The sequence below is a fragment of the Arachis hypogaea genome, chromosome 11, assembly GCF_003086295.3.
Source record: "Arachis hypogaea cultivar Tifrunner chromosome 11, arahy.Tifrunner.gnm2.J5K5, whole genome shotgun sequence".
NCBI classification, from domain to species: Eukaryota; Viridiplantae; Streptophyta; class Magnoliopsida; order Fabales; family Fabaceae; genus Arachis; species Arachis hypogaea.
Window position 1 is genome coordinate 136,878,791 of NC_092046.1, and position 70,566 is coordinate 136,949,356.

At 38.8% G+C, this 70,566-nt stretch overlaps 7 protein-coding genes and 1 pseudogene across 9 annotated transcripts; 3 read left to right on the forward strand and 5 right to left on the reverse strand.

Moving 5' to 3' along the window:
* The first annotated feature begins 11,945 nt into the window (after positions 1–11,945).
* On the forward strand, positions 11,946–13,114 carry LOC112722845 (uncharacterized). Its single transcript, XM_025774023.3, has one exon. It carries the CDS (start codon positions 12,209–12,211, stop codon positions 12,866–12,868), a length of 660 nt encoding a protein of 219 aa, XP_025629808.1. The 5' UTR covers positions 11,946–12,208; the 3' UTR covers positions 12,869–13,114.
* Positions 13,115–29,272: 16,158 nt separating this feature from the next.
* LOC112722846 (serine/threonine/tyrosine-protein kinase HT1) lies at positions 29,273–32,658 on the reverse strand. 2 transcript variants are annotated; one of them, XR_011867900.1, is made up of 4 exons: positions 31,485–32,564; positions 30,461–31,191; positions 29,803–30,093; positions 29,273–29,613 (listed from the first exon to the last, which is right to left on the reverse strand). XR_011867900.1 is itself a non-coding variant. In XM_025774024.3 (4 exons), exons 1-3 carry the CDS (start codon positions 31,932–31,934, stop codon positions 29,848–29,850), a joined length of 1,152 nt encoding a protein of 383 aa, XP_025629809.1. In that variant the 5' UTR covers positions 31,935–32,658; the 3' UTR covers positions 29,273–29,613; positions 29,803–29,847. The 2 variants fall into 2 exon arrangements, 1 of the variants encoding a protein (XP_025629809.1); XM_025774024.3 differs by having other exon boundaries at positions 30,736–31,191; positions 31,485–32,658.
* Positions 32,659–33,825: 1,167 nt separating this feature from the next.
* Positions 33,826–35,515, reverse strand: LOC112721919 (tropinone reductase-like 3; annotated as a pseudogene).
* A 43-nt stretch (positions 35,516–35,558) lies between these two features.
* LOC112722848 (tropinone reductase-like 3) lies at positions 35,559–37,242 on the reverse strand. The gene is made up of 6 exons (XM_025774025.2): positions 36,945–37,242; positions 36,756–36,872; positions 36,532–36,666; positions 36,323–36,448; positions 36,117–36,218; positions 35,559–36,031 (listed from the first exon to the last, which is right to left on the reverse strand). Exons 1-6 carry the CDS (start codon positions 37,065–37,067, stop codon positions 35,882–35,884), a joined length of 753 nt encoding a protein of 250 aa, XP_025629810.1. The 5' UTR covers positions 37,068–37,242; the 3' UTR covers positions 35,559–35,881.
* A 7,679-nt stretch (positions 37,243–44,921) lies between these two features.
* On the reverse strand, positions 44,922–50,298 carry LOC112722849 (EH domain-containing protein 1). Of its 2 annotated transcripts, XM_025774026.3 has the most exons (16): positions 49,939–50,298; positions 49,775–49,854; positions 49,546–49,614; positions 49,388–49,445; positions 49,242–49,297; positions 49,112–49,154; positions 48,763–48,815; positions 48,413–48,526; positions 47,074–47,176; positions 46,902–46,951; positions 46,590–46,718; positions 46,246–46,497; positions 46,074–46,153; positions 45,731–45,857; positions 45,477–45,620; positions 44,922–45,404 (listed from the first exon to the last, which is right to left on the reverse strand). In XM_025774026.3, exons 1-16 carry the CDS (start codon positions 50,021–50,023, stop codon positions 45,219–45,221), a joined length of 1,629 nt encoding a protein of 542 aa, XP_025629811.1. In that variant the 5' UTR covers positions 50,024–50,298; the 3' UTR covers positions 44,922–45,218. The 2 variants fall into 2 exon arrangements, with proteins under 2 accessions (XP_025629811.1, XP_025629812.1); XM_025774027.3 differs by lacking the exons at positions 48,763–48,815; positions 49,112–49,154 and having other exon boundaries at positions 49,939–50,278.
* A 1,270-nt stretch (positions 50,299–51,568) lies between these two features.
* LOC112721922 (RPM1-interacting protein 4-like) lies at positions 51,569–52,917 on the reverse strand. The gene is made up of 3 exons (XM_025772941.1): positions 52,912–52,917; positions 52,389–52,805; positions 51,569–51,811 (listed from the first exon to the last, which is right to left on the reverse strand). The coding sequence occupies exons 1-3, from the start codon at positions 52,915–52,917 to the stop codon at positions 51,569–51,571; spliced, it is 666 nt and encodes a 221-aa protein (XP_025628726.1).
* Positions 52,918–53,840: 923 nt separating this feature from the next.
* On the forward strand, positions 53,841–54,835 carry LOC140176229 (protein MAIN-LIKE 1-like). The gene is made up of 2 exons (XM_072206155.1): positions 53,841–53,912; positions 54,437–54,835. Exons 1-2 carry the CDS (start codon positions 53,841–53,843, stop codon positions 54,833–54,835), a joined length of 471 nt encoding a protein of 156 aa, XP_072062256.1.
* Positions 54,836–59,626: 4,791 nt separating this feature from the next.
* On the forward strand, positions 59,627–61,838 carry LOC112721923 (protein FAR1-RELATED SEQUENCE 5-like). Its single transcript, XM_025772942.1, has 4 exons — positions 59,627–59,644; positions 59,704–60,446; positions 60,551–60,951; positions 61,093–61,838. Exons 1-4 carry the CDS (start codon positions 59,627–59,629, stop codon positions 61,836–61,838), a joined length of 1,908 nt encoding a protein of 635 aa, XP_025628727.1.
* Positions 61,839–70,566: the final 8,728 nt, after the last annotated feature.

Genomic DNA, 70,566 nt, shown 5'->3' on the forward strand with positions numbered 1-70,566 from the left:
TGTGGATATGTGGGTCCAACTTGTATTTTGGTTTTCTCGCTTTTACTTGTATTTATTTCTAGCACTCCGTAACCGATTTCTTCACGTTGGTCCGCTTTCCAGTTATTTTTGTAATCCTCTTTCTTGGACCCTTGTCAGGTCTCTTTCAGGGACTACTTTTATAACTTATTTGTGGGAGCCTGACTTCTTTGCGTCGTTCTTTTCCGAGTTATTTTGTAATCCTCTTTCTTGGACCGTTGTCAGGTCTCTTTCAGGGATTACTTTTATAACTTGTTGTTTGTAGGAGGTCGACTTCTTTACGTCGTCCTCTTCTAAGTTATTTTTTGTAATCCTCTTTCTTGGACCTTTGTCAGGTCTCTTTCAGGGATTACTTTTATAACTTGTTGTTTGTAGGAGGTCGACTTCTTTACGTCATCCTCTTCTAAGTTATTTTTTGTAATCCTCTTTCTTGGACCTTTGTCAGGTCTCTTTCAGGGATTACTTTTATAACTTGTTTTTTGTAGGAGACCAACTTCGTCACGTCGATCTCTTCTAAGTTATAGCAATTCCTCTTTTATAGGGTTGGCCAGACCTCTTTCCAGGGATTTACTGATAACTTGGGTTGACTTGGTCCGACTTCTCAATGTCGGCCAGTCTTTAAGTTATTATTTAGCAATCCATAAGACCTCGTCAGGTTCTTTTTTCGGATCACTTTCGATAACTTCTTGCATTATTCTGTGTTCATCTTTGCCGATTTGTAGAAGGTGGTTTCTATCTTTCTTTGGTCGATCTTTAGATGAATCGCGTTTTCATCTTTATTGGTATTTTATCGTGATCGTGCAGTGAATCTGTTTTTCACTTTCTGCCGATCTGTTGCTTTATAATCGGACGATGAATGCTTCAGATTAATGCGTCTTGAGAATTTGTAGAATATCTAAAATATATTTTATTCAAAAGAAAGTTCAAATATATACATGTTGGAGTTTTTCATCCTTTTAAGTCGGATAATATCTGGATCTCAACTTGGTGCCTCATTAAAAAACCTTTTCAGAAAAAAGAGTGCATCCTATGATGAGATCTTTTACCTTCTCTAGCTATAGTACCTTCTTAGGTTGCAGGCGTGCCACGATCTGGGAAGCTCTCGTCCATCGAGTTCGGACAGTCTGTAGTAGCCCTTCCCGAGTACTTCTATGACTCGGTAGGGTCCTTTCCAGTTTGCTGCCAACTTTCCTTCTCCGGGTCGAGTTGTTCGAATATCATTTCGGATTAGGATGAGATCATTCTCCGTGAAACCTCTTGGCACTACCTTTTGATTATATCTTGAAGCCATTCGGCGCTTTAGCGCTAGGATGAGATCATTCTCCGTGAAACCTCTTGGCACTACCTTTTGATTATATCTTGAAGCCATTCGGCGCTTTAGCGCTTCTTTCCTGATCCAAGCTCTTTCTTGGATTTCCGAAAGTAGGTCGAGTTCTTCTCTTTGAAGTTGAGAGTTGGCTTCTTCATTGTAGTGGACTACTCTAGGCGACCCTTCCTCGATCTCTACTGGGATTATTGCCTCCACTCCGTACGCTAATCGAAACGGTGATTCATTTGTGGTGGAATGTGGCGTAGTTCGATATGCCCATAGGACCTGTGGAAGTTCTTCAGCGCAAGCTCCCTTCGCATCTTGCAGTCAATGTTTCAACCCAGCCAATATGACTTTGTTGGCAGCTTTGGCTTACCCATTGGCTTGAGGATGTTCGACGGAGGTGAACTGGTGCGTTATGTTCAAGTCGGCTACTAATTTCCTGAAGCCTACATCTGTGAATTGAGTGCCATTGTCTGTGGTAATGGAGTATGGAATCCCGAACCTCGTGACAATGTTTCTATATAGGAATTTATGGCTTCTTTGAGCAGTGGCGTTGGCTAGGGGCTCTGTCTTAATCAACTTTGTGAAATAGTCTACTCCGACTATGAGGAATTTGACTTGTCCTAATCCCTGGAGAAAGGGTCCGAGAAGATCGAGTCCCAATTTTGCAAATGGCCAAGGCGAAGTTACGCTGATGAGCTCTTCTGGCGGGGCGATGTGAAAGTTGGCATGTTTCTGGCATGGGGGACATATCTTTACAAATTCTGTAGCTTCTTTTTGTAGAGTTGGCCAGTAAAATCCCGCCCGAAGTACCTTTTTTGTGAGAGCTTGTGCCCTAAGATGATTGCCATAAATGCCGCTGTGTACTTCCTCTAAAACTTTCCTTGTGCTAGAGGTCGGCACACATTTTAACAATGGTATTGAAATACCTCTTTTGTATAGGGTGTTGTTTATGATAGTGTAGTACTGAGCCTCCCATTTTAACCTCTTTGCTTCCTTCTCATTTGTGGGGAGTGTTTCTTTTTTGAGGTAATTAATTATGGGGGTCATCCATCCTTGATCCTGACTTGTTATAGTTAAGACTTTTTCCGCTTTCGAGATTGACGGGTTCTGTAGCATTTCCTGGATGAGGCTTCTATTGTTGCCCCTGGTTTGGTGCTGGCTAGCTTTGAGAATGCATCAGCTCGGGCATTTTGTTCGCGGGGTATGTGGCAGATCTTATATTCCCCGAGTTGTCCGAGCTGTTCCTTGGTTTTATCCAAATACTTTTTCATTGTAGGATCTTTGGCTTGGTAGCTCCCTGTTATCTGTGAGGTGACTACTTGTGAGTCGTTGAAGATGTTGAGTTTTTGAGCTCCAACCTCCTTAGCCAGCTTCAAACCAGCTAGTAACGCTTCATATTCTGCCTGGTTGTTTGAGGCCGGGAACCCAAATTTGAGGGAAAGCTCAACTTGGGTTCTTTGGTTGCTTTCTATTATCACACCTGCGCCGCTTCTAGTCTTATTTGAAGACCCGTCCACATAGAGATTCCATTCTGTGGGGGTTTCTAGGGTATCTGTGAATTCTGCAATGAAGTCGGCCAAGTATTGTGATTTGATGGTTGTCCGAGCTTTATATTGGAGGTCGAACTCGGATAACTCGACTGCCCATTGTAAAATTCTGCCTGCTAGATCTGTTTTCTGCAGTATCCCTTTTATGGGCTGGTCGGTCCAGACCTTAATGGTGCGAGCCTGGAAGTACGGGCGTAGTCGTCGAGATGTCAGTATGAGAGCATATGCAAACTTTTCTATTTTTTGGTAGTTCAACTCGGATCCCTGCAGCGCTTTACTAATGAAGTATACATGTTGTTGCCCTTTGTCGTCCTCTCGAACTAGTGCTGAGGCTACTGTCCGACTTCCTACCGCAAGGTATAATATGAGTGGTTCTTCCTTTCGTGGTCGAGTTAGGATAGGTGGTCATCCCAGGAAACTTTTGAAATCCTGGAAGGCTTGCTCGCATTCTATTGTCCATTCGAAGTTCTTTCCTTTCCTTAGAGTGGCATAGAAAGGAAGGGATCTTATCGCTGATCCCGCTAGGAACCTGGACAAGGCTGCCAATCTCCCGTTGAGTTGTTGTACTTCTTTGACACAAGTTGGGCTCTTCATGTTGAGTATGGCCTGGCATTTATCCAGATTTGCCTCAATTCCTCTTTGTGTGAGCATAAAACCCAAGAACTTGCCTGCTTCTACTGTAAAAGTGCATTTTACGGGATTGAGGCGCATGTCATGCTTCCTTATAGTGTTGAACACTTGGGCCAGGTCGGACAATAATGTCTCTTCACTTTGTGTCTTTATTAACATGTCGTCCACGTAGACTTCCATGATTTTTCCGATATGATCTGAAAAGACTTTATTCATTAGCCTTTGATACGTAGCTCCCGCATTTTTGAGACCGAAAGGCATTACAATGTAGCAGTAATTTACTTTTGGCGTCAAAAATGAGGTCTTTTCTTGATCTGGTGGATACATGGGGATTTGGTTGTATCCGGAATATGCATCCATAAACAAGAGGTATCTATATCCGGATGAAGCATCTACCAGAGCGTCGATACTTGGGAGTGGGTAAGAATCTTTTGGGCAGGCTTTGTTGAGGTCGGTGTAGTCGGTGCACATTCGCCGTTTCCCATTTGATTTTTTCACCAAGACGACGTTAGCTAGCCATAGTGGATACTTGACTTCTCTTATGAATCCTGCCTCCAGTAGTGCTTGTACCTGTTCTTCCACAGCTTGGGATCGTTCTGGCCCAAGTTTTCTTCGTCTTTGCTGTACCGACCGAGATCCTGGATAGACCGCCAACTTGTGACTCATTAGCTTGGGGTCTATGCCTGGCATGTCTGCAGTTTTCTATGCGAAGAGATTGACATTATCGCGTAAGAACTGTACTAGTAATTCTTTTGCGTCTCCCTTCAGGATCGTGCCAATATTAGTTGTTTTGTCCGAGGTATCCCTGATCTGAACTTTCTCTATTTCTCCTTCGGGTTGTGGATGGAGTTCTTCACGTCTCTGAACTCCACCGAGCTCAATTGTATGGAACTCTTCTCCTCTGCCTCTGAGGTTTAGACTTTCGTTATAACAGCGGCGTGCTATCTTTTGATCTGCTTATATTGTAGCTATCCCTTCTGTAGTTGAGAATTTCATGCATAGATGCGGAGTTGAGACTATTGCGCCGATTTGATTTAGTGTTGTCCGACCTATTAGGGCATTGTAGGCTGAACTCACGTCGACCACGATGTAGTCTATCTTGAGTGTTCTGGATTGGTTCCCATTTCCGAAGGTTGTATGTAGTGACACGTATCCCAGCGGTTGTACTGGGGTATCTCCCAGTCCGAACAGGCTGTTAGGGTATGCTCTAAGCTCCTTTTCTTCTAAGCCGAGCTTGTCGAAGGCAGTTTTGAATAAGATGTCAGTGGAGCTCCCTTGTTCTATTAATATGTGGTGGAGATTGGCGTTTGCCAGTATGATGGTGATGACCATGGGGTCGTCGTGTCCTGAGATGATACCGGATGCATCTTCTTTGGTGAATGTGATTGCAGGAATGTCGGGAGCTTCCTCCTTTCCTTCAACATGATATACTTCTTTGAGATATCTTTTGCGGGATGATTTGGAGATTCCTCCTCCTGCAAATCCTCCGTGTATCATATGGACATGTCTTTCTGGTGTACGAGGTGATCGTTCGATTCATCCGACGTCTTCATCCCTTCTTCTCTTTCTTTGATCATCATCTCGGATAGCCAGAAACCGATCTAGTTTTCCTTCTCTTACCAATTTTTCTATGATGTTTTTTAAGTAGAAGCATTCGTTGATGGAATGCCCTCGGACTCGGTGATATTCACAGTATTCGTTCCGATTTCCTCCTCCTCTTTTATCTTTGAGTGGTCGAGCTGGGGGTATCTTTTCCGTGTGGCAGACTTCTTTGTAGACATCTACCAGGGATACCCTAAGAGGGGTGTAATTATGATATTTTTTAATTTTCTCCCCTTGTCGATCTTCCTTCTTTTTGGATTCTTTATCTTTGTCTCGGTAGGAGAATCCGGATTTTGAGGTTTCTCCCAACTGAGAGTTTTCTTCCATGTTGATATATTTTTCTGCTCGCTCCTGCACCTCATTCAGAGATGTGGGATATTTCTTCGATATAGATTGGCTGAAAGGTCCCTCTCGTAGGCCATTGATGAGGCCCATGATGGCGGCCTCTGTTGGCAAGCTTTGTATGTTTAGGCATGTTTTGTTGAATCTCTCAATGTAGTTGCGAAGACTTTCCCGATCTCCTTGCTTGATTCCTAGTAGACTGGGGGCGTGCTTGGCCTTGTCTTTTTGGATGGAGAATCTGGCCAGAAATTTTTTGGCTAGGTCGTTAAAGCTTGAGATAGACTTAGGAGGTAAGTTGTCGAACCATCTAATTGCTGTCTTCGTGAGGGTCGTTGGAAAAGCTTTGCAGCGAACAGCGTCCGAGGCGTCGGTGAGGTACATTCTGCTTCTGAAGTTGCTGAGGTGATGGTTGGGATCTGTAGTGCCATCATACAGAGTCATATCCAGGAGTTTGAAATCCTTAGGAATTTTAGTTTTCATGATGTCCCTAGTGAATGGATCTTGATCTTTGCGTGAATTGTCCTCAGGGGTGGTTCGGGTAGCCTTTTCTTTGAGATTGACTTCGAGTTGTAGGATTTTATCTTCTAGCTCTCGACGTCTCCTTACCTCTCTTTGTAGATCCTTGCCAACTTCTCGTTGATGCTGGCTTTCTTTTTCAAGTTGCTTTAGACGATCTTGAAGTGCTTCTATTACTCCCGGATGTGATGAGTTTTTGTCTCCGTTAGATTCCGGAGTATCTTTTGGTGTAGCGTCCGCATTTTTGTGCGGCGTTCTGTCCTCTAGATCTGAATCATGGTTGTTGTCATGGTCGTCTGCCATAATGATGGGATGACTTCCAGGTTCCCCGACAACGGCGCCAATGTTCCGAGGGTTACCTGAAACTGTAGGCCGATCTCGGATGAGATCTTCTGTACTGGTCGGAGATGACGTGTCCGGCTGGCTGGTGGCGGCCGGAGTTGTTGTGTCCGTCTTGTTGGACTGGCTTCACTTCTGATCTTTGATCACCGGAGGGTGGGGGGTACCTTCAAGAGACTCTGATGCTTAAGTTAGCACGGGTATTAAGCAGGTTTGTTGTAGAATCAGAGTATGAGTTATACCTGGGTGCTCCAGTGTATTTATAGTGGTTGTAGAGTGACCTTTTCTAGATAAGATAAGTTAGTTATCTTATCTTATCTTTATCTTTGAGTTGAGGTCAGCTTATCTTCAAGGGAACCGCCCTTATCTCTATAGGCTTGGACGGCCTGTGGATTTGGGTCGTGTTCCTCTATTTGGGACCTTTATTGGGCTTTCCTGTCGATTTGGCCGACCTCTTTGAGAAGAGGTCGGATAGCCTGACCTGAAGAGGTCGGTCGTTTTGTCGCCAATCATCCCAAGTCGGATAGCTCGACCCAGGGTATGAACAATATACCTCTTTAAGGTGTCTTTTGCGAGATGATTTAGAGACCTTTCCTCCTGCGAATCCTCCATTTATCATTTGAACATGTCTCTCGGGAGTGTGGGGTGGTCGTTCAACCTGTCCGACCTCTTCATCCCTTCTTCTTTTTCTTGGTTCATCCACTTTGTTTGCTAAGTACCGATCTAGTTGCCCTTCTCTTGCCAATTTCTCTATGACATTTTTTAGGTCGAAGCACTCGTTAGTAGGATGTCCGTAAATTTGGTGGTATTCGCATTACTCTGCCCGACTTTCCCCTCCTTTTTTGTTTTTGATTGGGCGGGGTGGTGAAATTTTCTCAATGTTGCATATTTCTCAGTAAACATCCACAAGAGACACCCGAAGAGGGGTGTAATTGTGGTATTTTCTAGGCTTCTCACTGAGTTGATCTTCTTTTTTCTTAGACTCTTTATCCTTGTCCCGAGAGGGGTAGGAGAATCCAGGTTTTGAGATTTCTTCTAATCGAGAATTCTCCTAATTGAGAATTCTCCTCCATGTTAATATACTTTTTTGCCCGTTCTTGTACCTCGTTCAGAGATGTTGGGTGCTTTTTTTATATGGAGTGACTAAAAGGTCCTTCTTGCAGGTCATTGATGAGACCCATGATGGCTGCTTCTATTAGCAGACTTTGTATGTCCAGACACGCTTTGTTGAATCTTTCCATGTAGTTATGAAGACTTTCCCGATCTCCTTGCTTGATCCCTAATAGGCTTGGGACGTGTTTGGCTTTGTCCTTCTAGATGGAGAATCTGGCAAGGAATTTGGCTAAGTCGTCAAAACTTGTGATGGATCTAGGAGGTAAACTGTCGAACCACTTTATTGCTGTCTTTGTTAGGGTAGTCGGAAAGGCTTTGCATCGAATAGCGTCCGAGGCATCAGTGAGATACATTCTGCTTCTGAAATTGCTGAGATGATGGCTTGGATCAGAGGTACCGTCGTATGAGGTCATGTCGGGAGCTTTAAAATCCTTTGAACTTTAGCTTTCATGATCTCTTTGGTGAAGGAATCTTGGTCCTTGTCGGAGCTATCATCGTAATTGGACTGAACGGTTTTAGCCTTGAGATCAGCCTCGAGCTTTAAGAGCTTGTTCTCTAGCTCTCGGCGTCGTCTAGTTTCTCTTCGGAGGTCCCTCTCGGCTTCTCGTTAATGCTCAGCCTCTTTTTTGAGCTGTTTGAGACGATCCTGTTGAGCTTGTAGGGCATCCAGGATTTTTGTATTTGGCGAATGCTTATCTCCATTTGGTTGAGATGTATCTTTTGGTGTGATGTTCGCGTTCTTATGCGGCGTTTTGTTTTCCAAATCAGAGTTGTGGTCGTTGTCAAGGTTGTCTGCCATGATGATGGAATGACTTCCAGGTCCCCGGCAACGGCGCCAATGTTCCGAGGGTTACCTGAAACTGAAGGTCGATCTCGGATGAGATCTGCTACGGTGGCCGGAGCTGTCGTGTCCGACTTGTTGAATCTGGTGGTGCTGCTGATCCTTGATCACCGGAGGGTGGTGGTACCTGCAAGAGACTCCGATGCTTAAGTTAGCATGGGCTTTGAGCAGGTATTTTGTGTAGAATCAGAGTATGAGTTATACCTGGATGCTCTAGTCTATTTATAGTAGCGGAGAGTGACCTTTCTTTGAGATAAGTTAGTTATCTTATCTTATCTTTGAGTGAAATCATCTTATCTTTAAGGGGAACCGCCTTTATCTTTCTAGGCTTTGGCTACCTTTAGATTGGGCTGTGTCCCTTTGTTTGGGCCTGCTTGGGCCTCTTATAGCGATTTGGCCGAACTCTTTAAAGGAGAGGTCGGGGCGACCCAACCTGAAGAAGTCAGTCGCTTTTGTCTTCAATCAGCCCGGGTCGCATAGCTCGACCCAAGGTATGAACAAATAGGTTTGATTCAAATTATATAGAGACATGCTTTTAGTTGATCCATTTCTCATTTTTTCGTTTGGCTTAATCACGTAAATTATGATGCAAGCTGGCTTAATAATGCCATTTACCCTTAAATTAAATTTAATCTCTTGCGTAAGATATAGAAAAATAAACTATCAAGTTAATATTAAAAAAATATATTTGATATGTTTAAGCAAATAATTAATATTGAGATAAGAGAATATGTGTGTTTATGGAATAAATCTATACCATAAATACTTTACAAAATCAATAAATAAAATTTGGTATAATTACTTACACTATTAGTGTTAATAGATATTAATTTTAGCTAAAAGAGGATTTATTTTAAAATATTTTTTATTAAGTAAGAAATATTATATTTTTATAAATTAAATAAATTTTAGTTTTTATTTTATCATGTTTTGTATGCATAATTAAGGCTAAAAACAATAATATACTAATTAAGTTAACTATAATTTTTTTTATGTTCAAATGAACTATATATGTTTTTTTTTTTTAAATTAAAACACATAACTTACAATTTTATTTGTTAACTCTAACATGTCATTTTTAAATAGTACACACGTTATTTTATTGGAATATTTTCAAGTGTATCGTCATACCGGTGTATCAGTGATTTTTAACCGTTGATCTTAATTATATATATTTTATATATTTTTTATAATTAAGATCAACGGTTAAAAATCACTGAAACACCGATATGACGACATACTTGAAAATTTTCCTATTTTATTTAGATTACATCAGATGCTATTAATTAAAAAAGAAACTTTTTATAAAACAATATATAAAAGATAAGTTTAACGTACACATGTCATTAGCTAAAATTTTTTTTAAAAAAGAAAAACTATCAAAAATATTAGTGAAATTTACAAACGTTCAGAAAAATACCCATAAACTAATAAAAAAATTAATACTATACTCGTTGAATATGGGTTTCGTATGATAAAAATATTCAAACCCTAATTTTTTGTTATTTTTTTAATAAAATTTTTAAACTACTCTACCCTTAATCTCAAGTCACTTTTTTAACCTTTCATAATTCAACCTGCAGCTTTAAAATTCTTGTCATGAAGTCCAAAACTATTCCTACAATAGACCAGGCTAAAATCAATAGTAGTGATGATGATGGAGGACCTCAATTAGTTTCTAACAGAAAAACCTAGTATGGTGAGCTCTTTCTCATTTTTTTACCACATCCCTTCACACAAAGAAAGCCTTTCAAATTAAGAAAAAAAACAAAGAAAAATAATTGAAACGATAAAAAACTATTCCTTTATAGTTTTTTCTCTAATTCTTCATTAATATTGGTTGATTTTGTTATTAATCTTAATGCTACAATCCTCTGTTGTGTTACTATCTAGAGCTCCCATTATAAAGGATCATTTTGTCTGTCCCGAAAGCGCAGCATCAGCATTCAATTTGGTGTCGGTATTGTAGCCGTCGCTGGAAAAAAGCTCCGCTGTCTGCCTCACATCTCCAGCTACGTCTTGGAGCTCTTGTTCGATCCGACGCTGATGTTGCCATCGAGGAGGCTTCCTATTACTTTCGCTTTGTCATCAAGACCAAAGAGGAGGATGAAGAGATTGGAGGCGGTGGAGCTAGCGGCAACACCGGCAACGTAGAGGCGGAGGAGGGAGCCATCGAGGGAGGCTTGCTTGAGAGGGTGGGTGATGCTCTGCGGTGAGCTAGAGGTCTCCGAGATAGTTGAGGAGGAGCATGGAGACGATAAAGCGGGAGTAGAAAATGAAGGCTGTGAGCGCGATGAGGAAGGCCGTGGGAATGAGAGATTTGAGTGCAATGGAAAATGCCAGAGAAAAGCCGATGGAGTTGAGTAGAAAATGAGAGATTTATGGCGGTGGAGTTGAAGTTGAGGGTGGAGTAGTTTAGAAATTTTATTAAAAAATAAACAAAAAATTAAGATTTAAATAATTTTATTATAGGGTTAAGTACGATTTTGGTCCCTAATGTAGAGGTCGAAAATTTATTTCGTCATCGGCCTTTTTTTCGCTTCAAAATGGTCCCAAAGGTTTAACTTAATTTTAAAATCGTCCTTCGGACGAAAATACCCCCCCTCTCCTCTTCTTCCTCAATCTTCTTCCTCAACATTAACCAGAAGCAGAAGCAGAAGTGCAAACGCAGAAATAGAAGCAGGCAAAAATAGAAACCAGAAGCAAAATAACAACAATCAAACAACAACAATCAGAAAACAACAAAAACAATAATAATAGATAATGAAATCAGAGCAATAACAAAAATAGAACTAAAAGCAGAAGCAAAAACAGAAGCAGACAGAAGCAGAAGTAACCAAAGCATGAACAACAACAATGGAATAAAAGGAATAAACAGAAGCAACCAGAAGTATCAACAACAACAACAACAATGGAATCCTTTAAATTTGAAAAATTAAAGAAAAAAGGAATAAAAAATTGAAACAGAGGGGAAGGGTTGCGGCGGTGGTGAGGGAGGAGGGGCTACGGCGGTGAACAGGGATGCGGTGTTGGCGGGCTACAAATCGCCACGAGGAGGGCGCTGTAGAGGGCTTCGTTCATCTCTTCTCTTTCTCTCTCCCTCTGCTCTCTCCTCTCTTGCCGTTAGTGTATGTGCTGAGGAAGAAAGAAGCAACGGCGGTGGCGAGGAGCAACGGCGGCAGCGTGGAGCAGCAACCTTTCTCCTCCTCTCTCTTCACTGGAAACAACCACCCCTTGATTCTCTTTCTCCCTCCCTCGTCTCTTTCTTTTTTTTCTTTTTTTTTTAAATTTTTTTAGTTAGGAGTAATTTGGTAATAAAAATAAAAAATTAGTAAAAAAGATGATTTTAAAACAAACTGAAATCTTTGAGACTATTTTGTAGCGAAAAAAAGGCCAAAAACAAAATAAATTTTCGATCTCTACATTAAAAACAAAAATCATACTTAACCCTTCATTATACGAAACTCATTTTTTATAAATACAATGTTAATTTTCTTAATTTATAAATATTTTTATTAGTATTTGTAAATTTCACTAATAGTTTGATAATTTTTTCTTTTAAAAAATAAGTATCGAGTGGCAGGTATAGCAGAGGAGCAGGAAGTGATGAAGAACCGCATCACACGTGAGCACTACCCCTTCCCAATGTATACTCCATTAACAATTTCATTATATTACATTAATTACCACAACACATTAATTAATATTACTATTACTATAATACTCTCAGATACCGATTGCAATAGCATCTCTTCATTTCCCTCTCTCTCTCTCTCTTCCCACCCATTTATTTCTCTCTTTCTCCCTCTTCTCTACACAGAATCAGAATAAAACCTCATCTACCCTTCAAACTCCAAAGTCTTTTCTTTTCCTTTTTTTTTTAATCTTCAGCTCTTGGAACTGTCGAGGCTGAACAACTTCAAGTTGACCGAAAACCAAGAAAACATGAAGAAGCTCTATCGTAAAGGAACGGTGCATCCCTCGCCGCCGGTAATATCAGACCACCACCTCGCCTTCTTGCCACCCGCCATCCTCACTCTCACCGTCGCTCTTTCTCCTCAAGATTTAGAAGTCCTTGCTTATCTCCTAACATGCCCCTTTTCCTCTAGCCCCTCTTCCTCCAACCCCAAACCTCGCCGCACCACCACCACCACCACCACCACCACCAATAACGGCAACAGCCAGAAGGTGGTTGTGGAGGGTAACCATCCGCCTCTGTATAACTGCGGCTGCTTCATTTGCTACAAGATTTACTGGGAAAGGTGGGACAACTCTCCTAATCAACGACGCATACATGAAATTATCGACGCCTATGAGGCCTGGTTAGAGAGCAATAACAAGTCCCCGAAGAACAAGAAGAAAGACAAGAGGAACAAGAAGGGTCCTTGTAAGAGCAAGCCCGAGCAGTTGGCGCTGGTATCTGATGAACCCATGGAATCTGCGGCGGAGAGTAGTAAAAGTGGCGGGGCTGGTCGTGTTGACGATGAAGCTGATGACGGCGGCGGTGATGTTGGGGTTGAAGGTGGTGAGGAGAAAGGTCCAGTTAGGAGGTTAGTGAGTTTCATTGGAGACAAGATTTGGGGTGGTTGGGGTCAGGGGCAGTAGTGAGTAGTAGACAATCAAATAAAAGGAACATGAATAGAGCAAATTAAAGGTGGGTTTAATTAGTCCTTGCCCTTTCTTTTTTTTCCTTTATTTATCTATTTTTGTACATTATTATTGTTAATCACTACCCCCTTCGATGTACAAAAAGACATAGTAGTCTGGTTTTTGTTTGCTCTAGGTGATTACTTTTGTTACAATCACAATTAGTTCATACTTAATCATCAACCTACTATTCTGTGGTTTCAATTTGTTCTCATCATACACATTTCTTCCCTTTTTGGGTTTTGTTGTTTCTGAGATGATCGGATCATTGATTGTTATGTCTGCTGATTGATTGATTGATTGATGCTTTGTAGGCCACTTCAATCGAGAATGTCTTTTATAGTTCTCTGTTTGTTATTGTTGAACGAATTTCTTTTATTTTCTTTCACCCTTTAATTCAACGGAGCTTTCATTTCATTTTCCTATCTACGACTGTAGTTAGTAAATTTGATACCATTTCTAACTGAATATGTTTTATTTTCTTTTTTATAAATTAACCTCTTAGTAATACTGCTAAGTATTAATATTTTAGTGGCTACTGGCTAGTAGTGTAGCAGGCATTAGGAAAGTGTGAGCAAAACATGTTCGAATGTTGTAAGGTTGTCCACTAAACGACGTCGTTTCGTTGTTGGAATGAAATGGAAAGGTGCTGTGAGAGCACCGTTGGGCATGTTTGTATGGCATCAAAGTAATTGGGCGGTGTGTCGATTATGTCAATGCTGCAGTTGCCGGTGATGACGAAACACCTTTCAGGAAAAAAAAATATATAGTGGTCCAATTTAATTCTTTCAAACTGCATGCCCTGCACATCAATTTTATTTCAATTATTATATTATACAGTGGTTATCCGAAAAAATGCCTCCAGATTAAACTATAATACTAACGCGATAATAGTATGTACTTGGTGACCGTAAACGTGATTATGGAGTATCATTATAATAGTTAAATAATCTGATAAGTAAATGGAATAGAAAATAGAAAATGAAAGTATAGATGGGGATGGGTGGGTGTCGCCAAGAACGAGGTCGGCGAAAGCAGTGGCTTCGATTAAAGCAAAAGGCGCAGAAAAAATGCTCTCTCTCCCCACTTCACTCCAAATTCCTTTTTACGGTGTTCTCTAGGTTCTCTTTATTTTGTGTTTTCTCCATGGCGGTGTTTAATTAGGGTAATGAAGAAACTAGATGTTTTCTTCAAATGAATGGTGGGTATATTGTGTGTGTGTGTTTTTTTTAATATAATTTAATCCCATGTTGATTAAGCATGCCTTGGCTATTTTGGCACCATGTGTATATTTGTATGGTTGGAAGCAAATGGATTAGTTATAGTTGTAGATAAATATTGTTTTAAACAAAATTATTTCGCCACCAATTGTTGTAAACTACGTTATGCCACATTTGGCAATAAGGGAGCATTCCTCATGCTTGTTTGTCACTACTACAACTTTTGTTGTAATATTAATTAGTGACGAAATTCCTCTTAATGGTTATGCTTGATGGCGGCGCAAGGACAATAAAAAAAAATTATATAATTCTCTTTAGAAATATCTTCTTCAGAAGCCTCGCATTAAATATTTAAATATTTCACTCATCATAGTTCGTTCGTTAGAGATAGTTATTAGCCACTTTTTGGATATATATCGTTTTTAAGGATTAGGATCAGAACCTTAGAAAATTAGCATAATTTATTATTTTTAATTATTAAATTAAAAAAAATTAAATTAATAACTAAAAATGATAAAATTTGTTAGTTTTTAACTATTTTTTTAATAGTATATTTGTGGAGATTCTATGTATATGAATGTTCTATTATAAATAAAAATATTATTTATACATTAAAATTAATCACTAAAATTAGTCACTATATTATATATAAATATATATTATTTAGTAGTTAATTTTAGCAGTTAATTTTAATGTATATGTAATATAGTCGCATTATAAATTGTTGTTATTATAACGTATTCATTCATTAACTAGGGTTATTTTGCATTTCCTAATATATTCTGCATATTGCTTGAGAAAAGATTGAAAAAGTTTTGATTGAACATGAAAGTTGGAAGTTGAATACGTGGGATGTGTGGCCTGTCAATTTCCACATATATGAATCAGAGAGAACTAAATAGTGTAATAGGCTCCGCTGAAATTGGAGTGTGGTTCTTATTTTTTCTTAATTGATTTGGTGTTACTGTGTGGACGAAAAAACCTTATGAGCTCGCTCCAATGAACTAACACATTTGTGGCAGGACCATGCTAGACGTCAAAATTTTCCAGCGTTTGCATCGTTGGAAGTCGGTCATATAATACGAGCTAATCCTACTTGGAGATGACTCCCAATAATGAAGACAAAAATAAAAAATTGCATTAATTAAGTAACAATCTGAGCTTTTGTTGTCATTGATTTTTTTTAGCTAGTACCTTTTTAGGAGGACTAAATTTTCAATCTATATGGTCTCACGTTATGCGTGTGAATGTGTGATATTATGACTTTAACATGAGCTTTTCTAAGCATAAGCCTAACCATGCGTCCATATCTTTGACTGGCTTGCCTTCCATCTTAAAGACTAACCACATTCATTGTTTCTCTTAAGTCAATTTTGTCAATTCCACCTCCTTCAACTTAATACCTTTTTTTCATTTTTTTAAGTAATTTACCACTAGGGGACCTAAGCATATGAAATGAAGCCTACAGTTATATATGAATCATAAAAAATAAAAATTTAAACAAGCAATCAACCAATAAAATAATAAAAATTTAAAGATTAACGAATTAAAAAAAAAAAGAACAATGCTACATTCTCAGTAAATATTATTATTTTTGGCCAACACTCAACTAACAGTAATTTATACTCATATTTATACACGTTTTACACATAAAAATATATACTTTGTATTTATATTTATCAAAATTCTATACACAATTACACATAAATAAATACATTTTATATTTATATTTTTTAAAATTTACATACATAAATTAATAAAATTTATTTATTAAAGACAATTTAATATATGTACTAACTAAATGATGACAAAAATTACTAAAAGTTGTTAATCACTACAAATTTCTCTTAAAAAAAATTCCTAATTTTTTCTCTCAGGACTAATAGACGCGGTCCCATTTATATAAAATTGTACCTCTAAAATATTGCCACATATGATAGATAACTTGCTCTCAAATTTGACAAGGGTTTGGAAGGATTTCAACCAAAAATCCTTTACACGTTATCATAGATTTGTTTCTCGTTATATAACATTTGCTTGCATAGGGTCAGCGCTGGATTTTTAAACTTTCTTTAGGCTTTTTTTTGTAAATTTCTATCTTATCCGAAAAAGATATCACTGTGTCAACTGTCAAAGGACAATGTTGTTCCGAAATTCAAAGGGCATAAATTACTTGACACTAGACTCTCTAAACAATTTACTTGTGAGGTAAAATAGGAACACCAAAATTATACTATTTTGGTTTATTAAAAAGTTGATGTATTTAGATAAATTTTTTTCTTTCAAAATCTTAGTTTTTTCAATGAACAAAAAACTGAAAGAGACTATTAATTTAAGAACGAGAAAATAGTAATTATACTAATTAGTATTTTGTAAAAGACAAGGTTCCAAAATTGTGTAGTGGTAATAAAATGGCAGAGGATACGAAGTGTAAGTGAGTGATGACAAATGTTATTTTGGTTGGTTGCACTCAATGATGATAAAAAAGGACCGTACCTGGCATGGGGTTGTCTACTTTCTCAGTTATTAATAAAGCCATGAATCATTGCATTGCATGTAGGAACAAATCTCCTAAGGATATGAATAATCAATCCTTACACTAAAGTAATTAAATTTTCTGTATTAAGCTCTAATACAATGCTTAATGAATAATGATATTTTTTGCAGTAACATATGGCATGAGTTGCATATCTTGATGGACCTTCAATTAATATTCTGCTTCTAGAGCTTGGATCACATTCATTTATTTTGAGCCATGATGGATGTAGTAGGCCAAGGTCTTAAATATTTGTGTGCTTGTTTTATGGCGTGAGAATGGAGTAAATCAAGATGATTGTTTTGTATTGTATCTAAACATAAAGTACATCAAAGAATTAAATGAAAATTGATAAGAAGCGATTAATTTTATAAAATTACAAGAATACTCAACAACATAAATAAGACTTAATTTTTTTTTATTATCTAAACTTTTTAATCTTCAATTCTTTTTTTTTTAATGTGTGTATTTTTTTTCATGCTGAGTATATCTTTTTTTTAGAATATGAAAGCTTGTATTAAATAGAACAAGATACATTTAAATAATTAAAATTTTTAAGATATGATCACTTTATCTTCTATTTTTGTAAAATAAGATTTTGAATGTTCGTGACACCCACATTTTATAATCTATTTTATTTTCTAAACATGTATAAATGTTTATATCTCAGATACTATTAGAAAGTAAACATTTTAGACTTTAATTTAGTCTCATGAATCATCAGTTTTATGCTTGTTTTATGGCATGAGAATGGAGTAAATCAATATGATTGTTTGGTATTGTATCTTAACATAAAGTACATCAAAAAATTAAATGAAAATTGATAAGAAGTGATGAATTTTATAAAATTACAAAAATACCCAACAACATAAAGAATACTTAAAATTTTTTTTATTAGCTAAACTTTTTAATCTTCAATTCTTCATTTTTTTTATGTGTGTACTCTTGTTTATGTTGAGAATATCTTTTTATAAGATTTGGAAGCTTGTATTAAATAGAACAAGATGTATTTAAATAATTAAAATTTTTAAAATATAATCACTTCATCTTCTATTTTCGTAAAGTAAGATACTAAATGTTTGTGATACCCATCTTTTATAATCTATTTTATTTTCTAAACGTGCATAAATGCTTACATCTCAGATACTATCATAAAATAAACATTTTAGACTTTAATTTAGTCTCGTAAACTATCAATTTTGTGCTTGTTTTATGGCAATGGGGCCATGTCTCCAAAATTTTTTATAAAAAAATTAGTAATAATTTTAAAAAAAATAAAGAATAATTTAGTTGGCTTAAATATTTTACTATAATTTAGGATACCCAAATTTAAATCATATCTCATGCTTTTATTGTATAATAATTTTTAGAGTGGGCCTTTATTGGCTTCACAACACATTTAACAAAAAAAAGGTTATGCTTTTATTGCATAATAATTTTTAGAATGAGTCTTTATTGACTTGACAACGCATCTAACAAAAAAAAAGTTATCTAACAAAAATCACCATGCTTGCTGTTTTGTTTTTCATTATAAAAATATGTTTTGTTTCTCATTCTAAAATTAGGTATTATTTATTTATTTAATTTAATATTATTTTATATATTACTGTTTATTTAATTTAATTTTTTATATGATAAAAAATATTAATAAATATTATAAATTTTAATATTTATCTTTCTATTTTTTTTTACATATTTTATAGGATATATATTTAAATTTTTATACAAAATAATAATGAAAAATCAAAGAATTGATGCATTTTGTAAGAGGAAGACTAATATTCAAAAAGAAAAACATATAACTTCTATAATATCAACACCTATAAATAGTTCTTCTACTTTAATGAATCACGAAAAAAGTGAGACCTTAAAAAATTCAAAGAGTTGCATCAGATGAGTTTGATCTTAAATTTTTATATTGAATTTTTGGCCCCAAAATTTTGTTTCAAACTTCGAGACTTGACATGAAAATGGAGTAAATCAAGATGATTGTTTTGAATTGTATCTTAACATAGAGTACATCAAAGAATTAAAAGAAAATTGATTAGAAGTGATGAATTTTATAAAATTACAAAAATACTCAACAACATAAAGAATACTTAAATTTTTTTTATTAGCTAAACTTTTTAATCTTCAATTCTTAAATTTTTTTTAGGAAAAGTCTAGGTGACCAGCAACTTTTTTAAATTCTGGCCAGCATGTAACCAACAAGAAAAAGTGAATTATTTGATGAAATTTCACACCAATCTCACACCATTAAAATCATCATTGATGACTATTTGATGGCTACAAATCACAAAAGTTGCTGGCCCCTGGCACTCTTTTTTTTAATGTGTGTACTCCTTTTCATGCTGAGTATATCTTCTTATAGAATTTGAAAGCTTGTATTAAATAGAATAAGATACATTTAAATAATTAAAGTTTTTAAGATATGATCACTTTATCTTCTATTTTTGTAAAGTAAAATGTTGAATGTTCGTGACACTCCACTTTTTATAATCTATTTTATTTTCTAAACGTATATAAATACTTACATCTCAGATACCATTAGAAAGTAAATATTTTAAACTTTAATTTAGTTTCATAGATCATCAATTTTGTACTTGTTTTATGGAATGAGAATGGAGTAAATCAATATGATTGTTTTGTATTGTATCTTAACATAAAGTACATCAAAGAATTAAATGAAAATTCATAAGAAGTGATGAATTTTATAAAATTACAAAAATACTCAAGAACATAGAGAATACTTAAAATTTTTTTTATTAGTTAAACTTTTTAATCTTCAATTCTATTCGGTAGGTCAGGTACCGGACGGTTCGGGTTATGACCCTGGGTTTACGCTTGGGATGGTGGAGAGGCTCGTCTGGTCGTTGTTTCCTGGTCCCGGGTATGCGAGGTTCCGAGCACTTCGTATGTAGAGGGGGGTGCCACCTGCAAAGACACTCCGACGCTCTTGTCAGAATATGTGCAGGCGGAGAGGAAATGGTGTGTGAATGTCACGTACCTTGGGGGGAGAGCCAGTCTCCCCTTATATACATGTCAGTAGTGGGCCCTTCCAGTGGGCAGGCCCACACTCTCAAAGGTGTTGTCCCACGGCTGTGTGCAAGCCGTACGGGACGCGTGTCCGGGTCGGGTGGAGGGCGCACCATTGGGCCGGCGAGAACTCGGGTCGGGTTGACCCATGTGAGTTTTGGGCCAGGCCGTAACAGTGCCCCCGACGCGTCAGCGATGGTCGTGGGGGCCATGGGTGGCGCGTGACGTTTACCTTCGTGCGTTGTCGTTGGGTCGGCGGATTGTGGGAGGGACGCGTCTCTTGTGCGCGTGTCTCTTGATCTGCTGTGGCATCTGTTTGCCGTTTCGTTCTCCGCGCTGGGCATTTAATGCTCATAATGATTTGAAAAAACCCGTGCGCAAAGACTATCTTACCCCTGCTTCCTTTCGCGCTTCTTTGGGGGTGGTTTTTAAACAGTTTTCTCCCTATCCACCTCCCACTCTTATCATTTCTAACTTCTTCTCTCCCTAACATCCAAAGCTTCCTGCGCGAACTCCTTCCTGCTTCAACTTCCAGCCCAGATTTCCTTCATCGCTCCAGGTAATCTTCTGGTTTCTTTCTTCTGGTATCTGCGTTATGCTCTGTTGTTGTGTGATTTGTTGTTTGCATCTACTGCATGGCTAGTTTTATTTTTGTTAAGAGGTTTTTCCAGTGTTGGGATAGGTGGGTTAGGAAAGGGGTACCATTCCAGGATAGGCTTTTTTGGGTGGTTTGTGAGGTAGGCGTAGTTTTTAGCCGTATCTGGTCATGATTGAGTTGGAAAGGCGTAGTTTCTGAGTTTTTTCGGGCTCCCGACCTCATAGACTAACGGAGTGGTACCCCGCTGTAGGTATGCCTCGCGTTGTCTCCCGGTCTTCCGGATCCGCTGCGGCTTACGACCCATATGCTTGGGTGACTGACGATATAAGGAGTTCACCCAACCAGATGGACTTGGAGGAATTGACGGAGTTCCGGCAAGCCGGTTACCTGTGTGGGGGTACTGACGAGGAGGCCAACTACGAGGCCATTGTCCCGCTTCCTCGTGAGCGTATTTATGAGCTCAATTTTCATTCTCCTCGCGTCCCCGATTGGATTTGGTTTTACAAGTCCATGTTCACACAAGTCGGTGTTCGGATACCGTTCTCCGATTTTCAAATGGCGCTGCTGAACCGGATATCCGTCTGTCCGTCTCAACTTCATCCGAACAGCTGGGCTTCGATCCGCTGCTTCGAGATGGTCTGCGAGTACTTGGAGCTACCGGCGTCGGTGGACGTTTTTCTCTTTTATTTCAACCTTACCAACCCCTCCAAACAGGGGAAAGCAAGAAAAGGGTTTCTTTCTTTCCGTGCTGCCCAGGGTAGGAAGATTTTTAGCCTTTTTGAGGATTCCTACCATGGTTTCAAAGATAAGTATTTCAAGGTTCGTCCCGTCAAGGGTCGCCATCCCTTCTGGTTGTCGTTAGAGGGGGAGCGCCTTATCCAGACTTACTGGAGCTTTGGCGCGGGGTCGAATCCTTTTGTGAAAGTGTCGTACAAGAGGTTGTCGGCTGTAGATAAACAGATAGCGGACGTTCTTCTTGCTATCTTTGAAAAGAATCCCGTGAACCCCCACCTTCTCATGGGTGAACGGGAGGCCGGCCGGAGCTATATTCGTGAGTTCCTTTTATATGTTTCTTGCTTTTTATGTTTGTCGGCTTGACGGCTAACGTTCTTGTTGTTTATTGCAGTGGAAATGTCTGCTACCGTGACTGGTCTTGAGAACCTGATGAAGACCTTTTTTGATGCTAGTGATGATGAGAATGCCGGAGAGAAGGACGCCGGCAAGTCGGAGGGCCCATCAGGGGAAAAGACGGGCCAAGCTTCCCCTGCTCATGGTACCGAAGCGTCGGGAAAGCAGGGCTTGGGGGGTCAGGCTTCCCCTTTTCATGAGGAGGGACCTGCTGACGGGCAGGCGACTCACACCCCTCAACCGGATAGCGACGTGGAGCTTATCCACACTCCTAAGAAGCGAAAGATGTCTTCTAGCCCGGAAGGGGTCCTTACCGTAATGGAGAGGAATTTTGATGCTTCTAAGTTCATTGATTCCCAACTGATACCGGGGACAGAAGAGCATTTTCATGCAACCGAGCTGTCCGGGCAGGCGAGGTGGATGTATCGCACCTTGCTTCGTGGGGCCGTGATAGCTCGGAAGGCCGAGTTTGAGTTATTCGGTATGGAGGCGCTTCGGAGGAAGCTTGAGTCTTCTGTTAAGGCGAACAATGATTTTAAGGCTCAAGTTGAACTCCTCCAGGGTCAGCTGTCCGAGATGGGGGGGAAGCTTAATGCTGCTGAGGAGAAGTCCTCGTTTGTTGCGGAGAGGTTGAAGGCGTCCGACGAGACCGTGGCCCGGCTTCTTGAGCGTGAGATGACATTGGAGGGTCAACTGAATGCCGCTCAGGGTCGGGTTGTCGCGTTGGAGAGGGAACGGGAGCAGGCTATCTCGGAGGCGAAGGCCGCTAAGGCAGCGGCCGTTGAGCTTAAGAAGAAGCTTAAGGTGGCCAAGGAACAAGGGAAGAATGCCATCTTGATGACCGAGGACGCCCTGAAAGCTCAGCTGAAGATTGCTGCTCCTGATTTCGAGACGTCGTCAATTGGTGTTTTCAAAACTATCCAAGACGGGAAAATTGTTGATATGCCGAGGAAATGAAGTCTCGTAACTTAGGATATTTTGTAGCGCATTTGCTGAGCACCCTGTTGACATTTTGTCGTTTTATTTGTCTTGAACAATTTACTTGTCCGTTCCGTATGTTGACGCTTTATGAGTTATCGTCGTTTGATTGTTATGATTTTTGCTAGTCTCATTATTTTGTCGTGTTGCCGTTACCGTGTTACCGTTTACTCTGGCCGGGCTTATTTCTTGTGCCCGTCTCGCCGTTTTCGCATTTGGCAGTAATTCGGACCGATTCGGTCGCGTAGTCGTCGAGTTGGTTAAGGCGTATGAGCCGTCTGGCTCCCGGGGTGATCAGTCCCGGGGTGCCGTTTTAAGTTTTGGTCGTGAGAAACAGACATGGAGTAAAAAAGTTTTAACAATTAAGAAATTTGAACAAGTGAAAACTATTCGTCAGTTGGGCAAGTATTTGACAAAGTAAGCAAACAAGATGAATTAACTATGTGGACAGGGCAAATATTAACTATTTGGCTAGACTCCCTGGTCGGTGAGCCGGTGGATCAGGAGTAGAACCTCTTTAGGTTACCTGCGTTCCATGTTCTGGGTACTTCCTTGCCGTCAAGTTTTTCGAGTTTGTAAGCGCCCTTACCGAGTACCTCCCTAACCCTGTAGGGACCTTCCCAGTTTGCCGCCAGCTTGCCTTCCCCTGGGGTCGGGACGCCGATATCGTTGCGTCGTAGGACGAGGTCCCTTTCTTCGAAGTCTCGTTTGAGGACTCTTGCGTTGTAACGCAGGGCTATTCTTTGTTTCAGCGCCGTTTCTGTTAGGTGAGCGATCTCCCTTGTTTCTTCGATAAGATCTTTCTCGACCCCTTCGCTCATGCCCGCGAGTAGTAGTCGGGGGCTTGGTTCGCCGATTTCAACTGGTATTACCGCGTCGACCCCGTATGTTAGGTGAAAGGGGGTTTCCCCCGTGGCGCTTTGCTCGGTTGTCCTGTACGACCATAAGACGGAGGGGAGTTCGTCGGCCCAGTTTCCCTTCTTACTGTCTAGGCGCTTCTTTAGACCAAGAAGAATGACTTTGTTTGCGGCTTCTACCTGCCCGTTTGTTTGAGGATGTTCTATTGAGGAGAACTTTTGTTTTATTCCCAAGCCGGAGAGGAATTCCATGAACTTCTTGTCGGTAAACTGGGTCCCATTGTCTGAGATAACGACCTCCGGGATAACGAAACGGGTTATCACCTGCTTCCACATGAACTTCCGGCAGTTGGAGGACGATATTGTGGCTAGCGGTTCAGCCTCTACCCATTTGGTATAGTAGTCAATGGCTATAATGAGATATTTGACTTGTCCTGGGCCGACCGGGAAGGGTCCCAAGAGGTCGACTCCCCATTGTGCAAAAGGTCGTGTAGTCGTTAGCGAGCTTAGCTCGGAGGCTGGTGCTTTGTGGAAGTTGGCGTTTTGTTGACACTTCGTGCATTTTCTGACAAATTCCTTCGAGTCCTTCATCATTGTTGGCCAGTAATATCCTGCTCGGATGAGCTTCCTTGCTAGGGCTTTGCCCCCGATGTGGTGTCCGCAACACCCTTCGTGGACTTCTCTGAGCACGTAGTCCGTTTGGTCAGGGTGTAAGCACTTCAATAGGGGCTGGCTGAGTCCCTTTTTGAATAGTTGTCCTTGTATGATTGCGTATCTGGCCGCCTCCCTTCTTAAAGCTTTGGCTGCCTTCTCATCCTCGGGCAACTTGCCGAGTTCCAGGAAGTTGGTAATGGGGTCTAGCCATGAGGGGCTCGACTCCGTCAGGTGGAGGGCGACCGCTGGTTCCTTCACCATGCCTTGGATGAGCGACCGGTTACCCGACCCTGGCTTTGTGCTCGCAAGCTTCGACAAAAGGTCTGCTCGTGTGTTTTTTTCTCTTGGAACGTGCTGGATAATGACCTCTTGGAATTGGCCTGTTATTTGCTTAACCTTTTCCAGGTACTTTTGGAGGAGGGGGTCCCGGGCTTGGTAGCTTCCGTTTATCTGCGAGGTGACGACTTGGGAGTCGCTGCATACTTCGACCCTCGTCGCCCCGACTTCCCGGGCCAGCATTAGTCCGCCTAGGAGAGCTTCATATTCTGCCTGATTGTTCGACACGGGAAACTCGAACTTGGTCGATTGCTCATAGATGACCCCTGCTGGGCTTTCCAAAATGACCCCGGCTCCTCCGGACGTTTGGTTGGAGGCTCCGTCCACATGGAGCCTCCACCGTGTGCCCGTTTCCTCGGAGGGATCGCCCGTTACCTCCACCAGGAAGTCTGCCATTGCCTGGGCCTTGATTGCGTGTCGAGGCTCATACTGTAGGTCGTATTGCGAGAGCTCGATGGCCCAGGTCATCATCCTACCAGCCAAATCAGGTTTTTGCAGTATTTGCCGAATCGCCTGATCTGTCCTCACAACTATACGGTGACTCTGGAAGTATTGTCTTAACCTTCGGGAGGATACTAGGAGCGCCAAGGCCAGTCTTTCCAGTTTGCTGTACCTCAGCTCTGGTCCCTGGAGTGCCCTGCTCACGAAGTAGACGGGTTGTTGAATCCTTGCTTCTTCTGTAACGAGGACCGCGGCGAGCGCTTCCTCGGTTACTGATAGATAGAGGTAGAGCGGTTCCCCGGCTCTGGGTTTCCCAAGGACTGGTGGTGCCGCCAAGATTTGCTTGAAGTGGTTGAATGCCTCTTCGCATGCTGGTGTCTATTCGAACGTCATTCCCTTTCTCATTAAATTGAAGAAAGGCAGGGCCCTTGCTGCCGATGCACCGAGGAAACGGGACAGGGCTGTCAATCTCCCAGCAAGTCTCTGGACGTCTTTGATGCAACCCGGACTCTTCATTTGAAGGACCGCTTGGCATTTTTCGGGATTGGCTTCCACTCCTCTTTGAGTGATCATGAAGCCTAGGAACTTCCCGGCCTCCATGGCGAACGCGCATTTGAGTGGATTAAGCCTCATGCCGTGTTGTCGTAGAGACGAGAAAACATCGTTAAGGTCACTCAGGAGGTCGTCAGGTCGGGCGGTCTTTGCGAGTATGTCATCTACATAGACTTCCACTGTTTTGCCCAGTAGTTCGCTGAATATCTTATTCATCAACCTTTGGTATGTGGCTCCCGCGTTTTTTAGGCCAAATGGCATTACCTTGTAACAATAGGTCCCCCCTGGCGTTATGAACGCCGTTTTTTCCTCGTCGGGTCGGTGCATCGGTATCTGATTGTACCCTGAGTAGGCATCCATGAAGCTCAGGTATCTGTACCCTGCCACCGCGTCGACAAGCGCATCAATATTAGGTAGGGGATAGCAGTCCTTGGGACAGGCCTTGTTGAGGTCAGAGTAGTCCACGCACATTCTCCACCTCCCGTTGTGTTTTTTGACTAGAACCACATTTGACAACCAGGTCGAGTAATCCAGTTCCCGGATGAATCCCGCTTCTAAGAGGCTGGCCGTTTGCTTGGCTACTTCGTCCGCCCTTTCCTGCGACATTTTCCTCCTTCTCTGGGCCACTGGTTTGGCCCCTGCCTTTACGGCCAGGTGGTGCGACATGAGCTGGGGGTCTATTCCCGGCATGTCGGCAGGTGTCCAGGCAAAGAGATCGGCATTAGCCCTGATCATCTCCATCAAAGGCCCCTTTATTCCGTGTGGGAGGTTTCTGTTTATGAATGTGAATTTATCGTCCTCCTCGCCGACTTTGAACTTTTCCAAGTCTCCTTCTGGCTCTGGCCTGGGCTTGTCGTCTACCCTGGCGTCCAGGTCGGCCAGGAAAACCCCTGACGCTTCCTTGGATTTTTTCCTGAGGGAAAGGCTGGCGTGGTCGCAAGCGACCGCCGTTTCCAAGTCGCCCCGGAGGGATCCCACGGATCCGTCATCGGTGATGAACTTCATCACCAGTAGTTTCGTACTGATAGCTGCCCCTAGGTCGTTGATGGTCTTTCTCCCCAGGATGATGTTATAAGCCGTCGAATCTCGTAATATTACAAAGTCTGCCATAATTGTCCTTCGTCTTTGCCCTTGTCCCACAGAGGTCGGGAGTGTGATGATTCCGTCTGGCTTGATGAAGTGGTCTCCTAACCCTACCACACCGTGCTGGTGGGTCGTCAGGTCGGAATCTCTCAATCCCAGGACATCGAAAACATTTCGGAACATGATGTTTGAGTCTGCCCCCGTGTCTACCAGGATTCGTTTGACGAGGCCAGTTCCGACCCTGGCCGTGATGACCATGGGCGGACTTTCCGGCACTTCGTCAAACCATTGGTCCTCCGGGCCGAAAGAGATGGGTGGGAGACCTTTAAGGCTTCTAACAGGTGGGGTGGAGACCGCTAAGACCTTGGCATCTTTCTTCTGCGCCGATTTCGACCTCGGGGCGGTATTCCTGGCCGTCACCACGTTTATTACCGTGAGACCGTGGTCGTCACCCTCTGGCTCCTGTCGTCGTCTTGTTGGTCGGGATCTGTCCTCGTTGTCGTTGTCCCGGTGGCGTCTCCTTGGTTCCCTTATAAGGTGGGAGAAGTCGGCGAGTTTGCCGTCCCTGATAGCTTGCTCAAGTGCATCCTTTAGGTCAAAGTAGTCTTGGGTCTTGTGCCCGTAACCCTTGTGGTATTCGCAGTAGAGGTTCTTGTTTCCTCCCGTCCTGTCCTTCAGTGGTCGGGGCTTCGACAGTATCCCTTTTTCTGCTATCTGTTGGTAAACTTCAGTGATCGATACGGTGAGGGGGGTGTAGTTGGTGAACTTCCCAACTCGGGGGAATGGTTTGGGTGGTTTACTCGGACCGCCATCCCTGGCGTGTTCCTTTGGCCTTTCTCTGGCTTCGAAGTGCCGGGATTGGTTGCAGGCGGGCTGCCGTTTATTGGCAGCCACAACCCGGCTGACTTCCTCGTCATTAATGTATTCTTTGGCCACGCACTGGATCTCTTGCATTGTCCAGACGGGCTTCGTGGTGAGGTGTTTCCTGAAATCCTCATTCGAGAGCCCGTTCGTTAAGCATAAACTTGCCACTGAGTCCGTCAGACCGTCAATTTCCAAGCACTCGTCATTAAAACGGTCCAGGTACTTTCTGGTCGGCTCTCCGGGTCTTTGTGTCACCCCCAGCAAATTGATTGGGTGTTTGGCTTTGACAATCCTGGTTGTGAACTGAGCCAAGAAGGCGTGGCTGATGTCGGAGAATTGGGTCACCGAGCCTTGTGGGAGGTTGTTAAACCACCGTATTGCCGGGCCCGCTAAGGTGACCGGGAAAGCGCGACATCTGACCTCATCTCCCACCCCTTCTAGATTCATCCTGGCCTCAAAGGCCGTCAAATGTTCCAGGGGATCTTGCGTTCCGTCATACTTCATGTCTGTCGGCTTGTCGAAGTGTTTTGGTAGTCGGACCTCGAGTATAGAGCGGTGGAAAGGGGTCGCTCCTATTATGACGGGTCCTCGGGCAGTTCTTCTCGACTCGTTGTTCTCGCGGTGGGCTTCCTCGTCACCTCTGTTCGACGCGCGCCGCCTTTCGTGCCAGGCGTAGATAATGGGGTCGCGACTTCTTCTTCTGGGGCGTATCCGCCCCCCAGTGCTCTCCGACTCGTACTGGGGGCTCGGCGTGCGTCTCGAGCGGCTCCTCGAACGGGAACGGGTGGGACTCCGTTCCGGGGAGCGTTGTTCGTGCTCTCTTTCGGCTAGCCGGCGCTCTAAGTCCTGCATTCTATGGCGTAGTTCCTGCATTATCCTGGCGTGGTTATCACCCGTCCCCCCGAAGGGGCGTCTTTCGTGAGTCTGCGTTGCATCCCTCGGGGGCGACCGTTGCTGTTGCCGGAATTCCGTCGCGACGGCGCCTCCCCCGAGCACGGGAGGCGCTACCTCGGAACCTGTCCCAGTCTGGACCAGCACGAAATCCATGGACGGTCCCCACAGACGGCGCCAATGTTCGGTAGGTCAGGTACCGGACGGTTCGGGTTATGACCCTGGGTTTACGCTTGGGATGGTGGAGAGGCTCGTCTGGTCGTTGTTTCCTGGTCCCGGGTATGCGAGGTTCCGAGCACTTCGTATGTAGAGGGGGGGTGCCACCTGCAAAGACACTCCGACGCTCTTGTCAGAATATGTGCAGGCGGAGAGAAAATGGTGTGTGAATGTCACGTACCTTGGGGGGAGAGCCAGTCTCCCCTTATATACATGTCAGTAGTGGGCCCTTCCAGTGGGCAGGCCCACACTCTCAAAGGTGTTGTCCCACGGCTGTGTGCAAGCCGTACGGGACGCGTGTCTGGGTCGGGTGGAGGGCACACCATTGGGCCGGCGAGAACTCGGGTCGGGTTGACCCGTGTGAGTTTTGGGCCAGGCCGTAACAAATTCTTAATTTTTTTTAAATGTGTGTACTCTTTTTTATGTTGAGGATATTTTTTTATAGAGTTTGAAAGCTTGTATTAAATGAAATAAGATGCATTTAAATAATTAAAGTTTTTAAGATAGAATTACTTTATATTCTATTTTCTGTAAAGTAAGATGCTGAATGTCTGTAACACTCCACTTTTTATAATCTATTTTATTTTTCAAACGTACATAAATACTTACATCTTAGATATCATTAAAAAGTAAATATTTTAGACTTTAATTTAGTCGCTTGGATCATCAATTTTGGACTTATTTCAAGGAAAAAACAGATCATACAAAAGATGCCATAGCTCTAGATTAGCATAATTATTGTTTCAGTGAATGATGGGGAGCATGTTTGCATGGAAATAAGTAAGGCCATGATAATGAATCTTAACGACGAATACCTCGCTATGAATAATCTTACTTTTTAAGGTTGAGTTCGATACACTGTAGGATATATTATATATGAAAATCCAATAATCAATATTAATATGATTTTGATTCGATATTCTAGATGCTTTTAATTTGTTTTCAGAATCTTTCAGGAGCAACTCGCCTTGCTTATATGACTAACTACTTATTAATTGAAATAACAATCACAAATTTACAGTTAGTGACACAGCATTAACAGCTACAACCTTATACATATGGACTCCATATGAGTCTTAATGAATACAAAGATATAGTTGGCTGAGCTAGATTTTGCAATATTCTGTGACAATTTTCACAGTGAATTGCTGCATTTTCGGTTTGTTATCTCATCCAACAAACAATTAACGGTGTTCTTCAATGCCTATTGCAGGCGCAGCTGGTTCTATTGATGGCCTAACCAAACAAAATATAGCTAGCATTCTGCATACGGCCTTTTGGGTTTAAGTAATTCCAGTTAAACGAAGCCCACACTGCAATTATGAATGTAGTTACTTGAACTGTTGTGTATAAAGCATTATTCATTTGAATTTTTTTTTTGAATTAGAGTCTACAATAGTACAGTTGAAATTAAAGAAGAGGAAGCATGTGTTAAGCTATATATATATATATATGAGGTTCATTTGAATAAGGGAAGACAATAACAATAACAATAACAATACCTTTTGGTGTTCTTTATTGGAGGAAGGGGTATGGAAGGGAGGGAGTTAAGCATGTACAGGTATGGAGGAACTCATGGAGACGCAGCCTTTTAAGCGTTCAATGAGGTTTCTGCTGACAAGTCTTGAATGATGAGTTAGGGGAAGTCCCTCCTTCACACATTCATCGTACTTCTCAAGAGTGGTCACTATGTCACTGAAGTCCGGCCTCTTCGATGGGTTCGCCGCCCAGCAACGCTTTATGAGGTGTGCTAGTGCTGGCTGGCAACTCGCCGGCAGTGGTGGCCTCTCATTCTGCTCCAAACACAATTTGCAATTAGGCCTTCCTTTATTATTAAGTAGTGAGGTGCATAAAGATTTTGCAATAATGTACAAGAGCAACAGCACAACAGAACACTTGCTAGGCCCTTTCAGTGAAGCTAGTTGAGTTCACTCCATGTGGTGGATATCATTTTATACATGCATTAATTCAATTTAATACCTATTCTAGGGTCCTTAAATTACTCCATATTTCTATGTCTGGAGTGTTAGCTACTGTGCTATGTAATAACTGATCACAAGTGACATGAGGAGTGCATTGTAATTAAGAAGTTCTTTTCTATGATATGACTAATTAAACTATGATAGAAGTACTGAAATGATTCTGAAATATATATATTACCAAATTAGCATTAAGAATTTTCTGTCATCCTTAACCTGCTTCTGTCTAATACTGACAACAATCAGCAACATGTTGATATGCTAAAAAGGAAAAATAGAAGAACATTAAAACTCCATAATCATTGTATAGCTAGGACATGAGCTTTCCTAAGCAAAACAGGCAATGCTAATATTCTGTGGCCAACTTAACCATAATAATTCAAGTAGGAACTAATATTCTAAATTCTAAGCAGGGAAATGAAGCATGTAACATAAATTTAGATGTAGAGGTGTGACCTTCTCAGCAACAGCAAAAGCAGCTTGGACAGGGGTCATTCCTTGGAAGGGAAGTAAAGCAGTTGTGAGTTCCCAAAGCACAATACCAAAACTATACACATCAACTTTGCGAGTGTAAGGTTTCTCCTTAATCATCTCTGGCGCCATCCAACGATACGTTCCCATGTTTCCTTTGGTCTCGCGACACCTTGTTTCGAGACAAGATGTGCCGAAATCTGCCACCTTAACCCTCATCTCATCATTGAGAAGAAGGTTATTTGACTTGAGATCTCTGTGGATGACGCCTTGCGAGTGAAGGTACTCCATACCCCTAGATATGTCAAGAGCTAACCTTAGTATTGTTTCAATTGAAAGAGAGTATGGCTCTTTCTTGTTCAGATACATCCTCAGAGTTCCTTGTGACATGTATTCTGTTATGATACAGTACACTGGCGGTTTTTTACAAGCTGCAATAAACTGTAAAATTAAAAGAGTCATTTCAAAGAAGAAATTAAACTTATACCTCTAACTTGAATATGATCAAGTACAATAGATAGTTCACAATGCATAAATGTATACTTGAATTTTGAACTCTCAAACAGGATAATTTCCAAAATCAAACACACAATGGGACAGAAAACAAGATGAAAAAGTAGAATCTGTCTCCTATATTTCTATCTTAAGACAATTACCAAACTGGCATGAAGCTAAATAAACAAAAACAGCATAAGGACAAGAAGTTGAATATACATAAACACCCTTGGAATTACCTGAACTATGTTCGGATGAAAGAGACGTGAAAGCAAAGCAACTTCAGATTTGAACTGCTGCTCAAGCAAGGATCTTCTCTCCTCGTCCTGTGTCGGGATCCTCACCATTTTCACAGCTACGGCTCTCTGCTTGTAAATTCCACGGTAGATTCTACTGTGAGCTCCAGATGCAAACTTGTTCCCTATGAAAAGCTGTGACAAATCTGCAGTCCACTCCTCCTGATCCTCCTTAGAAGCTTCCCATGTCTCCACATTCTCAGAGTCCAATATCATGGACCATGATTCCAAGCTGTCAAATCTCTTTCTCTCCATGTTCTCTAAGTCAGAATTCATCCTTTTCTTGGAAGACGATGAAGGAGGAAGCTCCGGTAAAGGCTTACTCTTCGACCTTCGCATGCGAAGCCCATGGAAGCATGAGCCAGCCATTGAAGAAGCTCTTGTGAATTGCATGCTTTATTTATTTCAAGTTATGGTTTTGTATGTCTGTGATGCTTGTCAGAAAAGACAGTCAAATGGAACAGCTTTCCTTCTGAACGTGTGAACCGATTTCAGGAAGTGCATGAAGCCATAAACGGATTCCGAAACACGGGCTCCAACAACAAAGAACGAAAAGCATGCATCAAAATGATTCATTTACGTCTTGAGAGAAGACCCTTCTGGATTTTAACAAGAGAACAGAAAGGTGTGGTATGGAACAAGGCCACTTTTTCATGTCAAGCTTTTCTCACACTTTTCAAGAACAAGAACTCTTACTATCACACATAACCAGAGACACAAACAATAAGGGATGCTGGGGTTTCATTGTTTAACAAGAATTGGAAGCAAATGCATGGAAGTTTCATGAAAATGAAATTCTGGAAGAGAAAGAAAGAGGAAGAAGAAGAAGAAGAAGCAGTTTTTTCTTTCACGGTTTCTACAAATAGGATGGATCAGGAATCAGGAGGATTAGGTCGTTTAGCAGCATAAAGAAGAACTGATTCAGGGGTGTCTCGTGAGTTCTTGGTTCAAAAGAGAGCCTTTATTTTTAGTTTGTGTTATGGGTTACTTTGTTTCCTTTTATTGCATGCATCATCATCATTCATCATTTATCAATGAATGTAATGTTTATATAAGTGGCCACAGTGCAAAGTCTGATTAGATTTGAGGCTTGAGTTCAGCTTAGCCAACAATTTGCACTTTGCAGTCTTCTCAGACTTTGGGATATATCCTTTAACTGTAGCAAGCACCAACTTTCTTGGGTTGGGACCCAAAAAGTCCTAGAATACATGTGGCACAAAAAGTAATGCACTTGACAAGTGCCAAGTCATGAACCGTTTGATCCAGTTGCAAGTTATTACTATCTTCCCTTCTTCATAGAAATATATGAAGCTTTTTTCTTTTGGTTAGGTACTTAAATGGTACAAAGTATAGTACCTTACTGATGGATTTGGATGAACTATTTTCGCATTTTGGCTTCTAATTCCTATTCTCCTCCTTGAAGATTTTTATTATTTTGGGTTTCTCCTTTATTCCATCATTGAAATAATCAATAGAGCACTAACTAAAAGATAACAACGTGATAAGAGGGGTAACATTCTGTTTTTGGAAGAAGCATTTCAATTGCGGGTCATCGAAGCTTAATCTCCAAGCAATGGTTTGCAATTTTGCAAAGCAAAGATTCTAAGCACAGAATCAGGCCCATTTATGATAAATTCAAAGGTGTGGATTCTGATTAAAGGCTAATGCTTTGAGAAATGAAATTATGAAATAGACTTATGAAAAATAGAACCAAAAACTATTGTACCTTGTAATAAACCATCAATGGTACCATAATATTTCAATGTTGGGTTGTCTAAAAAACTTCAAAACCATTATTTAGGTAAAAACTTCTGTCCAAACTCCAAAGGCCAAACTATGTTCAAAGTTCATTTGAACATCTACCAGCTAAATGTTCTGTAAATTTATGCTTTCAATTACATTATTCATAAAAAGAGATCCGTGTGTATTCATCAAAAAACACTTCCGTCTTGCACTAAACTCTTGTTTAATTAAGATTCTAAGGAAAGCACTTTTTGTGAAGCAAAATTCGTAAAGAAAGATATTTTATGCTTTTTCTGTATGCTCTCAAACTTATTGTTCTTTTTGGTTGGTTTGTTTAGCTGCTGAGGCCCGAGTCTGGTAAATGGCCTTTGCAAAACAAAAGGAGTTGCTAAAGCTAAAACAAAAACTAAAATACTGCATCAGTTTAGCTTGTTTTTCACATTCGCAAATCGCAATACAAACTAACAAATTTCTAGGCTCACTTTCTAGTTAAGCTTTTCATAGACTAACTGAAAAGAAAACCTTTCAAAACCACTTAATATTAAGATAAACTGTTCTTTTTTTTCGCATCTAATTATTATACGTCATGCATACATCAAATAACACTTTTTAAACATGCAAAGAACAACTTGAATACTTTTCCCCCCCTTGGGTACAGAACTATATCCAACAGCAGAAACATACTATAAGAACTAAGAAGGAAACGTAAGCTACAGCCTCGATGGCATTCCCCCAGCAATGGCTAGAGTTTCCCGTCGTATAAGCATCATCATCTGATGCCAGAAAAGCTGCACCGGCAGCCATGTGCTCCGTTGTACCAAGCCTTCCAAGTAATGTCTTTTCTTCAAGCTGTAGCCTCTGCAGTAGCACACAAAGATATAGTGTGGAAGGAGATTTGAGACAAGAAAAGCATATTTAAGTCAAAAGATTACTCACAGTAGCTTCATTACTAGTAATAAACAAGGGAAAATTTGTTAGCACAAAACAGGGAGCAATACAGTTAACACGAGTGTTTGGGACCATCTCAGCAGCCAGAGCCTATGCAGCATATTACAAATAATTATCAGAGTAAAGAAACACGAAGATATATGCAGTTTTGTTAGTTTCAGAAGGAACACTTTGCAGGGCAAGTGAAGTACCTACTTTGGTAAGTCCAAAAAGGGCTGTTTTGGTCACTCCATACATATATACATAGAACTAGAAGCAGGCAGGTTGAGACTGGCAATAGAGGAAACAATAACGACAGAGGAACCCCTGTGCAAGTGAGGAGCTGCATCCTGCAAGAATAATAAAGGTGGTTAACACATTAATTAGAAACTTAGCTCATCAAATGGAGATGACATGACAGAAAGATATGGTTACCTTGAGAAGAAGTATAGAGGCTTTGACATTAATCTCCCAAAGCTTGTCAAAGACAGAGTCTTCGGTTTGCAAGATGGGGTCAACAGAAGGATTTGCAGCTGCGTTGGACACAATCACATCTATCTTTCCAGACTTCTGTAATGCTCAGCCGCATATTAAAACAGCATTCAAATAACTTATAAAACAAGTTCTAATAAAAGATAATAGTAATATAGAACTATTTATATGCAAGTAGATGTTCAGTTAAACAAATATTGAAATGAAGAAAAGGGTGACCTGTACAGTTTTGTGAATCAAATCCTTTCTCTGTTAACCATTGGAGACATGACAGACCAGGGCCAAAACTTCAATTCCTTTAGTCCTAAGTTTATCTGCAGTCTGCAACATTTTGCTGCAGATATAAGTAGGAGTAAATGAAATTGAGTAATCATATGAATATATTTAATTTGAGGGAAAGAGGAAAGGAAAGGAACCTGATTGCGAGAAGAGATGACTTCAGAAGCACCTTCCATGCCAAGCCTCTCAGCTATCCCAAACCCATTTCCCTAAGTCGAAGATGTAACAGTGGCCACCTTCCCCTCAAATCTTTTTTACCATTTCTCCAATCTCAAATTCAATCCAATAATAATCTCTCACAAGATCAACCAACATACTCGCCTATATAATCATTAATTCAGTATTATTATTAGTCACTTAGGGATTTTCACTACCTGCTTGTCTTCCTCACCTACTCAGTTTTTTACTTTTTGCCAAACTTTTTTGGTTTTGGAGGAAGGAAAAAAAAAAAAAAAGAAGGGGGGGGGGGTTATTTATTATTGGGGACACTTCCAGAAAACGAAAGGAAGAAAAAGACAGAAAAACCTAAGCATCCTGTTAGCGTTGCTAAAACTAAAACAAATACTAAATACTGTATAATTTAACTTGTTTTTCCCATTCGCAATACAAAATTAACACATATTTCTAGGCTCATTTTGACTAACTGAAAAGAAAACCCTAATAAACCACTTGATATCAAGAGAAGGTTTTTTTTGACATCTAATTTCTTATACATCATGCATACATGCATTTCACTACCTTGAAATTTTTGTATGATATCTATTCTAACACTCAAATTCTTATTTTCTGGGTTATCAATAAACACCCACTTTTTAAACATACAAATAACACAACCAGAATATTTATTTTCCCCTTGGGTACAGAATTATATCAAACAGCAAAAAGAAGAAAACCGTAAGCTACAGCCTCGATGGCATTCCCCCAGCAATGACTAGAGTTTCCCCTGTGATATAAGAAGCATCATCAGATGCCAAGAAAGCTGTCCCAGCCGCCATGTCTTCAGTTGTACCAAGCCTTCCAAGCAATGTCTTTGCTTCAAGCTCTTGCCTCTGCAGTAGCACACAAAGATATACACGGTGAGGAAGGAGACTCGAGGCAAAAGGTAACACATATTTGAGTCAAAAGATTACTCACAATAGCTTGATTACTGGTAATAAACGAGGCAAAATTAGTTGGCACAAAACCGGGAGCAATACAGTTTACACGAGTGTTTGGGGCCATCTCAGCAGCCAGGGCCTATGCAGCATATTACAAATAATTATCAGACTTAAAAACAAGAAGATATATGCAGTTTTGTTAGATGTTCAAGGAACACTTTGCAGGGCAAGTGAAGTACCTACTTTGGTAAGTCCAAAAAGGGCTGTTTTGGTCACTCCATACATAGACATAGAAGCAGGAGGATTGAAGCCGGCGATGGAGGAAACAATAACCACAGATGAGCCTTTGTGCAAGTGAGGAGCTGCATCCTGCAAGAACATAAAGGTTGTTAACACATCAATTAGAACATTAGCTCATAACAACAAACAATTGACAGCTTGAACTAATTTACCTTGAGAAGAAGTATAGAGGCTTTGACATTAATCTCCCAAAGCTTGTCAAGAACAGAGTCTTTGGTTTGCAAAATGGGGTCAACAGAAGGATTTGCAGCTGCGTTTGACACAATCACATCTATCTTTCCATACTTCTGTAATGTTCAACCGCATATTCAACAGCATTCAAACAAATTTTAACAAAGGATAATGCATTCGATAAAAATGAATAGAAAAGGGTGACCTGTGCGGTTTTTTGAATCAAATCCTTTCTCTGTTGATCGTTGGAGACATGGCAAACAAGGGCCAAAACTTCAATTCCTTTAGCCCTAAGTTTCTCTGCAGCCTCGTCAACATTTTGCTGCGGAAACAAGGAAATTGAGTAATGAATATAATTAATTGAAGGCAAAGAGGAAGAGAAAGGGAAAAGGACCTGCTTGCGAGAAGAGATGACGACGGAAGCACCTTCCAAGCCCAGCCTCTCAGCTATGGCGAAGCCGATTCCCTGAGTCGAAGCCGTAACGATGGCCACCTTCCCCTTAAACCTCTTTTCCATTTCTGCGATCACAAATTCAATCCAATACCAATCTCACAATAATAATCACCAATAAATCATTATTATTTATTATTATTATCAGTTCGGGGTTTTCAACGCCTTTTTGTCTTTACTCTACTTATCATTACAATGCCCATCTTTCTTACCAAGTAATTTCTTTTTCTTGGACGGCTTTTTAATTATTTGGGAACTTTTATTGTTTAATAAAGTAAATTAGAGGTGGATAGACATTTTTAATCCTCAAAAACTTTGGCCTCTAGAAAAAATTATTTGTTCAGCATTAACTTTAGAAACGGAGCTTAGAATATTTTTGAATTACAATGTATATTTCTTTTTTCTATTTTAAATGGTTTTTAGAAGAGTAAAGTGTTGTTTTTGTCCCCAACGTTTGGAGTAAATCCTATAATTGTCCCTAACGTTTCATTCGTCCTATTTTTATCCCCAACATTCCTAAATTGATTCAATGTTACCCCACCGTTAATTCCACTCACGGAACAGTAACGGAGATGCCTACGTGGACGCGAGGCGTTAGTAACCCCAAACGTGTGTATTGACTAGGGGTTCACTTCGCGCTAGGGGTGCACAGACCCGGCCCGGCCCGAAGGTCCGGTCCGGTCCCGAACACTTTAGGGACTAATTTGGTGTGATTTCATCGGGTTTAGGGCCGGGTAAGGGTCTCAAAAATAGACCCGGTCATTATTTCGGGTCGGATCCGGGCCATAGCTCGGGCCACCCGAAGTCGGCCCGGTGGTCCGGTCATCATACACAATTAATATTTTGTGTTATTAGTGATGGATCATAACTATTCTTATGTGGAATTTAAGTATTGTAAACCTTAATATTTTGTTTTATTAGTCATTATAAGATTATAAGTTAATGTTTTATGTTTATAATGCATAAGACTTTAGACTAATGCATAATATTGTGTTATTTGTATTGATTTAAATATTTGGTATTATTAGACAATATTAGTATTGATTGTGGTTTTGCTTTAGTATTGATTGTGGTTATGCTTTAATTTTAAAGAAGGGTTGGTTTTTGTTATATTTTTTTAAGTGAATTTTACCATGTTAAATAATAGTTGGAGTCTTGAAAATTTGGATATTTTTATATGCTAGCTTACAAGAAGGCATCAACGTAATGTAATGTTAACCGCCCGGTTTTCACCCGGTATAATTGTGGCCCGAAAGTGTATTGGTTTCATCGGGTCTAGGGTCGGGTTCGGGTCTAATAAATAGACTCGATGTATATTTCGGGTCGAGTCTGGGTCACATCAAACCCGGCTTCACCCGGCCCATGTGCACCCCTACTTCGCGCGTAATGTTTTCTTTGACCATACGAAACGCTTGCAGTTTAAGGAAAACGAAACACTTTACATTCCACCCACACCTCCTGAACCCTACTGATTATTGCTCCTCTGTTCTTCGCGCTCGATTAGGAAGGAAGAAGACATATTGAAGCGAGTTGGTGGTTGTGTGCTACCTACACACGAGAGCGTTGTCTCGTGTTGGTGGTTCTGAAAACTTCGAAACGGCACAGAGCGAAAAGGTATGTGCAATGTATGTTTGATTTTCGTTTGGCCTGAATAGTTCATGCAAGTGAAAATGTTAATGCATAGGGTTTCTGAGATTGCAATGTTATTGCTCTTAGGGTTTGGGGTTGTTGATGTTAGTAGAGTCTTTTGAACCTGTGTTTCTGCACATTGATTACCGTTGTTTTATGGTTTGTGTCATAGGAACAGAAGCGGAAGAGATGAGTCATTTTAGTGTTAAAATTTATCACCAGGGGATGTTTCGGCTTCAAGGAGGTACTGTTAGGTATTTGGGTGGGGAGACGTCCATCGTAGACTACTGTGATGAGGATGAATGGAGTTTGATTGAGGTGTATGAAATAGTGAGTAGACAGGGGTATTTGAAGAAGGATATTGCTGCGATGTGGTATAAAGCTGAGAATGCTGGGTTAGAGGACGGTTTGACCATGCTTAAAACCGACAAAGATGCAATGGATATGGCAAGAATTGGAGTAAAGGATGACATGGTTGAGGTGTATGTTGTGCACAAGACAAGTGAGGTGGGAGAAGTTGTGCAACCTGGGCAACTTACTGCTCCTGCTGAAGAAGGTGATCAAGCTGGGCCTGGCCCAATTGTTGTGTATGATGGCCCTGGTGTTGGGTCAAAGGCAGCTACTGATGGGCCAACTGATGGGCCTACTGATGGGGCTAATGATGGGCCTACTGAAGTGGAAGAGGTTGGGTCTATGAGTGAGGGATCCTGTGAGGTTGTAAAGAGTGATGATGCTGTTGAAGAAGATGAAGAGGGGAGTGAGACATCTGAAGATGATGACTATGAACCCAGGGGGAGTGAAAGCTCATGGACTTCTGATTCGATTGCTGGGAATGCATCAACTCACAGCCTTGGTAGTCTTGATTTTGGTGACAGTGATGATGAGAGGGAGGGAGCTGAAGGCTTAGTTGATGTGAACATCACAGAAGAGGGGGAAAAAGAGTCTGCACCCAATCAGTCTCATGGTCAATCATCACAGCAAGCTGCACAAAATCTTGGTAAGGAAAAAGTTGTAGGGGATTTTGGTGATGAGGATACAGGTTATAACAGTGAGGAGTTCCTGGATACTCCATTCAGTGATGATGAGGATGACCCGGGAAAGAGGTATCCCATACACAGGCCGTTGAAGAACATGAGTGAATACACTTGGGAGGTGGGAACTTTGTATGTGTCAAGGGAGGAGTTCAAAGACTGTGCCACTGCATATGCTGTCAGCAGTGGCAGGGGTTTGAGATTCACAAAGGTGGATCTGAAGAGGGTTAAGGTGGAATGTGTGGAGGGATGTGATTGGTATGCATACTGTGGAAAGATGAAGCATGAGCGTAGTTGGCAGTTGAAGAGCTGCAACAACAAGCACAATTGCTCTAGGGAGCTGAAGATTGGAATCATGCATGCAAGGTGGTTGAGTAAGGTTTTCTTGAACAAAATTGCTGAGAACCCAAAGATTAAGTTAACCACACTAATGAGAAAAGCATACACAAAATGGAATGTGGAGTTGACCAAATCTAAGGCCTCTAGAGTTAGACAGTTTGCTCTGGATGAGTTGCAGGGGACATATGTGGAGCAGTACAGAAGATTGTATGACTACTGTCATGAGTTGCTGAGGACCAACCCTGGGTCATCAGTGCATCTGAAGGTTCAGAGGCCTCCTGAATTTGCTACTGAAAGACCAGTGTCAGGGGTAGATTTAAGGCCCAGGTTTGAGAGGATATATGTGATGTTGGATGCTTGTAGGAGGAGTTTTATGGCTTGTAGGCCAATAATTGGGTTGGACGGCTGTTTTCTGAAAACACCTTATGGAGGTTGGTTACTGACTGCTATGGGTTGGGATCCAAACGATCAAATCCTGCCAATAGCATATGCAGTTGTGGAAGCTGAAACAAAGGACTCCTGGACATGGTTCCTCCAGCACCTGTGTGATGACCTAGGAGTAGACAAAATCAGGACCTGCACCTTCATGTCTGACCAACAGAAGGTACATGTATTTTATTTTGTTTGATACTTAATTACAAGTGTTCTAGTTAATTACATGTGTTTTATGTTGTTTGATACTTAATTACAAGTGTTCTAGTTAGCATGTAACATTCATAAGTTTTGTCACAACTTTCCTTATACTCAAAACAGGGGTTGGTGCTAACTTTTGAGGAGCTTCTGCCTGGAGTTGACCACAGATTTTGTGTCAGACATCTGTATGCAAATTTCAAGAAGAGATATCTAGGACTCCAGTTGAAGCTAATGATGTGGAATGCTGCCAAAGCAACTTATCTTCAAGAATGGGAAAGGAGGATGAGTGAGATACAGAAGGTGGATCAGGGAGCATACAACTATCTTATGGAGATTCCAACAAAATACTGGTGTCGTCACAGGTTTGAGTGTAGACCTAAGTGTGACACTTTAGTTAACAATATGTGTGAAATTTTTAATTCTGTTCTGGTTGAGGCTAGGGAGAAGCCAATAGTGACTATGCTAGAGGATATCCGGGTTTACATCATGAAACGTTGTGCTGACAACAGGGACAGAATAGTGCCTTATAATAGAGATGTGTTGCCCAGAATTAGGATTAAGGTAGAAAAACAAGCCGAACTAAGTGGTCAATGGGTGAGTGTGTATGCTGGACGTGATAGATATGAGGTGGTTAGCATTCAGGGGGGTAAGGAAAAATTTGTGGTTGATCTTAGGCATCATGAATGCTCATGTAGGAAGTTTCAACTTTCCGGAATTCCTTGTGCACATGCCATGACATGCATAAGAAAAATGTGTTTCAATGTGGATTCATATGTTGCTGACTACTACAAAAAGGCTGCAAACATCTCTTGCTACCAGCATGTTGTCTACCCAGTTAATGGGCCAAACCTTTGGGACAGAACTCAGTTCGAGGATGTGTTGCCTCCAACTTATAGAAAACCTATTGGGAGGCCAAAGAAGAAGAGGGCAAGAGGTGCTGATGAGCAGGCTACTAGGACTGGACTGTCTCGTGAAGGACAACAGCAAAAGTGCTCTTACTGTTTGTGCTCTGGCCATAACAAAAGAAGTTGTCCAAAGAAGCACAAAGTCACACCAAATCCAACTGTAACAAATTTTAATTATGTGTTTATTCTGTTTCCTAATTGTGTATTTGGTTATTTATTCTGTTTCTATTTTGTCACCAGGTTAACAATGTTGCTACTTCTACTTCAAAGGGTAGAAAAAGGCAAGGAGTCAGAAAAAGTTCCAGATTATCTGCCAAGACAGATTCTGGTAAGGCTGCTGATAGTGGAAGTAGGAAGCAAAGGGGCAGCAACAACAAACCACCTTCACACCCAAAGAGGAAGCCACCTGTGAGCTCCCAACAATCACAAGCTGCTTCGAAAAGGGCCAAAGTGAATCATTCACAGACTGCTTCTGCACCAGCCCCAACAACTACAAGGGTACTGCCAAGCCCAGTGAAGAGGGTCACCCAATCTCAGCTTAGGTTCATGGCCAAGACACCACCAAGAGCATGGAAGAAAGTGGAATGACTTTGTTTCACTTGTTACAACTTTTGTATTTTGCCTTTTGTATCAGCCTAGGAACTATGGTTGTTGGTTTAACTGTTTTCAATTTGGTTTTGCTACTGCTACTATAGTAAAACTGTTTAGCATCTATGTTGACTTATATTTCCAGTTCTAAGACATCTACTTAGGAATGTATGTATCTTAAGTTGCTGACTATTGCCTATCTATGCCATATGGTTGATTTTAATGCTTTATGTTTGCTCTATTTCCCTGTTTCATTTAATCATTTCTGCTGACAGTTACCTCCATATTTGTACCATGAGAATGTAAACTAAACACATAAAAGTGGATAACAACAAATTTTCATTCAAAAAATTTCAATCAACAGGTTACATTACACACCAAATTACAGACAACACATTGCCAACACATTACACTAGCCACTATGTTTCTGCAGCCTTACTGCAAAAAGAACCTCCCATTTCTTGTTGATGAAAATTTTTCACACAGCAAAATTATAGCGCATGTCCATCCAACCAGACCAACTGCTACTGCCATTCTCAACATCCTCTCAACTGTTGTCACTTTACCCTTCAAGCCTGTGATTCTTCTTTTCAATCGAGGAACTTGTGGCTCTTGCTCCGACTCTGCCCACACAAAGTACCCACACTCTTCTCTAATCTAGGCAAAAACCAAAAGAAAATCCCAATCAAAAAACCAAATAACAGCCATACCCAGATGCAAAGTTTCCTACTTACCCCATAGTTAACACAGCCCCAGAACCTCCGTCCCAGATTTTCTGCCGTTGACGAAGTCGCAAGCACTGGCCTCTCCCCACAGTAACAAGTTCTTCTCCGTCGACGACCTTGGCTGCTGTTTCGACCTGAAGCAAAGCTACTACTCGGCGCCTGGGAGCCCTGCGAAGCCATGGACTCAGCAATCAACTTCAACAGAGACGGCGATGGTGAGAAGGAGAAGCTACAGGAGACGCACGATGAAATTAGGGTTTCAACATCCTTTTAAATTAAATTTCCAATTTTTTTTCCCAAATTCTCAGTAACGGTCACCAGGGACAAAGTTTGCCAGAGTGGACAAAGGGATCCACGTAGGCATCTCCGTTAGTGTTCTGTGACTGGAATTAACGGTGGGGTAACATTGCATCATTTTTGGAACGTTGGGGGCAAAAATAGGACGAATTAAACGTTAGGGACAATTATAGGACTTACCTCAAATGTTGGGGACAAAAACAACACTTTACTCTTTTTAGAATTTCCATCTATTAATACTTTCAAGATTAATTCTGATGCTAGTTATTTAATTCGGGTAATAGTGATAGTTTTGCTTGCATTAGAGATTGTAATGGGAGTTAGCAAAGGGAGTGTTTGTGAATGATTAAAAGTAATAGTATTCTTAAAAGAAAATTATTTGCTATTTAGAGAAGATATCTCTTAGCTAGGAATGTGGGTCAATGAGATGTTATTTGTGAGACGAATTATGTGGAAGTGTTTAATCTTGTTACTAATCACTAATATGGTTTTGGATTTATTGATTCGTTGGTACTCAAAATAAGAGATATCATGCATTAAAATTGGCGTGTTGACTTTCATTTGATTATGAGAAATATAAACATAGTGACAGACACTATGACAAAGATGGCGATGATATTATAATTTTATAATGTGGAGCTTCCTTCTCTTTGAGAGAAGTTTAAAAATAGTGACTATCCTCTATTTAAGCAGTTCATTTATTTTTCTTATTTTTTTATTTAGTTTATTTAAGTCAAATTTTTAATTAAGTAATCATGTGCTTTTCCTCTTATGTGCACAGGAGTAACCGCTTTTTCTTCTCTTTTTGGATACTATTTTTTTTCTTCCTCCTCTTTTATTGCTGGCGTTATTATAGTCTTTTCTTTTACAGGATTTTTTTTTTCCAATATCGTTATCGTTGTCATTGTGGTCTTCTTTTTTCACTTCTTTCTTCAACGTTTTTATCATTATTTTTGCTGCCGTCGTCATCGCTGCGATCATTATCTTTATCTTCATCTTCTTCTTTTTCTTCATATATTTAAAAAATTAGAACACAGAAATTTTGAAGCAATCACATAAATTTTGGTATACAGCATAAAAATTGTAGTATACAGTACAAAATTTTAAAGAATCACATACTCAAAATATTGACACAAAACCAACAAAATACAAACAGCACAAAAATTTGGGTACAAATTTTTTAAGGACCACATGCCCAAAATATTAATAACCAACAAAATATATTCACAGTAAAAATTTATGTATTATGTACAAAAAAGTTTGTATTATGTACAAATATTTATGTTATACACAATTTTTTATACTATATTAATAAATTTGTGTTATAAACAAAATTTTTGTACTATAAATAAATTTTTATGCTATATCAATAAATTTGTACTCTCCAATAAAAATTTTTACTACAGAAATGCTGAAAAAAAAAGTGATAACATATTTGTGTATTTTTTTTGGCTGTTTTATACTAACTTAATTAGATTTTGTTTAAAAAATAACTGTACATGTATCCTCACCAATATTATTAATAGATAGCTATATTTAGATTGACTTTGAAATTTGAAAATGATTCACGTAACGTGTACTATATAGTCCAAGTTTCAGTCTTACAAAAAGTGCACGTAACAGTACTTTCACACTCTTTTCTGGTATAATTTCCGAATCAGCTCTTCCCCCTTGTAAGCTCATTCTTGTTATGTATGGTACGGTGCCAGTCTGCTGACAGCAAGCGAGCTTTCTAGAATTTTACTCTCAACAAACTTTGATCATGGACATTAGTGGCTTTTAATGAATTACATTACAAAATAACTTTCCACTATAGATACAACTTGAGACATTCAAGACAAGTCAATGGATACAATTCTTTATGCAATTACATTACAAAATAACTTTCCACTATCAACTACTGATCCACTTTGAAAATATGACAAATAATCTATAAGTTAATACATAATAGTTTACATGATAATTACCTATCATGATTTGGCATTTTTCTTAAATTCTATTTGCTGACATAGCACACAAATTTCTCTAAAATAAAATTAAATGCCTTAAGCCTTAAAGATATATTATAATTCAATCATAAGGATTTCTGAATTTCTTCAATAGCTCTGGTATTTCATATCCAAGCATGTCATCTACTGCTTGAATCATTTTGGGCTTCAGTTTCTCAAATCTGTCAATGCTATAACCACTCAAAACCTCTCTAAAGTGCTCCACATTGGGAAAATCACCAGCTGGTAGATGAAACTCCCTTTGAACCTGTTTTACAAAACCAGAAATGATAAGCAATTAAGACATCTAATAGGCAATGGAGAAGGAAGTGAAGGACACCTTTCTAAATTCTTCTTCGAGATTATCGATGAGCCTTTGTTGGGTCTTAGCTTTTCCCATCATTGCAGGCATCTCCTTCTTAAGATGGCTAATTATATATGCATGCATTTTAGCAGCTCTAGCACGTTTAACAAATTCATTGATCTGCATTATTCCAAGGAAATCAGATGTTACATCTAGAAAGTAAAAGGAATTCCAAGCAAACATGAGTATAAGGTTGCAGTGATATGCTAACATCAGAATATGGGCCATACCCGACTGTCACAAGCCTTTCTTGGAATATCTACCAAATCTGCAAGGAGATCATTCTGTTCCTTCTCAAATAGTTCTTGTCCTAGCGGTCCAACAAAGCCTTCTTGTATAGGCTTATCATTAAATGAGCTGCAAAGAAAAGTAGCAGAAAATTAGAACTAAAGAATATCAACTTACTTGGGAAGGATTACATTTATGTGGTGTCAAATCAAGTACTAAAACTGGGTACATAAAATAGTTCAGCATGCTCAATCGCAAGAAGAGAGTTCAAGCACCAAAAAATAGTTAAATGGACCCTTGTAAGTTAAGCAACGGACCTTTAACTGTACTTGAAAGTAAACTTACCCAATATATACACGCACAACTTCTGGAGTATTTAGAACTTTTCCTAATGACCACATCAATGCTCCATAAACTCTCATAAGCTACAATGTTACAATATGACATGTAAATCGGCCAAAAATTGGATAACAATTATATTTATATAAGATCGTATCAAGTTTTGATATTGCCTTACTTGTTGAGTGTCAACTTGGTCTGCCTTATTCAAAACCACACGTATCTTGTCATCATGACCTCTTAGAGATGCTATTACGCGTTTAAATTCATCACTGATGTCAAGTTTATGAGGATCAAATAGAAGAAGAATCAGATCACATTTTGCAGCAAACCAAGATATAACCCCAGTAAAGTCATAACTTCTTTGAGTCCTTTGCTTTTCTCCTGAGAGGACACCAGGAGTGTCAATAAATGTTATTTCATCCAGCAACTGAAAGAGTAAATTGTATCAATGTCGGGGAGAATTAATTGACAATTAACTTTCAAATAAAACTGGATTTCAAAATATATAGAAAAGCTCACTGGATGTGGCATTTGGGAGCATTGGAACTTTGACAAGAATGAACCGCCAAAAGTTGTCAATCCACTAAAAGGCATGTTAGCATCAACAGCCACCGTATTTCCAGGAATAGTCCTCTCATCAGGTCCAGACTACAAACAAAAATATATTACAAACATTTTTGAACTTCCACAAGCACAAGTGTGCAAGAACAAATTAAAGTATAAAACGATCTTATTGCAACCTATATATATATATATATATATATATATCTATATATATATCCTGGACATGAAGAACTTCCAAAGACAATACATGAACTAAGTTTATGGTACCATGACAGCAACAAATCTGTCAGTTGTAGGCTCTGGTCCAATGTGTGCACCTGAATAAAGATTTTATACAGAATATGCGATCAACAAAGTAATGTAAGCACATCTACAATCATTAGTATGCATGAAGCAATTGATATATCATGGATGCTAGATCATCGACAACTTAACCAACCTGGATAATCACATCTTAGCAAATGTTTGATAAATGTTGTTTTTCCTGTAGAATATTGTCCAAGAAGCATGACCATTGGTCTCGCATCAAAATCACTATTTGTCTGGAAAAGATCAAATTGAAAACATTATGTTTACACCACAAAAAAAAGAAGAAAAGAAAGAAAATAAAAAGAAGAAAGAAAGAAAAGAATTGAAGACATTATCATCATATTTACATAAATGAGATGCGATGTTATAGACCGGACATTTAACAGAATTTAGCATCTTTTAATCATATAGTTGGTGTTCAAGTTGATAAACTTGAGGGTTAAGTAAACTCATAAATTTCTATTAAATTCAAAATGGAAACTGTACTCGCAGATTATAAGATCTTGCATATTATAAAGTACATTTTAAAGAAAAAGTTTTTGGTAACTAAACATAATTAAATAGTATATTTATCTAGTTATATTCAATTTAAAGTTAATCACTCCTTTGAGTGACAGAATGCAACTTTAACTAGAAACTGAATTATAACTATTTTATTTCCAATAACATATTCTAGTATTATTTTCTTTGGTGTCCACATATTCTAGTATTAATTATTAATTATAAAATTTATTTTAACTTATATTCATGTTAAATTTTAAAAATAAAAATATTGATCAATGATGAGTAATATATATTTCCTAGTTCCTTAAGAACAGAAGAATGAAAATACAAATGTCATTAGTCAACTTACTGGAGAAAAAAATTTAAATGAAATCAAATATATCAAAACAAAAATTTTCATTTTTATTGACCTACTAATATGAATTTCGTTCAAGTTATCTATTTTTTATTTTTTATTTTTTATTATTTTCTTGTCTAATGTGGTCACTTTGATAATTTTATGTTAAATCATACAATGTAGAATAAATAATTATAGGAATTTTTCTCTCTTTTTTTTAACCTCCCTAAAAAAAAGGGGATTGTATGAGAACCTTGGAGCTTCAAATCATGTAACATAAATAGGAATAAATTTTGCAAAAGTTGTTTGAGAATTTAGATTAAGTCTTTTAACATCAATTATTTGTAATTGAACTCCTAAATTCCATAGTACAATGAATTTATTCAAATTTATAGGTGCTTGTCAGAATAAGTTTCTATGAAGTTGAATTGCTTTAGTATAGTTGAATTGTAATATCGTAGATTAGGAATTAAGTGTTTGAATATTGGGAAGCTCTCTTGGAGAGGGTCGTACTGTTTAGGCGTTTAGCACTCTAGATCTCAGATATTTAGACTTTCCGACCTATCTTTTAGGAATTGAGAGTCAAATGGAAAGTTCAAGAACCCTGGCTGGTATAAATATCACTTACCAATAATGGAGATACAAAATCATTGAATTGATAAGTGACTTCCAATGGCTTTACCCTCTCGACATATAACCTCTTCAAGCCATCAATTATTGATGTAACTGCATTCAGAGGTAACTAAGAAAAGCAAATTATTGTTACAGATTTGTGGAAACAAACTTAAAAGAAAAAAAACTTCACAAAAGCACATTTATAATTTGTTTTTACATAGTACTCATAAGCCTACAAATATTGCCTTGTATCCAACAACTGACTCGCTGGGGGTAATCAATGTAAAGACTAAGACTGTATGCTTACTGTGAAATAGTATTTATGCAAGTTTATCAAGAGTTAACAAGATGAATGAATCATACTTTCTTTACTGGTGGTTTTGAAACGAATGAAATAGATGGCTGAAGTTGAGTCGCTGCATATATTCAGAACAGTACGAATTCAATTTAATCAATATTTAGTTAAATAGTACACTATCATGAATAATGAAAGAAAGAAATTAGAGTAACTATAATTTCTACCCATAAAAGTTCTGAATGCTAAAAAGGCTATCCATGAATGTATAAAACTAACTTTGTACCTACAAAAGATAGTCTTTGTATGACAAAACTACCCAAACGTTAATTTCATTCATGAGTAAATTTGTTAGCAGTTTGAATTTTCATGGGTAGAAATGTTAGTTTATACAAATTCTATATATCTAACTCTAACCATTTACATCATGTTGGCCACTTATTGTTAAACTCTGTGTTTTCTGGGGGAGAAAATAACAAGAAAAAGCATCAGTAAAAATAATATGATGTATATTACAAAGCAAAAAGTGATGAAAAGCACTACTTACTGCTACTAAAGCATCAATTCCTTCCATGACTGGAGGTTTGATATTTTCAGTGTCAACTGTGAACAATTAAAATGAAATGATGAAGATCAATTGAAAAAAGTAACTGCATTTAACACTAACACAATAAACACACTAGTCAAACGTACTCTGAGTTTTAAGGATATCCGAGTTGAGATCATATCCTGCCTGTGCCAACGCGACAAGCTGATTATTACAGAACACATCCAATTTCAGATTTCAGATCAGAGAAAGAACACAGTCAACAATAACATAAAACAGTTAACAAAGATCACAAATGGCCAACCTGCATTGCCGTAACAAACTCCGCGAAACCTAGAAATCCTTGTCTTTTATTCGCGGCAATATCCCAGACCTTCATGGAGGCAGATAAGGGGATCGGATAACATTAGCAACCACAAGAATATGAAAAGTTCAATTGAAATTCACACTTCAGAATAGCAAACACAAGTAATTTCACCATAACTTATGAAACACAGTTCTTGTAACTTAATTTAATAATTGATAGAATGTACCTGCTTGAGTTGAGGGCGGGATAAGTTGGAGAGAGCAAAGAACTTGGTAGCATCGTTGCCAGTGATACGGCCATCTCCATCTACCATGAAATTAAAGAAATGAATGAACAGGTATGTGAGTGGAAGAGAATGAAGCAGAAATCAAAGGAAGTTTGAAGCAAAACCTGAATCGGCCAAGTTGAACCATTGCTGGTAAATCTGCATCTGCTCTTTCGAACAGGAATCCATCCATTCCGACACCGTCTTCATCGGGTTTCTCTCTCTCTCTCCTCTTGTTTGGGTATTGCGGATCGGAGTTGAATTTACGGGGATTTGATCCACTGTGTTAGAGTGTGGTGAAATCAATTACTATTGCTACTGCTATAATTTTTTAAATAATTTTGAATTTCTTTGACTGGGACCCTCTCCCTCAGCGTCAGCGCCACTGACGTGCGCCGCTTTCAACGGAAAGTTCATGGTTTATCTTTGCTAATGAGTTTACTCAAATGGACTTCCTTCGGAAGTTATGAAGCATAAAGAAATAGGGATTATAATATACTTGCATAAATATTTATCTAACGGTTACAATTAGAAGTGTTTCAAAATTGATATTTAAGAATCGTTTATTAACTTCACGTGAAGTCTGACTCCACCTGAGTTTTTATTTATAGTTTTAGAGAAATGCTGCTTGATCTTTAAATTTTCCGTCTTTAGTCATTTTTTAATTTAAATAATATTATTTAATTAATTTAAATATTTACTTTTATAAGAAGTTATTTATTTTTTTGAGGAGTTACTTATTTTTTAATTTTTCTCTTTTCTAAAAGCTGAATAATATACTTTTAAAAGATACCTAATTACACTGATATTTTTAATAAATTGTTTAGCAAATATATCAAGTAGATATTAGTCAAAAATGATTATATGATAATTTCGTTAAGGTGAAAATTTATGTGTAATTAATTTTATGTGAAATTATAATTGAAAATCATTAAATAATTTGATAGATTTAACTGAATTGTCATCTAATAGCTTTTAATATCATTTAACGATTCTCAACTATTAATCTACACTTAAATTTTTACTTTTTGTTAAACATATCTTCTTATTTGTCAGCTCTTCAGAATTTATCTTATTTAATATTTATTAATTATTATAATAATTAATAAATATTAAATAAAATAAATTATAATTAATTTTGGTTAATTTTTTTTGTTATAAAGTATTTCTGTTTTATTTGAGTGATAATCATATTTAAGAAGTAAAAGATGCACATATTAAAAGAGAGAAAGAAAATTGTATATAAGAATTTTTGTGTCAAATTTTACTATTGTTAATATATTAAATAAATATAAAATCACTCATAATATAAATTCCTTCACTCCTGAATGATCATTGTGTATTTGTGTTAGTGTTGGATTTTTAGATGCTTTCAAATATTTATATAACACAATTTTATAAGGTGCGGTACTACATTAGTACATACAAGACAAATTAAATCAAGTGATATTACGTAATATTCCAAATGAATAAAAACATCTGGATGAATTCTTAGTTCTTATAGGATTCAGCAGCGCGAATGAGGAGTTCTCAGTTCTTAGTATACTTGCAGTTCCAAGATTGAGGATCTCCCTATGCGTGAGAGCTGAGAGGTGTTCCGTGTTCATTTGGTTTCGTGTGAAATTAAACAGCAACAGCACTGCTTCGTTATCTGGACGTACAGTATAGTTATTACGAACAATGAAATTAATTGCATATATATATACACACACACGTACAAACGACGATGAAATTCATGCAAATCAATCTCGCAAGTTACATAGACAGCACAAACTTCAACATTGTTACCTTAGAAAATATGGAGGAAGAACTACTGCTACATTGGTTCTGGATATTATTGTTCATTGATTGAGCATTATTATTGGGAAAGTGGTGGCGGCGTTTTGCAGTTAGCTTTTCTTGTCTGATTTTCCGAAATATAGCAGTATAACCCTGTGCTGATTTAGCATCCGTGGCATCCCAAGCTCCAAATTCTGGTACTAGTGTTCCTTCTTTGTTCTGTCCCACTCAATTAGTTAAAACTTAAAAGCAGTTTCCTTTAGTTTTCATTTAATCCACTCATCATGAATGTATTTTTACTCTGTTGATCTCAGACTATAGTCATTATTAAGAAATGTTAGGTAATAACGCCTTTTAATTGTTTTTGTCTTGCATTTAAACCAATATTAACTAATTCCGCTTGTTATTTTTTCTATGTTGCAGGAGTGTGTATCACAAAAAAATATGGTAGGAAATATATTTTCCATTTTACATTGCTGTGGATTTAAGAAATTAGTGTCTCTAATTTCTTTACATTATTTAATTCTTTTAACAAAATATCATAAATTAAACCGTCTAATTTCTATTTTTAAAAATAAAAAAAATTAACATTGAAATAGGATATTTTGATTTTTATTTAAAAAAATTTAAAATTAAAATTAAACCTTTCAATTTATAGTTTATCCTTCTTCCTCAAACAAATTGGACGATCCAATTTAATTAATTAATATCTGTACTTTTTTATATTAAAAGTATTAAACCCTAACATTTTGTTCATTACGAATCAGAGATTTAGAGATGAGAATGAGAAACTTACCGCATGCTGAAAGGGATGACCTATTGCAGTACTATCTCTGCGTTTAATTTGACGTCTTGGTGGAGAGAAGGGAGCACTATTATCATTACCTCCATGGTGCGTTCCTAAATTTAGTTTCGTCATGACAGAGTGATCAAAATTATTTATTTCACTAGCTTCTTGTGTTGTCATTCTTGTGCGGTGGTGCAATTGGTGTCTGGAACTATTGCTTCGCCCTTCCCTATGCCGCCTTCTGTTGGATCTGGAGCGATTACGAGAAGAAGCCCTCGATGCATCCACGTCATCATTATTTTTGTTAAAGACGACCTCTGAATCTTTTGCTTTTGTTATGGAATTTTGCCTGCGCGCATTATCAAAATATGCCGAGTATGGAACATTATCTGCATCCCAATTGCCAAACCTTGGGACATGCGCATGCTGGAATATATGGAGGATTAAAATCATATATTGATCGAAGCCATAAGGTTAAAAATTCTAAAGTATGAAAAAGAGCGAGTTAGAGTAGAGAATGATGAATACTCACCGTCATGTTTCTGGGATCGGGGTTGAGACAATACAAGTAGTGATTGACGAGAATTAAGAATGTGGGAGCGACCACAAATAGTGTGGACAAAATCGCAAGACAAAACCAAGACTTACAAAACAAACCACGATGTTTACTAAGTCTTTTACTATTTTATTTAGAATACAACGTACTTCTTTTACAATGTTGAATCATCATGATTCATGAGTGAGTATCATATCTTTCATGTAGAATTTCAAAGAGTGCAAATAAATTAAGATTTAAGAACAAACAAGAAGGAGTATAAAGTATAAACTATACTGCCAGATGGCAAAACCCGCTAAACGACAACACCAACTACGCAGTATACGTGTATCTGAGCAGTAAAGTGAGCTGACAAACTGAAACTTACTATAATCACTCCTCTCATCTCGTTATTTCTCGTCCGAAAAATTTTGAATCAGTCAAAATTTTTCATAATTTATTTCAGGGCAAAAAATTAGAATAAGTTGAGAACTACGTAAATAAGTCAAATTGAAATTCGTTTCAGTAATGAACCAGGACCTATATATATGTAATTCGAACCAGTTCGGTTCGAATTAGAATCCTTAGTAAATCGAACCAGTCAAGTTCAAATTAGGTTGATAAAAATTTGGTTGTAATTCGAACTAGCAAGGTTCGAACTCCTTCACCACGTAAATCGAACTAGCTCAGTTCGAATTATAGGTAAGTAAAGTCTTCAAGTAATTCGAACCACCCTGGTTCGAATTACACTTATGCTGGTTTCTTAATAATTCGAACCACCCTGGTTCGAATTACTAGTGATTCGGCTATATAAGGAGTTCGAATCAGCCTCATTCGAATCATTCTCACCTTCTCCTACCCCACCAAATCTCAGAGAAAACGACCCAGATTCTCTCCGACGAAGACCTGAATGGAATACTCTGCTGATGGGGGACGATCCGGCACGGTTATATCGCTTGGACGGAGTCGCCCATATAGCTGGGGTCATCAACGAGGAGGTTAGTACGGAAATAACTTTGTTCTACCGCTACATGTGACTTAGTGGTTTTGCATGCGGGTTAGATGGTGGTTTAGTTGGTGGTTTATGTTAGTGGTTTCTGTTAGTGGTTTATGTTAGTGGTTTATGTTGGTGGTTTATCTTAGTGGTTTATGTAAGTGGTTTACGTTAACGGTTTATGTTAGTGGTTTATCTTAGTGGTTTATGTTGGTGGTTTATCTCAGTGGTTTATGTAAGTGGTTTACGTTAACGGTTTATGTTAGTGGTTTATCTTAGAGGTTGACGTTAGTGGTTTATGTTAGTGGTTTATGTTAGCGGTTTAGTTGTGGTTGTTTTATGTTAGATCTTTCATGTCAGTGGTTTATGCTGGTTTCTTATGTTAGTTGTTTATGCAAGTGGTTCTCGTTCTTGGATTTTTAAGCGGTCATATATAGTACGATTTTTTGGTTTATGAATTATCGTGTTGATTAAGTTTGTCACTGGTAATTAAGTTGGTTCTAATAATGCGGTTCATTTCTTCCGCAGCCTCAGCGATGCATCAAGAGCATGCGGTGGCAGCAGGCCATGCTCCTCGATGACAGATACGTTCCGTACCTGAAGATGGCCGGTCTATACCATCTTGCAAGGCTTAACGATAGATGGTTCCGGTTGGACGAGGCCCTTGTCAGTGCGTTCGTCGAGCGATGGCGTCCGGAAACGCACACGTTTCATATGCCGTTCGGAGAGTGTACGATCACACTCCAGGACGTGGCATATCAGCTGGGTTTGCCAGTGGACGGGCGTTACGTCAGCGGCTGCCTATCAGAGTTCCAGATATACATCCAGGGTGGCCGTCCAGCCTGGGTGTGGTTCGAGGAGTTGCTTGGAGTGGTACCTTCTCCTAGCCAGGTTCAGAAGTACGCGGTCAACTGCAGCTGGTTTTAGGAGACTTTTGGTGAGTGCACGGAGGGAGCTGATGAGGAGACTGTGCGTCGATATGCCCGTACGTACATCATGATGTTGTTGGGCACGCAGCTGTTTGCGGACAAGTCCGGCAACCGCATTCACATCAGATGGCTTCCGTTTGTAGCTAGGCTGGAGGAGATGGGGACCTACAGCTGGGGTTCTGCAGCACTGGCATGGTTGTACCGGTGCATGTGCCGAATGGCGAACAGAAATGTTATCAAGCTAGCGGGCCCACTTCAGCTACTTCAGTCATGGATTTTCTGGCGATTTCCTCGGTTTAGGCCTGCAGGGTTTGAGACGTTCAGCTGGCCATTGGCCTCGAGGTACTGTACTAAGCCTTGTCTATTTCAATTTACTATACGTAACTACGTGTTCATTTATAATGTATTGGATACCCTAAACACACATTTAAGTAGCGGTAAGACATGTGTATGATGCAGGTGGTCAGGTTACAACCCTTCTCTTGGACGCCTCTTGGCAGGGTCCAGAATCACCGTGGGCCCATCGTAAGGTGGCAGAATCCCTCCGGTATCAGTGGTGTGAATCCCATCCGGTACACACTGAACTAATCTGATACACGCTGTGAACATAAGAGGACCAGGTAACCCGTGAGTAGGCGCAGCATGCAAGTGCGTGCTGGCACGGAAATGAAGCGCCTGGAAGTACCCGCAGTCACAGGTCCGAGAGGCAAGCGATACTCTGTAGCTACCCAACGAGAAAGAACCAGTAGGAGTGGTCTCTGCTACGGTGAACTCGGAGTTATCACAGTCATACAAAGTCACCGTGAAGCACCTGGCCGTCTTCAAGTTGGACTCAATAGACTTCACCAAGTGCTGACTGAATTGTTGTCCGGTTCCCATCTGAGCCTCAGCCTCTCTCCCCTTACGAACAAAGAGTTCGGCAAGCCTACCATATGTTGCCTTCACCAGGGAGAATATAGGGAGATTTCTGACACCCTTGAGTATTGAGTTCACACACTCGGAGATATTAGTCGTCATGTGACCGAATCTCCGCCCATCATCACGATGCTGAGTCCACAAGGAGTAGTCAATCCGGTTCGCCCACTCACATATCGCTGGATCTTCAGACCGCAGAATATCAAACCAGTAATCAAACTCAACCTCGATCTTCGCATAAGCCGCATTCACTAGAAGCCTCCGTGCCTCCTTGCCCTTGAAGGTAAGGGCAAAATTAGCCGCTACGTGTCGAATGCAGAATGCACGGTATGCAGATGGAGGTAACCAACCTCCGTCAGGTGCCTCAAGCGCAGCCTTGATGCCGTTGTGCCTGTCCGAGATAACCAGCAATCCCGGCTGCGGTGTCACGTGCTGTCGAAGGTGGGAGAGAAAGAATGACCAAGACTCTGCATTCTCACCCTCTACTAGTGCGAATGCAACAGGTAGAATGTTCAAGTTCCTGTCCTGTGCAATCGCGATGAGCAACGTTCTCCCGTACTTGCCATACAGATGTGTGCCATCGATGCTAACTAGCGGCTTGCAATGACAGAATGCCTCGATGCACGGTGGAAACGTCCAGAAAAGTCTGTGAAAATAGGCTTGAGACTCGTCAACTTGTCCACCAACTCGTACGAGGCTCGTTCGTAGGACTGCAACAGTACCAGGCATCGTCAACTGGACTCCCAACACCCACCTAGAGAGCTCGTTGTATGACTCATCCCAGTCACCGTAGATGAGGGAAATAGCCTTCTGCTTCGCCATCCAGACCCTCCTGTAAGTCGGCCTAAACCCAAAGTGTGCTGCCGTGGCATTTAGGAGCACCTTTATGCTGACGGATGCATCGGCCCTAACCATTGGCATAATGAACGCCGATATCACATGATAATCCAAACTCCGGTGGTCACTAGAGATGGAGGTGGCAAGGCAAGTGTGCGGTCCATTGTACCGTTTGACCTCCCAAATGCCCTTGCGCTGCCGGAGACTCAGTCGAATCAACCATGTGCACCCATTCCCAAACTCAGAACACTTGCCCACGTAACGGCGATGATCAGACTCCACAACCTTGTACTGTACCCCTCGCCGGATGCTGTAAGTCTTCACACTTAACAGGGCCTCATCTTTATCCTGAAATTGCTGACCAACCTGGAACTCTGTCAGACCAGCAATCCCTTCCGCATTTCTAGCCCCGAATCCAACAGAGTGACCAGATACCCCCTCCTGCCTCATGGCATCCAAGTCCAAAGAGGAAAAATATGGTGGATACTGCTGTGTGCTAGAGCTAGAACCACCTACCGCCAGTGCAGGCTCACTCGCTCCAATATCATCGCCGCTGTCATCATCAATCATATCCGGCTCGACGTCATCCTCCTCTCCTTCCCCCAAAAATCCATCTCCAACGCCAAGCGGTGCAACGCCGGGTAAAGCGTTCGGCGCAATGTCAAATGATCCTACCTCGTCCCCTCCGCTGCCATTCAGATCAGCAGCAAAGGACGGGGACGCGACAGGTTGGACCGCTGGCTCGTACACAGGGACGGAGGAAGAAGCAACGGCAGGCCGGGAACTAGAACCGGCTGCCGTGGCTAAAGTGGTGGTATTCCGGTTCGAACCCCCTGAGCTGGATACCACATCAACAAGCTTTGCCAACAATTCTGGTGTCCTGACCTCCGGAAACTGCCGCCGACAAAGAAACATTACTTGCAAGTCCTCATCACTACCAATCGTGAAACAATCATACTTCACGGTATCCTGGAGGACCGTGATTGGAATGCGATAGAAAAACTTCTTAACCCGCTTTGCACCTTCCAGACCGAGTTTCATCAGCACAGATCTAACAAGGTCATCATAGCTCCTCCTAGGACTAACAACAATACAGAGAGGATCCTTATCTGTGAACTTCACACCAGAACGAGTTTTTCTCTTAATGGATCCTCTGTGGTGAACCAAAACAACAAAACTCTCCTCACTAGCCATCTTACTCCCTCTAATGAGACCACTCACATTTAGAAACATATATATAGGCTTCTGTCTCCCACTAATTCGAACCGGCCTGGTTCGAATTATGGTTGGTTTAATTCGAACCAGCCTGGTTCGAATTACTTTGTCAGCGTTCTCTCTCTATAATTCGAACCACCCTGGTTCGAATTATGTGCACTTGAAGTTCGAACCATCTTGGTTCGATTTATTAACAACAGTCAACTTGTAATTCGAACTGCCCTGGTTCGAATTACTAACAAATGCAGTTCGAACCATGTTGGTTCGAATTATATTAATATACGTTCTGGCGCATTACTGAAACCATTTCCGGTTTGGCTTATATACGTAAATTCTAGATGGCATTGGCTTATAATGGTTTTTTGCCCTTTATTTCATTTATATCATTTAATAACAGTTTTATTTTTTATTCTACTCTCTTATCATTTTATTTATCACCGTTCTTATCAAATCTGTTTATTAATGATATTAATTATAAAATCATATCCCTTTTTATTAGGCACTATTGTAATCAATATTTAATATTCTTTTTTTATAATTTGATTTTTATATTTAAAAATATAATAAAAATTAATAATGATTATATTTAAAAACGGTAATTATAATATCAATTACATTAAATAATTGCAATTGATTCTTTGTCCGTTATGGTATTTATCATCAATTATTGGAGATTTGAAACATGAAACCTATCCTAATATATACTTTATGTTAATTCAATCATAGTCATTCAAAAATCACAAGAATAACACCATTGCAAGCACAATAGTGTATAAGTCAAGAAATTTTACAAAAAATTGTTTTTATCATTGTAATTTGTATGGCAATTGATTTCGACCTTAATACAGTACCTATGACAGAAGGTGCTGAAGAATTTGAACAACAGACGGACTCACCCAATAAAATTATTACCAGTCAATCAAGTACTAAAAATATAGAAAAACTACACTAGCTCTGATGAGGTATGATAATAACCCAGATTATTTTTTGTGTATTTTTTAGCATTTTAGTTATATACATAACATTCTTGATCATTATTTATTTGCTATTTATGTGAAAGAAAAAATAAATTTGGCACCGACAAATGATACATGATCACTCATGTTATATATATATCCCCCTTCACTTTAGCATCATCACAAACAAAAATAAATCGTTATAAATAAACTGGATTTTTTACTTTTCAAATAGAACCGTGCAAGTCTGTACTTTATATATAAACTGGACAGATGGGTTCTATTGGTTACACCAAAACTTCATATACCTACTCAAATTTCTTTCCATTAGCCCACTCTTAAATTTAATAACTAATCTATAATAAGCATTTCATTAAATCGGTCTTCTTTCATTTTTTCAATTACTTTTTTATATTTAAATTTATGCAGATAAAATATTATTAATGTAAAAAAATGTTTGACGTGATGACAATGTATAGTACATACCATTATTAATAATTTTCTCTTTTAGCATCATCACAAATAATATAACTAAGATTATCATATATTATCACGCTGTTCGTATACATAGCATTCATTGATATTCTAATTAATTTAGAATTTCATTCACTTATCAAATTTTAAATTTTAGATTTAATTTCATTCGCTTGTCTGTTTTTTAAGTTAAATGAGAGATAAATCATAGAAATAAGTATTTTGATGACCAATAATTTTTTTATAATATTTAATTCTAAATTACTTAAAATACAATAGAGAATGTAAATAAAAAAATAATTACATGAAGTTAACATTCACGTTAACATACATAATAAAACGAAATTAGCATCTAAAATTACAGTATTGTGTTTAATTTGTTATACTCGATAATGAAATTAGCCACTTTTGTATAGTTAACTATTGGGTAGAGTTTCATTTGTTTTTTTTTTTCTTTGTTTTTTTCCAGGTCATAAACCAAGCCATTGGTGAAGAGGAGATAGATCCCGAGGAGGGAATGTGCTTCGGCACATTAGAAGATGCGCGTGCATATTATTACCGATATGCGGCTAGGACTGGATTTGTCGTCAAAATAAGAACCACCGGCTGGGAGACGAGAAACGATCAGAGGGTGGTTGTTAATCAGGCTTTGCATTGTAACAGAGATGGATACCGCACATTCCTTGTAAAGGCACCCAAGAGAAGGAAAACGGTAGCCTCAACCAACTGCAAAGCCCGTTGTTATTTGGCATTAGATAAAATGACAGGGCAGTGGAGGATTTCTCGAGTAGAGTTATCCCACTCACACCCGCTTAATCCGAAACTATCTGTAATGTTCTCAACAAACCGTCAGCTAAGTATGCATGTGAAGGACCTGATACAGCAAAATGACCAAGCTTGCATTAGATCGAGTAAGACGTACCAGGCACTAGCCAATACCGTCGGTGGCCCTGCCAACCTCACCTTTACAGAGAAGGATGTTAGAAATTACATTAGTCGTCACTTACGCATTTCCGGGGATGAGACAGATCCAAAAGAGTTATTTAAGCACTTCTCACGGATGAAGGAGCTCAATCCGAACTTTTTCTTTGAAATAGATGTGGACGAAAACCATAGCATTAGAAATATGTTTTGGGCCGATGCTCGGTGTAGAGCTGCATGGAAATATTTTGGTGATGTTGTGACGTTTGACACTACTTACAAGACTAATAGGTACGAAATTATTATTTTTCTGTTGGACTTAATTAGACTTTTTTCCATGAAAGGCATTTGTAGTTTCCACCTACATTACATGTTTTTATATTTCCATTGTTTAGGTACGACATGCCATTTGGATCTTTTGTAGGTGTCAACCACCATGGGATGTCTATGCTTTTTGGGTGCGCATTATTGCGGAATGAGGACACTCGTACATTCGAATGGCTTTTTCGTACTTGGTTGAAGTGCATGGGTAAGGCCCCTATATGTGTTATAACAGATCAGTCGCTGCAGATGCGTTCTGCATTAGAGACCACATTACCACACACACGCCATGGATGGTGCATATGGCATATCCTAAACAAGATACCAAATAAGCTGGTAGGTTACCGTCATTTCGATCAGCTTATCACATGCATGAAGAGGATTGTATTTGAATCCAAATCTAAGGACTCATTTGAGAGAGATTGGCACGATTTCATTGAAGAGTATGACCTCCACAATTCTAGGTGGCTAAATGGTAGTATAATCTTCCGGTTCATTGCTGTTTATGTGTGGCTTTTTTATAGATGTTATTTTATAGTCAATATAGATGTTGTACTTATGGGTTAACTTATGCTATTTGTTTTTTTTTTGTATTTTTTTTCCTATTCATTTGCAGATATGTTTGCTGACCGACACATGTGGGTGTCAGTATTTTTCAAGGACGAATTCTGGGCTGGCATGAGGAGCACACAGCGTAGTGAAAGCATGCATTCTGTTTTCGATAAGTACTTAAACAGTAAGAGCTCTTTGTTGCAATTTGTTCGCCAATACCAAAACTGTGTTATAGACAAGGAGCAAAAGGAGCTTGAGTGCGACGCTGCTGATTTAAGGGGTATTATCCCTTGTGTTTCTAGCTCACCAATAGAGAAGCAGTTCCAGAGAGAATATACAAACTCCATGTTTCAAGACGTTCAGGATCAATTTATAAAAAAGGCCGATTGTGACATCTCCTCAGTCAACCATCATGGCACAAGTATAGTTTGTGAAGTTGACCAACAAAAGATGGTGTTTGACATGTCAGTGTATAGCAGATACCAAGTCATGTATTGCTCACAGTCATCAGACGTTCAATGTGATTGCTTTATGTTCCAATCGAATGGTATTCTATGCTGCCACAGTCTTGCTGTTCTCCTACATTTTCATGTGACAACAGTGTCCTCACAATACATTCTATCCCGATGGAGTAAGAATGTTAGTCGGAGACACACATACATCAGGAGTAGCATTGACATGGACCGTTCTGATGAAAGCATGACCATTTTTAGGGAATTGTGTTCTGATTTTTACAACGTTGCTCAAGATTTCGTGGTTACTCCGGAGGTTGCTGCTATATTGCGTGATGCCATGGATAGTGCTCGGTAGAAGCTCAAAGAACACAAGGAATCCAAGCATCAAGCTGCACATGTACCAAGTGCGGTTTACTCACATACGCGTGATGAGTGTCCCGTTAGTATGGATGAGCTACATGGCCCACGTCGTGTTCCTACGCGAGGTCATCCAACGTCCACCAGACTTGGGGCAGATCTAGAAAAATCTATTAAAAAGAGGGCACGCAAACACAAGAACACTCATAATCACAACAAGGTAAATATGAGATCTACCCCCCTTTTTCACGTCATTTGTTTATTTTAAGTGGGTTGAATGGATTATAAGTGATGATGTTATTTTTTAATATGATTTGTGTGTTAAGGGACCTAATGGTAATGCACAACCATCTCCTACCAATGTGGCATCTTCCTACAAAGATACGCAATGGGCTTGTTCAGAAATGACAAAGAATTTGGCTACGCATTCTGGCTCCTTCATATCACTATTGAATTCATTCCATAACGTCGAACAATTGTGTATGTGTACCTAGTGTATTTTTTGTAGCATTCATGTCATATCCATTTACTTATTGTTTCCTCTTTTGTTTCGTTTTTAAATTTTTTTCCACAGGAAGCATTTTTGGAGGATTCAAAGTTTAACAACACTACAAATCATAAGCATTAGAGTTTAGCAACAAGTTTGTACTTTGTCCATGCTTCAATGTTATTTTACGTTATCATGATTTTGTTGTTTTATTGGGTTTATTTTATATATTTTAATATACTCAACTTTTATTTTACCTTGCTACAGCTTCATCTACCATTATTAAACAAAATACAATAACAGACTTGGGCAACTAAATTTCAACTTTTTTATTCTTTTACTCTTTCTTACCGTTATTATTTGTTACTAATATTTTATCTTAATAAATGTTTAGTTGATAATTTGATCATTATGATAATGTGGTGCAATACATGAATTTTAAAATTGAATATCAAAAGTATCTGTACACAATAAGGTCTTTTTTTCATTATTTAAAAAATTAGACATAAAAAAGGCATATCCAGACATGTATTTTATTTACCTCCAATAACATCCTTTAATTTATTAGAATAACAACCACTTACCTCCAATAACATCCTTTAATTTATTAGAATAACAACCACGATCGAGCATTTATTGCTTGGGCATAGATATTATTAGCTGGCTGTTAAGCATGGATAATTGTAAAGTCCATAAATTTTTAGCAGATATTCGAAATAAAGTTCAAACTTCAATCAACGTGATCTCGATTTTAGCAAAAAAAGCCAAACACGTGTAAAAAAATAATCTAACAATTTAAAAACAATTTTTTTATTACATAATTATTAACTGGGATATTGAATCCTCTTTTTTTTTTGTTCAGTCCAAATCCAAATCCATTCGCAAATATTTCATGATAAAAATGACGTAAATCCTGCAACCATATCAACCGTAAATACACACAGCAACTCTAGTCCTAATTAATTGTTTGTGTATATATTTACCCTGTTGTCCAATATAGGTAATCCATTAATAAAGATGCACCCGGTTTTGGTTTATATCTGATAACATCCATCTGTATTCCATGATAACATCCATTAAATTTTGAAAACACATTAACAAAAAACACACACCGACCAACTCCAAAATCAATTTATGGCTTATAGTTCCGTTTAGCTTTCTTGGCCCGTTCTGCCATTTGAACCAGTGATCTTGTCCGTGGGTTCGTCCAAGGATCTTCAAGATTTTTCTTCTTTCCCCTATCCTCCACATGAGGGACATGGTACATTGAGTACACCATTTATCTCACTCCTAGAGATGTTGTCTTTGCAAAGAAGAATGTCAGTTACAATTTCTTTCCGAATTTGTTGCAGCTGGGCCTGTGATCACAAACAGATGTATTTGTGTTTGGTATAGAACACTCTAAAGACGCAACTATAAATCCAGCCAGCATAAGTAGAATTCATCCAAGAAGAGTTATTTATCAATTATTAAATACGCAAATAAGCATCAGTATATATTTTGGACTTCACTAACCGTATTCCAAATAGGCATGTTCAATTCATCCTCTGCCAAGCTCTTTGGATCCCACATTTTCATCCATTTAATGACATATATGCCACAGTCCCACCTATGCAACACAAATGACAAAAAGTTGTGCCAACATATTAAAATTTGTGTGGGTTGATTTTTTAAACCTTTCTTCGTTTTCATCTCGAGACTTACCCATTTGGCTATTTTTGGAGCCTTGTTTCATAGCAACACTCATAGCCCTCAGCTGTGAATATTATATTCGGGTCTACAGTTGATGCCAACTCTTGGAGAAGAAAGCCCTTCGACAAGCCAAACAAAAAAAATTAGGGAGGAAAATATAAAAAAGAAAAAAAAACATGGAAGGCCACACCTAACACCCGAAAAAATATGCATCATCAAATCTATTCTCACTTACTACATATTTATCTATTTTCTCTCGGCGCTCCGAGTGTGGGTCACTGTGCATGGAGTCTAACACCCATAGGTTATCAGTCTTCCGGTGGAGTACATATAGCCACCAGTGATCATCTCGACACACTGGAACAAACCACTTCATCGTTGAATAAAGCATGTTAGCATATAGTTATTTTTTTCATATTCTTGTAATAAAAAATAGATTTTGTGTGTGGATAAGTAAGTACGTAAATTACTAACATAATCAACTTTTTTCGCCTTCCCTACATCGAACCAGTGCTGCCCGCGGCCCATGAATCTGCTAAGAACAGGGACAAAACCAGTGTTCATCCCGGCACATCGTTCAATGTTATCATTAGTCAATATTATGGCCTGTAAACCCATTTTGCATTAGTTAAACACCTAACGTAATAATTTAGAGTATCCTTCACCGAGGCAATTATGGTATTAATTAATATTAAGTGGGTAAGGACAGATTGCACTAACCATTAGTCTCGGTGGAATACAGTAAAAATCCGTGCAAAACCTTGCGTTGCTCGAAGCATTGAACATGGCACAACAGTAATCAACCACCTGGATAGAGTAAACGTATTACATTTTATGGCACTTTAATGCAGAACACATACACAACAATTGATTATAGTTTTTTTTGTTTGCTCTTACCGTATCGCTTACTCTTCTACGCCATCCCAGTGATTGAAGGTCTGCTCGCTGCAGCTGAACATCATCACTCTCATTGCGAATCCATGCGAGCGTGAGATTCTTTGCACCCCTCCGATCTATCACCCACTTGTATATCCTGTTTATGTCATCACCTGTAGGCCTTGCAGCACCCCCAGATGGCATCAATGTGTCCACCACAGGTTTTGTTTTTCTTATGTTTTCTGGTGCTTCAGGTTCCGGAGTCGCGTTTCGATCATTTGTTATCGGAGATCCGGGTGGTGAGTCCGGTATGTGCAACTGAGTGATGCCAAGCGAGAATGACGGGATTGGAAAGTCAACTTGAGGTGGGTCCTCTGGTGCAACATACACTACCATTGCAAGTTCTCCGGGTTCCCTGCACAGTCATTAACAATTAAGTGCTCTTAACCGAGTGCTCTTAACAATTAAGTGCTCTTATCTGAGCCAAAACTAAAATAAAGAAAGTTGTGTAACCAGTATAAGATTATATGGATAACATCTATTATTGATTAGACATTCTACCTCATAAGAAGGAAAGAGTCAGAGGTAAAAGATTCATGCACCTAATATAATTTTCAATAATTCGTATTATTGTTAAATTCATCTTACTTGCCTTTGCTTTGCAGGTCCTTCATCGACATTATCATCTGTTTCGTTTCCAACAGGTGTGTCAGGCATTGTCTCATCCCCTTTGGGCATTTCAGCACATGTCTTCCTCATACTCACAGTATTCCCCCTAATGGACCTGTTTTTGGACACTTAAATAAATTAGAAGTTGAGCCGCTAGTAAATGATAATAACAAAAGGCACATGATACACATTTGATGTAATCAAGTCAATCTAGTATGCTTAAATGCGTAAATGATGTTAATTCTAAAGCTTACCCAAAGCTTATTCATGCAGAATAAAGTAAAGAATGAATAGTAACATCCACAATGCCAACAAGTTAGCAGCCATAATGACAGACAGATAACATCTGGTATGAGGCATGCATAACATCCGAAATGAAATGATAAAATATTAGCTATTCAAACTCCTATTCAAGATAAATATACCAGTTACAGCCCCTAATGTTGCCATCCTTCTCAAATAAGCACAATATTATACGTAGGTAAAATATATTAAAATTACTTTAAAGATGGTAAAATTTTATATGCAAACAAATGTAATGATAAATTATGTCAACGCAGTTGCCCAAAATTAGAAAAAAAAATTATACTAGTATACTATTATAATGAGGCAGGTTAAAGCATTAAAACTCCATGCGATAACTGAAAATTCAGTAACTTGCCTTTCATTTGAAGGCTCGTCCTTAACATTATCATTTGTTGCAATTACGACAGGTGTGTCGGCCACTGTCTCCTCCCCTGTAGGCATTTCCGTACATGTCTTGTTCGTACACACTTTATCCCTTCCAATGCATCCGTGTTGTGAACATTGGCTACATTTTCTGTTTACATAAATTGGAAGATGAACAACTATAAGTGATAATTAAAAAGGTCACCTAGCACAAATATAATCCGGCCAAGTAAATCTAGTACACCCAAGTATAGTATAGAATGGACAATAACATCCGTTATTCTAATCAGTTAACATCCGTAAGGCCACACGGATAACATCAGGTGTCAAATATACATAACACCCAAACTAATAAGACAAGAATTAGCTCTTCAAAATACTATTTAAAGTAACTAGTATTGGCATTACTTAACGGGAGAGGACACAAAGTCATCAAATTTATTATATTATGGAATGAAAGATAAAACACAAGAAGATGTATTTACATGTGTAAGGTCTATTTCCATGCTCAAAATAAGTATCTCCAACAGTTTTTAAAAGATAGATTTACTAACTACAGCATCAACATCACACTTCTAAAATTAGATAAATAATTAATTACTCTATACATGGTAAAGGATTCTTATACTATAATAATATTAAAAAGACGCAGGTTAGAGCAATAAAAGCTTATAACAAAACTAAAAAATAGAGCAATAAAAGTTTATAACAAAACTAAAAAATCATGGAATTGCCTTTTTTTAGAAGGTTGTTGATCAAATTCAGCAGATGATGCATGACCAGCCGGTATGTCGGTCTCGTTTTCATCTACCGTGGTAGCTTCTTTACGAGACTTTCTATTAGACTTTCTTTTTTTCCTAATGCTTCCTCTCTTTGATACACGGTTGGGCTTGTTCAGTAACCCGGACATCTTCCCAATTAAATTTAGAAGCCCCTACAGTGGACAACATATAAGTTTTATTTAAGTAAGAGATTAAAAGCAGTGATCCGATTAACATATCTTTCACACTTATCACTATTAAAAGATTTTATATATATATATATATATATGCCTCACCGAGTGAGATGTGCTTTCCTCTTCATCCTTCTTCTTCAGATCAACAAGCGACCAGTTTCTGATCCACGGTTCTCTCCCATTATATCTTCCTAAATCTCCATGCTTGTTAGCATGGAGATATATAATCTGAAAGTTATAGTAATTGCTATAAACAAGGTATACTATAAAATAACAAACAACAAATTAAAGGTTAGGAATACACGGCTCACCAGTAATGCGAACATACATCCATCCACTGTCTTCTTCCCTACATCCTGAAACCTCAGAACTCCCTCAATTAAAAAATCATAAATGTACCTCGCCCAATACATTTTCCTTGGGTTCGATACATCAATGGCAGCCCGTATATGTATGTCTGAAACAATAGCCTTTGGCGAGGGAAAGAAGAAACACTTCGCTATCAACATGATGAACTGTCTCTGGAAGTTCATTCTATCGACATCGGACTGCATCGAGCATGTGATAACATCCCTTTTCAAATCCGCTTGTGTTTTTCCTGTGAAGCTGTTAACAAGTTGGTGCTCTACTGCTGTTTCTGGACTTTTGAAACTATTCCCTGCGAAGCACAAAATTGACTCGATGCAATCCAAATCTTTAATGGCTAATTTAACCGAAAACATATACTCAACGAAAGTATTGTGGATTTTTTTTTCTTTTCTCCCTATTTTATTTGAAGATTGCTTACCATGATTTGGTAGTCCAAAACACCGCGCAATTGATTCAACCGATATGGGAATTTTTCTTGTTCCGACGACCAAAGACTTCTCATCCCGACTATATGATGATGCTAATGCAACCATCATATCTTGGTTGACAGCCCATTCAGACACATATTGCAGCCAGCCAAGTCCCATGTTCTGCACCTCCATTATTTTCTCTCTGCCCGCGTCTGAGTCTAATTGCTTCATAACTGAAGCCACGCAACATGGCGAGCACCTAGATACCAGTGTTTTCTATACAAAAATACATAGTTAGAACAAAATGACAACGAAGGAGAATGTCAGCTTTAACATTTACTATCAGAAAACAATATCCCAAGTTTACAGTTAATTCACCGCTAATCATTCAAGGTACCTTTTTTGGTCCACCAGTTTTTTTCCGGGATCCTCTTTCGGGATTGTTATTCTTAGGTGTCTCTTTTTTGCTCCTGGTACGAGCCATACCTACTTATTTTTTGAACACCTATTCACAAACAACTGCTATATATACTCAAATAACTCACTTAAATTAATCATTAACATACCAACATGTTTATCAATAGCATAGATACGCTAACATACCAAGTACGAAAATTCCATAGACTGTTATTATTCATTTATGATTTCTTTTATTTACATGGGTGAAAAAATTGCCACGAGTGGTTGCATTGAATTGAATGTTTTCAAATCTCAAAGACTCTGTATTGGGTCACTCTCGTACGTAGTAACTAGCACATGCAACAACCATGTTCATGTCCGTGAATTGTTGTTATTATCAAAATAAAAATTATACATTGAAAAATTAAAATAAAGTGTGGAATTGTGACAATTATTCATGTTATGTGTTGAGGATTGTTAACAAAGAATTCCAAAAGAGTATATATATATCATTACGTCAAACAAATAAAGCTTCTAAAAGCAAAATTCCTGATAAAAATTTCCACTATATATATATATATATATAATAAGAAGAGGAAACAATAATGCAATCATTTTCATACCAAAAAAAAAGATAAAGCATATATCTCTCTCAGAGGCAACTGAATGGAACTTTACAAGGAATTTAGTTAAGTCTATTTTATTTATTTTTAATTTTTGATTTATGTGTATGAAATATTTGCTATGGAAAGCCAAGTTGGTTTTACGAAAGCGCTATATGAATGAAACTAATTAAATGAAACTAATTAACATACCAATATATTTATCAATAGCATAGATACGCTAATAACTTTGATTAGTTCAATATAAAAATCATGATTACTTATGATTGTCATTATCACTTCACTGAAGTAACTAATCAAAATTTAGTGAATTAATTTGTTTAACTACATACCATTAATTAAATAGTCATATATGTATGTATTTTTAGTATTTAACATACACTAATAAAGATAAAGCACTTCACACTAAAAATTTTTATGCAAAATTCCAACTCAACCTTTTATAAAATTAAAGCAATTCACACTAAAAAAATTAAGGCATAATATCTCAATTGCACTATATCTAGAAGAATTTTTTTTTCTTCACATGAAGTACAAAAAAAAAATAATTTGCCAATAACTTTAAGTACTCCTAACGTACTCCCACTCCAGCCCAACATGGCATCTTTGCAAGTTTGTCCCTTTTCCCAAATCCAGTAAAGTGTGATAAAGAACAAAATTTCATCATTAACAACGAGTCCAACCACGAGCAACAACTGATAATGGAGCCCCACTATGCCAATTATTCGAAACACAATTAATAGAGAGATAAAACTATATAACATACCTATAGGACTCAGAGACAACGGTATGCGATGCTCGGCTTTTCAAGTGGAGACTTTCGAAATAGGGAGGCAACTTGAACGAAATGTCTGTTTCATATTTGTCACATTATTAATTACTTGAAATAAAGCACAACACCAAGTATGAAAAATAACAATTCAAACCACATAACATATAAAAAACCAATCAGGGAGCCATAACACATCAGACAAAATTAATATATACTTATCACAGTTTGACTTAGCCTGGGTCTTATTGGCTGATCTTGATGCTTACTCACAACGCACCCAAACAAGTTCATAGTATTTTTTTTCAGTTGTTTAAGAAAAAATATTCATAGAAAAGGGAGAATTGAAATACTGATAGAAAGGCTTTTAATAAATAGATTGTCATATTGGATAACATCCATGAAGAACACACCAAATTCCATTGAAGAGTTACGACAAAAATTTTATATGGTGTCTTGCCATATCCATAATGAATTAAGAGGAAATACTTTCTCCCAAAATAAAAACCAAAAAATACAAAACTCAACCTAACACACAGTATCAAGATTCAAGAGTAATATATACTGTAACATATAATTAGAACATATCACTCGCATTGCAAAACGAGTATATTATTGCATAATTACAGAGTTACTCCACAATCCCAATTAACAAAGATTCCAGAGAGGGAAATAAGAATGATTATCATATGAAAGTATTAATAATGCCAGAAGAGAGAAGTCACATTACGACAAACACAACGAAAACAGTTGTCAAAAGCATTATCATGTAACATTTCTAACGGACGGAATAGTTCGAACAAAAAAG

Coding starts and splice junctions, on each gene's coding strand:
- LOC112722845 (XM_025774023.3), top strand. CDS start 12,209: ATGAAGAAGCTCTATCGTAAAGGAACGGTGCATCCCTCGCCGCCGGTA.
- LOC112721922 (XM_025772941.1), bottom strand. Junction 51,812..52,388: donor GTCATCCCTTTCAGCATGCG/GTAAGTTTCTCA, acceptor TGAGTGGGACAG/AACAAAGAAGGAACACTAGT.
- LOC112722846 (XM_025774024.3), bottom strand. CDS start 31,934: ATGCAATTCACAAGAGCTTCTTCAATGGCTGGCTCATGCTTCCATGGG. Junction 31,192..31,484: donor TTCATCCGAACATAGTTCAG/GTAATTCCAAGG, acceptor TTAATTTTACAG/TTTATTGCAGCTTGTAAAAA. Junction 30,094..30,735: donor CTTTTGCTGTTGCTGAGAAG/GTCACACCTCTA, acceptor TGTTTGGAGCAG/AATGAGAGGCCACCACTGCC.
- LOC112722848 (XM_025774025.2), bottom strand. CDS start 37,067: ATGGAAAAGAGGTTTAAGGGGAAGGTGGCCATCGTTACGGCTTCGACT. Junction 36,449..36,531: donor CCTCTATACTTCTTCTCAAG/GTAAATTAGTTC, acceptor ATGTTCTTGCAG/GATGCAGCTCCTCACTTGCA. Junction 36,032..36,116: donor TTACCAGTAATCAAGCTATT/GTGAGTAATCTT, acceptor GTGCTACTGCAG/AGGCAAGAGCTTGAAGCAAA.
- LOC140176229 (XM_072206155.1), top strand. CDS start 53,841: ATGGGGGACGATCCGGCACGGTTATATCGCTTGGACGGAGTCGCCCAT. Junction 53,913..54,436: donor CTGGGGTCATCAACGAGGAG/GTTAGTACGGAA, acceptor TTTCTTCCGCAG/CCTCAGCGATGCATCAAGAG.
- LOC112721923 (XM_025772942.1), top strand. Junction 60,447..60,550: donor ACTACTTACAAGACTAATAG/GTACGAAATTAT, acceptor TCCATTGTTTAG/GTACGACATGCCATTTGGAT. Junction 60,952..61,092: donor CAATTCTAGGTGGCTAAATG/GTAGTATAATCT, acceptor ATTCATTTGCAG/ATATGTTTGCTGACCGACAC.
- LOC112722849 (XM_025774026.3), bottom strand. CDS start 50,023: ATGAAGACGGTGTCGGAATGGATGGATTCCTGTTCGAAAGAGCAGATG. Junction 49,446..49,545: donor AGTTTGTTACGGCAATGCAG/GTTGGCCATTTG, acceptor TGTAATAATCAG/CTTGTCGCGTTGGCACAGGC. Junction 46,952..47,073: donor GCTAAGATGTGATTATCCAG/GTTGGTTAAGTT, acceptor ATCTTTATTCAG/GTGCACACATTGGACCAGAG.